Here is a 72,089-nt window from a genome sequence, read left to right as displayed (position 1 = left end):
AGCCCAGACCCTCACACAGACCAGACCCTCACACAGACCAGCCCAGACCCTCACACAGACCAGACCCTCACACAGCCCAGCCCAGACCCTCACACAGCCCAGACCCTCACTCAGCCCAGACCCTCACACAGACCAGACCCTCACACAGACCAGACCCTCACACAGCCCAGACCCTCACTCAGCCCAGACCCTCACACAGCCCAGACCAGACCCTCACACAACCCAGACCCTCACACAGCCCAGACCAGACCCTCACTCAGCCCAGACCCTCACACAGCCCAGACCCTCACTCAGCCCAGACCCTCACTCAGCCCAGACCCTCACACAGCCCAGACCCTCACTCAGCCCAGACCCTCACACAGCCCAGACCCTCACACAACCCAGACCCTCACACAGCCCAGACCAGACCCTCACACAGACCAGCCCAGACCCTCACACAACCCAGACCCTCACACAGACCAGCCCAGACCCTCACACAGACCAGACCCTCACACAGACCAGACCCTCACACAGACCAGCCCAGACCATCACACAGCCCAGACCCTCACACAGCCCAGACCATCACACAGCCCAGCCCAGACCCTCACACAGACCAGCCACCCTTCCACTGTGGAGGAAGGAGCTGCACATTTTGGCTTAAGAAGGGTCTCGACCCGAAACGTCACCCATTCCTTCTCTCCAGAGATGCTGCCTGTCCCGCTGAGTTACTCCAGCATTTTGTGTCTACCTCCCTTCCATCGACTCCATCTACACCTCACGCTGCCTCGGCAAGGCCAGCAGCATCATCAAGGACCAGTCTCACCCCCGGTCTCTCCCTCTTCTCCCCTCTCCCATCGGGCAAGAGTTACAGAAGTGTGAAAACGCACGCCTCCAGATTCAGGGACAGTTTCTTCCCGGCTGTTATCAGGCAACTGAACCGTCCTCTCACCAACTAGAGAGCAGTCCTGACCTACCCGCGTATCCTCGGCATGGCTGTTCATACATGTGTGGCAGTCCTGCCACAGCAAAGACTATACGGGGGGGGGGGAGGGGGGGGAGGGAATCTGTGCCCAGAATACCCGGCTTAGGGACGGCATCACCTTGTGTCACCCGGTTACTTTGCTGCACACTTTTATTTTGTCACCGCCAGAGAATAATCCCTGCCCTGGGCCCGCTCATGTTGTACTTGGGAAGGTGGTGTGCGGACAGGAGGTGTGAACACAAAGTGTGACCAGCTGCTTTATTTAGGACCAAAAATAATGTATTCACCCACTTACAATAACATGTACAATACTGAGTTATTCCAAACAACCACAATACAAAGTTAAACAAATATACTAAATCAACTATTAAACAACTATATTACAATCCTTGTCAAGGATCCCCCCCCCCCCCCCCCCACACTCCCCCCCCACACCCCCAACCCCTCGTGGTGCCCAGCGGTCCCGGTAATCGCCCAGTGTGCCCGTGGACAGAGCGTAGTCCATCTCTAAACCCACCCGGGCACCGACGTGACCCCGGAAAAGGGACAGGCAGCCAGCTCATGCCTGGCACCGTGACTAAGTGTGACAGGCTGCTTGTGTAAGAGGGAGATGGAGAGTGTGGGTTAGAGGCTCTGCAGAGAGTAGTGCATTTGGCCGAACGCACTATGGGAACTACACTCGCCCCCCCCTGCAGGAACTATACATGAGAAGGTGCAATCCAGAGCCAACAAAATCATGGGAGACCCCTTCCACCCCAGCAACGGACTGCTCCAGCTGCTACGGTCAGGCAAACGCCTCCGTTGCCATGCTGTGAGAACGGAGAGTATAAGAAGGAGTTTCTTCCCAGAGGCCATTAGGACTGTAAACTCCTATCTCACCAGGGACTAACTTACTGTACCAATTTACTGTTGTGTCTGGTGTCTTTTTTAAATTGTTCTTTTTTTCTTTTTTTTTCCTCCCACAAATATATAATATGTCATTCTGTTCCATTCTGTTTTGTAGTTTTATTTGCACAATCCGCAAGTATTGCCACTTTTTCATTTTACTGCATATCTCGTGTGCGTATGTGACGAATAAACTTGACTTGACTTGAGGTCGGCTGTCGTTAAGTGCCGGTGCTGAGGAGGGCAGGGAGAGAGAGGGAGAGTGTAGAGAGTGTAGAGAGAGGTGCAGGGGGAGAGAGGGAGAGTGAAGAGAGAGGTGCAGGGGGAGAGAGGGAGAGTGTAGAGAGTGTAGAGCGAGGTGCAGGAGGAGAGAGGGTGCAGGAGAGAGGGAGGGAGAGTGCATGGGGAGGGGGTGCAGGGGGAGAGAGGGGTGTGTAGAGAGGTGCAGGGGGAGAGAGGGAAGGAGGGTGCAGGAGGGAGGGGGAGAGGGTGCTGGCGGTTTGATTCAGCGACTCTGCTAGAATGTGGCAGGAGTTTGGGAAAGAGAAGTTCCACACTTTGACACAGGGAGGAGCGTTGAGGAATAGTTTGTGCGTCATAGAGCAAGCTGCAAGAGGCAGTGATCTTGCTGCATCACACCGACAGACAGACCCAGATAGATGCAAAAGCAGTGTGTTGCCACAGGCGCCTGGAGAGAAGGCACGGTGTTAGACGGCGTGAGTGGGTGTGAGCGTGTGACGGGGGAGGGTTGTCGAGTGTGCAAGGATTATGTAAAGCTGTCAGACGGTGGAGCTTGTGATTTCTCACTCGGGTGAGAAGGTGCAGGGCACTGATAGGGTTAATGGGAATGTTTCTGGAATATTCCACGCGGGCCGAATTGGGCAGAGGTAGCATGGAGGCAGGAACGGTGGGGACTGCTGCAGCCTGACCCCCGACCTCCAGCAACGCAGAACAACGGCTGCAAACCACGCAGGTGTGGTCCCGGGACCCATGCAGCAAAGCAACATCGCAGCCCTGCGACTCTGCAACCTCACTCCTCCTACAGCCTCTCCCGGCCTCTCACTCACGTATGATTTCTCTTTAACTGGTCGTTAGTTTATTTTGTATAAAGAGGGCTCTGTGTCTGCAGCGCTGCGTGTGTGTGCGAGCGGGCGCAGTCCTGCTGCATGGGAGCGCTGCACTGGGGCATGACGGTTGCGGCCGTCCCCGTCCCCAGCGACCATGCAGCAGCAACACGGCTCCTGAAGAGTAAATGTCAGGGAGGAAAGTTGTTTACCTTGTTCATGCTCCATCTCTGCACTGGCAGTGAGCAGCGCATTTGTGCAAGCCTTAGTCATCCTCCCCCTCTCCATCTCTCTCTCCATCTCTCTCTCTCTCTCTCTGCCTCTCTCTCTCTCTCTCTCTCTCTCTCTCTCTCTCTCTCTTTCTCTCTCTCTCTCTCTCTCTCTGCCTCTCTCTCTCTCTCTCTCTCTCTCTCTCTCTCTCTCTCTCTCTCTCAGTAGGTAAGAGCCCAGTCCTCCCACCATTGGCTTGTTTTTGCTGCCCCTCGATCATCTTGGTTAACGTGGCTTCTCTCTCATTCAGCGAGTGGCCAAATTACCATCAAATTAACTGGGGCCGAAAACACCAATTATTCACGTGTTTACACGCGGTTACATGTGTTTACACGTGTTCACGTGTGTTTACATATTCACTTATTCTCATGTTTACACGTATTCACTTCATGTGTGTTTACACGTGTTCACTTATTCATGTGTTTACACGCGTTCATATGTGTTTGCACATGTTTACGTGTTTACATATTCACTTATTCTCATATGTTCACGTATTCACTTCACGTGTGTTTACACGTGTTCACATGTGTTTACACATGTTCACTTATCCACGCCTGTTTACATGTGTTCACTTATCCGCGCGTGTTTACACGTGTTCACTGATCCGCGCGTGTTTACACGTGTTCACTTATCCACGCGTGTTTACACGTGTTCACTTATCCGCGCGTGTTTACACGTGTTCACTTATCCACACGTGTTTACACGTGTTCACTTATCCGCGCGTGTTTACACGTGTTCACTTATCCACATGTGTTTACACGTGTTCACTTATCCACGCGTGTTTACACGTCATGCTTCACTCTGTGGACGGGCTGCTCAGCGTCTGTAGAACCAACATGTGGTATAATCGAGTTGCTGCTGTTTCCTGCTGTAGCTTCCTGAAGTGCTCATGTCTATTTCTACTTTGAAGACGTTCTCCTCTTCTCTCTGACACTCCTCTGACTCTCAGTGTGAAGAAGGGTCTTGACCCGAAACGTCACCCATTCCATCTCTCCAGAGATGCTGCTTGTCCCGCTGAGTTACTCCAGCTTTTTGTGTCTATCTTCTGCCTATCTTCAGCTCTGTCTTAAAAAACCCCACCTCAAAATAGTTCACACTTTTCTCCACCACATGGCCACAAGAAATAAATGAGAGGCTTGGAGATGTGTGATAGTCACTGCAGATGTTTCATTAGTTGCTGCAGATGTTGCAGAACCAGCATTACAGATGTGGCCCCAATGATGACTTGCACAGCTGCGTGGTGACATGTCCGCCAGTGTCCACATGTACAGCTGTTTCACAGCAGATGTTGACTATAGGCCGGACTGGAAGGGCCTGAGCTACAGGGAGAGGTTGGGACAAACTAGGACTTAATTGCTTGGAGCGCATGAGGCTGAGGGGTGATCTTATAGAGGTGTATAAGATCACGAGAGGAATAGATCGGGTAGACGCACAGAGTGAATGACCTCTGTAGATCTACACTAGTCCCACCTGCCCGCGTTTAGTCCATATCCCTCTAAACATGTCCTATCCATGTACCTGTCCAAATGTCTTTTAAATTATGTAACAATAGCTTATATTTATAACACCCTCCTAAACAACGAGGTACCACCGACGGAACCATATAGACACACATGGGAAAATGAACTAGGTCATCCTATAACGAAAGATTTGTGGGACGAAAGTTTACAACATATACATCAATGTTCGTTAAATGCCAGACATGCTTTAATACAATTTAAAGTCTTACATAGATTACACTACTCTAAAATAAAACTAAATAGAATCTTCCCACAAATCTCTCCTATTTGTGATAAATATCTAGATGCTAATTTAACACATACGTTTGCAAATTGTATAAAAATTAAACATTTCTGGACTGATATTTTTGAAATAATTTCAGAAGTTATTAATACAAAACTGGATCCAAACTCAAAATTAATAATACTTGGAATATCAGAGCAAAGTTTAACACTCACAACAAGCCAAAGAAATTTCCTCGACTACAGTATAATAACCGGGAAAAAATTAATATTAAAATTTTGGAAAGGCCCTACGACCCCCACAATTAAAATGTGGATTGTGGAAATGTCGGAGACCCTATATCTAGAAAGAATTAGACTTGTCTTAATGGACAAACAAGAACTTTTTGATAAAATATGGGCTCCATTCATTAATTATCTGACGGGATAGACTGGCCCGGCACGAAAACCCAACTGAAACTTGAACTCAGGATTAGATGGAAAGTCATACTTTATAATCTACGAACCTATCTCCAATGACGTATTATAAGTAATCCACCACCTTTTTAGTTTTTTTTGATATTTGTAACTTTTCTCTCTCTTTCTCTCTTTTTCTATGCAAAAAAAAAAGTAGAATCGACAATTGAAAATTTTAATAATGTATGACTGATGTATATGAAAAGTTTTTTTACTATAATATGCAACTATACTTTATAATATGTCTACTTCTAATAAAAATATTATTAAAATTTTTTTTTTATGTAACAATACCTGCCTCAACTACCTCCTCTGGCAGCTCGTTCCACACACCCACCACCCTCTGTGTAAAACGTTATTTCTCAGGTCCCTATTAAATCTTCACCCTCTCACCTTAAACCAATGTCTGGTTCTTCCTCTGGGTCAAAGGCTCTGTGCATTTGCCCTATAAATTCCCCTCGTGATTTTGTACACCTCTATAAGATCACCTATGCTGAAGAATAAAGTCCTAGCCTGCCCAACCTCTCCCTATAGCTCAGGCCCTTGATTCCTGGCAACATCCTCGTAAATCTTTCCTGCACTCTTTCCAGCTTAACGACATCCTTCCTATATTAGTGCGACCATAACTGATCTAACTACTCCAAATGTGGCCTCACCTACATCTTGTATAACTGGAACATAACATCCCAACCTCTACACTCAATATTCTAACTGATGAAGGCCAATGTACCAAAAGCCTTCTTGACCACCGCATCTACGTATGATGCCAGGTTCACAACCACGCACCTATATTCCCCGATCTTCCTGCTCGACCACACTTTCCAAGCCCCCGCCATTCACTGTGAAGGTCCTGCCCTGGTTAGACTTCCCAAAGTGCAACACCTCGCACTTATCTGCTATAATGGAGAACAGTCCCGACCACAAACGTCTATCCATGTTCTCCACAGATGCTGCCTGACCCGCTGAGTTACTCCAGCACTCTGTGAAACGTCACCTATCCATGTTCTCCACAGATGCTGCCTGACCCGCTGAGTTACTCCAGCACTCTGTGAAACGTCACCTATCCATGTTCTCCACAGATGCTGCCTGACCCGCTGAGTTACTCCAGCACTCTGTGAAACGTCACCTATCCCTGTTCTCCACAGATGCTGCCTGACCCGCTGAGTTACTCCAGCACTCTGTTTTTATTGTAAACCAGCATTTGCGGTTCCTTGTGTCTACACCCGGTGATTGAAGTCCCAATGGATCGAGAGCTTTGGCATGTTTACTGTCGGTTTATTTTAGGTCTTTGGAGTGGAACCAGAAGAAGTGTGAGTGGCTCTTCACTCTCCGTATTAAATCGCACACATTGGGCCAGCATGTTTTCATATGTGACCTTTGCCAAGGCAGAAAGTCTCTCGAACGTTTGCTCAGTTGTGAGTACCGTTTACTCTGTTCAACATTAAGTTTCTTCCTAATAAAAAGTGACAATAAGCAATAAGTTTAGTTGAGTTTATTGTCACATGTACCGAGGTACAGTGAATAGCTTTTGTTGCGTGCTAACCAGTCGGCGGAAAGACTGTGCGTGATTACAATCGAGCCGTACACAGTCATAAGGTCATGAGTTCTAGGAGTAGAATTAGGCCATTCAGCCCATCAAGTCTACCATTCAATCATGGCTGATCTATCTCTCCCTCCTAACCCCATTCTCCTGCCTTCTCCCCATAATTCCTGACACCCAAACTAATCAAGAATCTATCTATCTCTGCCTTGAATATATCTGCAGTGTACAGATATCGACCTCTATTGGAGAATGGGGTTAGGAGGGAGAGATAGATCAGCCATGAATGAATGGCATAAACTTGATGGGCTGAATGTCCTGATTCTATGTTTTATCGTAGTTTTAAGCAAAGGTCCTAATTCTGGCTTTCGCCCCCCTCTCTCCCCAGGTCGTGAGGACGGATGATGATACCTGTTGCAGCGACGTTTTCTTCAGGAAGTTGGTTTCACCTGGTGGCCTAGACCGTCTCTGCCGATTTAGCACCATTTGGAATCAGTGTTCTAGAAGAGAAACCTTCAGCAAGGCCAGAGACACGCGCGCACACACACACACACACTCACACACCCGTTCACACACACACACGCGTGCACACACACGCACACGCTCACACACGCCCGCTCACACACACACGCACGCACGCACACACACACACGCACGCACACACACACGCACACCGGCGCGTGCACAAGCACCCACACACACACCCGCTCACACACACCCACACACGCACACACACACCCGCTCACACATGGTACTGTCGTGTTGGGTGGGGGGTTAATGGTCGTCTGTGGGGAGAGAGAGAAGGGGGGGGGGTTGGCCTCTGAGGGCATGGGATCACGGGGTGGAGAGGTCACGGGGTAGAGAGGTCACGGGGTGGAGGGGTCACGGGGTCAGGGAGGGGTTGACGGGGTCAGGGAGGGGTTGATGGGGTCAGGGAGGGAGTAACGGACGGGGTCAGGGTGACGGGCCCTGGTGTGGTGCCCGGTTTCTCATGGTGTGCAGAGTATCGCCTGGTTTCTAGCACCATCTGAAATCGGTCGTCAGACCGGGGGAGACAGCGATGAGCGGGGAGGGGGAGGAGAAAATTCCCCCCCACCCCGCACCACCACCCTCGACTCCTCCTAACCCCCCTCCCGGGGAGAAGCACAGAGACCGGGCGACGGTGGAGGCTACGACTGAGGCCAGCGAAGCACCGAGGGACAGGGACCACTGGCACCCACGGGTGCTCTCCCACCCGCTCCAGCGAGCCCTGACCAGAACCAACTCCTAATGAAGAGACGGCCTGTCAACTGGTGCTGAACGACTGACGTGTGGGAAGGAACTGCAGACGCTGGTTTACACCGAAGATAGACACAAAGTGCTGGAGTAACTCAGCGGGACAGGCAGCGACTCTGGAGAGAAGGAAAGGGTGACGTTTCGTGTCGAGACCCTTCTACAGACTGGTGGTCACTGATCAACTGAGGGTGAGTGTGTTTACACTTTGTGTCCAGATTCTCACAGTTTCTCCCCAGCTCTAGTTATTGGCTGGAGAACAGGGAGAGACTGTCTCGCCCCTTCGCCACTTCACCCTCTCCCCCTCTTCCCCTCTCCCCTTCACCCTCCCCCCCCTCCCCTTCCCCCCTTCATCCTCTCCCCTTCACTCTCCCCCCCTCTCCACCCTCTCCCCATCTCCCCTTCACCCTCCCCCTCTCCCCTTCACCCTCCCCCTCTCCCCTTCACCCTCTCCCCCTCTTCCCCTCTCCCCTTCACCCACCCCCCCCTCCCCTTCTCCCCTTCATCCTCTCCCCTTCACTCTCCCCCCTCTCCACCCAACCCCTTCATCCTCTCCCCCTCCCCTTCACCCTCTCCCCCTCTCCCCCTCTCCCCTTCACCCTCCCCCTCTCCCCTTCATCCTCTCCCCTTCACCCTCTCCCCCTCTCCCCTTCACCCTCCCCCTCTCCCCCTCTCCCCTTCTCCCCCTCTCCCCTTCACCCTCTCCCCTTCTCCCCCTCTCCCCTTCACCCTCTCCCCTTCTCTCCCTCTCCCCTTCACCCTCTCCCCTTCTCCCCTCTCCCCTTCACCCTCTCCCCTTCTCCCCCTCTCCCCTTCAACCCTCTCCCCTTCTCCCCCTCTCTCCCCTTCACCCTCTCCCCTTCTCTCCCTCTCCCCTTCACCCTCTCCCCTTCTCCCCCTCTCCCCTTCACCCTCTCCCCTTCTCCCCCTCTCCCCTTCACCCTCTCCCCTTCTCCCCCACTCCCCTTCATCCTCTCCCCCTTCTCCCCCTCTTCCCTTCATCCTCTCCTCCCCTTCATCCTTTCCCCTTCACTCTCTCCCCTTCATCCTCGCCCCTTCTCCCTCGCCCCTTCACCCTCGCCCCTTCACCCTCTCCCAGCTGTGGCTCCGTGAACCCTCACTGGGGATCCTGACCCCATCTTCTGTGTTCTCACAAGGTTATAATTTCTAGGAGCAGAATTAGGCCATTCGGCCCATCAAGTCTACTCCGCCATTCAATCATGGCTATCTCTCTCCCTCTTAACCCCATTCTCCTGCCTTCTCCCCATAATCTCTGACACCCGTACTAATCAAGAATCCATCTATCTCTGCCTTAAAAAATATCCACTGACTTGTGGCCTCCACAGCCGTCTGTGGCAAAGAATTCTACAAATTCACCACCCTGACTAAAGAAATTACTCATCTCCTTCCTAAAAGAACGTCCTTTAATTCTGAGGCTGTGACCTCTGGTCCTAGACTCTCCCACTAGTGGAAACATCCTCTCCACATCCACTCTCTCCAGGCCTTTTGCTATTCAGCAAGTTTCAATGTGGTCCCCCCTGGTCTTTCTCCACTCTTTGTTTCAGACGGTGCCTTGGCTCAGTCCCAGACGACTGGCTGTGTCCGTCTCAGCAACTAGACGATTGGCTGTGTCCGTCTGCGTCTGCTCTGAGGGGCGCAGCCCTGTTAGCAGGAGGCAGGACAGAGTGTTGATGAACAAGGTCTACTGTCCAACACAACCACAAATAGACCACATTCCCCCCACTGCTGCTTCCACAGCCCGTATTTAGACCAGTGTCTACATTTAGCCATGGGACCCTGCCATAACTCAGCCTCGCCCACTCTGTCTCTTCATGGCCAGCTGAACCAAGGCAAATTATGTCAAGAACCATCCTGGTGTTTCCAAAACGTGCTCCGAACATTCCCGTATGTTGCCCGATCAGTCCCAGACTGCCCCACACCAATGGGCCAAACGCAGGCAGGTGGAACTAGTGTAGATGGGGACAGACAAAAAAAGCCGGAGTAACTCAGCGGGGACAGGCAGCATCTCTGGAGAGAAGGAATGGGTGATGTTTCAAATGAAGGGTCTCCACTTGAAACGTCACCCATTCCTTCTCTCCAGAGATGCTGCCTCACCCGCTGAGTTCCTCCAGCATTTTTGTCTACCTGTTGAGAAGATAAACTGATTTTACAAGTTCACGTGAAAGGAGGAGAATTAGGCCATTTGGCCCATCGAGTCTACTCCGCCATGGCTGATCTAACCCCATTTTCCTGCCTTCTCCCCATAACCCTCGATACCTGTTATAATATCCACTGACTTGGCCACAGCCCTCTGTGACAATGTGTTCCACAGATTAACTACCCTCTGACTAAAGAAATTCCTCCTCACCTCATATCTAAAAGAACATCCTTTAATTCTGAGGCTAAGACCTCTGGTCCTGGACTCCCCCACCAATGGAAACATCCTCTCCACATGCAGGCCTTTCATTATTCTGTAAGTTTCAATGAGGATCCCCTCACCCTTCTAAACTCCAGCGAGTACAGGCCCAGTGCCGACAAATTCTCATCATGTGCTAACCCACTCAATCCTGGGATCATTCTTGTAAACCTCCTCTGGATCCTCTCCAGAACGAGCACATCCTTCCTCAGATCTGGGGCCCAGATTTGCTCACAGTTTGAAAGTCTTTATCAGCATGCGGCATGCCTACCACATGGTGGCAGCAAACTCCACCGTATGGCTCCTTATCTGACATTCCTGTCAACAAACAGGGTGGCAGCACGGTGGTGCAGCAGGTAGAGTTGCTGCCTCACGGCGCCAGGGACCCGGGTTCGATCCTGACTACAGGTGCTGTCTGTACGGAGATTGTACGTTCTCCCCGTGACCACTCTGGCTGCTCCGGCTTCCTCCCACACTCCAAAGACGTGCGGGTTTGCAGGTTAATTGGCTTTGGTAAAAATAGTAAATTGTCCCCAGTGTGTGTAGGATAGTGTTAGTGTGCGGGGATCGCTGGTCGGCGCGGACTGGGTGGGCCGAAGGGCCTGTTTCCGTGCTGTATCTCTAAACTAAAGTAAACGGAACTAAACATATGCAGCTTCTGATATTTGTCCAGATTCCCAACAGAATTTAAGGAGTCAACAATGCGATGGTGGCCTTGCATGGAGTGCTTTTGGCAGGTTTACAATGGGGGGAGGATAATCACTGGTAAAGTGCAAGTCCAGTCGAGAGTTCAGTGTTGACAAAATACCTGCTCCTTCCACTCTGGCTCAGACACGACTCTGTTTCCATGCAGTTTCCATTTCTTGGACCAATGTCGATGTTATAAACAGGCTCAGAATTCTATAAACCATCAACAATATTTATTGCAGATACAGGAACAGATTTTAGTTTTGTTTATTGTTACGTGAACCGATGAGGTACAGTGAAAAGCTTTCGCAACAAGAACAGATTCAGGGACAGTTTCTTCCTAGCTGTTATCAGGTAACTCAACCATCCTCCCACAACTAGAGAATGGTCCTAACCTCCCATCTACCTCATTGGAGACCCTCGCACTATCTGTAATCGGATGAGTTACTCCAGCACTCTGTGAAACGTCACCTATCCATGTTCTCCACAGATGCTGCCTGACCCGCTGAGTTACTCCAGCACTCTGTGAAACGTCACCTATCCATGTTCTCCACAGATGCTGCCTGACCCGCTGAGTTACTCCAGCACTCTGTGAAATGTCACCTATCCATGTTCTCCACAGATGCTGCCTGACCCGCTGAGTTACTCCAGCACTCTGTGAAACGTCACCTATCCATGTTCTCCACAGATGCTGCCTGACCCGCTGAGTTACTCCAGCACTCTGTGAAACGTCACCTATCCATGTTCTCCACAGATGCTGCCTGACCCGCTGAGTTACTCCAGCACTCTGTGAAACGTCACCTATCCATGTTCTCCACAGATGCTGCCTGACCCGCTGAGTTACTCCAGCACTCTGTGAAACGTCACCTATCCATGTTCTCCACAGATGCTGCCTGACCCGCTGAGTTACTCCAGCACTCTGTGAAACGTCACCTATCCATGTTCTCCACAGATGCTGCCTGACCCGCTGAGTTACTCCAGCACTCTGTGAAACGTCACCTATCCATGTTCTCCACAGATGCTGCCTGACCCGCTAAGTTACTCCAGTATTTTGTATCTTTCTTCAACCTACAAACCTGCACGTCTTTGGAGTGTTGGAGGAAACCGGAGCACCCGGAGAAAGCCCACATGGTCACGGGGAGAACGTGCAAACTCCCCACAGACAGCACCCGTAGTCAGGATTGAACCCGGGTCTCTGGTGCTGTGAGGCAGCAGCTCTACCCGCTGCGCCACCGTGCCGCTCTAAGACATGAAATGAAACACAGTTTGTTACCAGTAATGGTGAGTGTTCAGCAAAAACACAGACCCTGGGTGGATGCCAGCGACTGATGGATGGGAGTTTCCAGACACCATGGTGATCTTAGAACGAGCATGAACTTTTGTCCTGGGCTTTCCAGGATTCAGGGCCATTCCTCAGGCGAGGAATCGCCAAGTTATTCTTGGCCGGCATTCAACATGACACGACTGGTAAACAGCTCAATGAACATGTCCCCACGATGCGCGCTCCCACACCCCCCCTCCCACACCCCTGTCCCTCCCACACCCCCGCACCCCCCCACCCCTGTCCCCCCCCGCCCCCCCTCACCCCCGTCCCCCTCACCCCCGCCCTCCCACAGCCCCGCCCCCCCTCACCCCCGCCCCTCCCACATCTCGCCCCCCCTCACCCCCGCCCTCCCCTCACCCCCGCCCTCCCACAGCCCCGCCCCCCCTCACCCCCATCCCGCCTCTCCCCCACCCCCCCTCCCACACCCCCGTCCCCCTCCCCCCTCACCGCCCCGTCGCCCCTCACCCCGCCCCCCCCACCCCTCCCACAGCCCCGCCCCCTCACCCCCGCCCCCCCTCACCCCTCCCACAGCCCGCCCCCTCACCCCCACCCCCCTCCCCCCCCCGTCCCCCCTCACCACCCCCCCGCCCCCCCCTCACCCCCCGCCCCCCCCCTCAACCCCTCCCCAGCCCTCCCCCCCCCTCACCCCCAACCCCCTCCCACCCCCCCCCCCCATCCCCCCTCGCCCCTCCCCCCCGGCCTTCCCGCCCCCTCGCCCCGTTCCCTCCCCCCCGCTCCCCCTCCCCTCTCATCCTCCCCCGCTCCCCCCCCTCACCCCCGTCCTCACCCCCCCCCCCTCCCCCCCTCCGACCGCCCCACCTCCCGCTCCTCCCCCATCCCCTGCCGGCCGCCCCCCTCCCCCCTGTCCCCCCTCCCTCCTCCCCCTCCCTCCCCCACAGCCCCCTCACCCCCTCCCCGCCTCCCCCCTCCCCTCCGCCACCTCCCGCCCCACACCCCCCCTACCCCTCTCCCCCCCTCCGCCCCCCCGCCGCCCGTCCCCCTCCCCACTCCCCCCCCCCGCTCCACCCTATGCCCCTCCCCCCTCCCCCCGCCCCCTGCGCCCTCCCCCCCCCCCCCCTCCAATCCACCCCCTCCCCCACTCCCTCCCCCCCTCCCGCCCCCCTCCCCCTCCCCTCCCCACCCCCCCCCCCCCTCCCACCGGTCCCGCTCCCCCCCCATGCCCCCCCCTCACCCCCCCACCCCCCTCACCCCTCCCCATCCCCTCGCCCCCCTCCCCCACACCCCCTCCCACTCCCCGCCCCCCCTCACGCCCCCGCTCCCCTCACCCCCCTCCCCTCCACCCCCCCCGCCTCCCCTCACCCCCCCCCCCGCCCCTCCCACAGCCCACCCCCCGCCCCCCCCCTCCACCAGCCCCTCACCCCCGCCCCCCTCCCCCGCCCCCCCTCAACCCTTCCACCCCTCACCCCCCCCCACCCCTCACCCACTTCCCCCTCACCCCCTCCCCCCCTCACCCCCCCCACCCTTCGCACACACCCCCCCCCCCCCAACACCCCCGCCCTCACTCACTCCCGCCCCTCCTACACCCACCCCACCACCCCCTCCCCCCTCCCCTCCCACACCCCCCACCCCCTCACCCCCACCCCTCCCACCCCACCTCCCCCACACCCACCCCCCTCCCACACACACCCCCCCAACACCCCCGCCCCCCTCACCCCCACCCTCAACCCCACCCCCACCTTCACCCCCACCCCCACAACCTCCCTAAAAGGTTCTGATTTACTGGTTCTGAGGCCGGTCTGATTTCTAACTCTTGGACGCATTCTTTTGCAACCACAACCTGTAAAGTGACCATTGAGTGATACAGTGCGGAAACAGGCCCTTCAGCCCAACTTTCCCACACCGGCCGACATGTCCCAACTACACTAGTCCCACCTCCCTGCGTTTAGCCCATATCCATCCAAACCTGTCCTATCCATGTACCTGTCTAACTTTCGTAAACGTTGGGATATTCCCAGCCTCAACTACCTCTGGCATCTTGTTCCATACACCCACCACCCTCGGTGCGAAAAGGTTACCCCTCAGATTCCTATTAAATCGTTTCCCCTTCACCTTGAACCTATGTCCTTTGGTCCACGATTCCCCAACTCCAGGCAAGAAACTCTGTGCATCTACCCGATCTATTCCTCTCATGATTTTATACACCTCTATAAGATCACCCTCATCCTCCTGTTCTCCAAAGAATAGAGACCCAGCCTACTCAACCTCTCCCTGTAGCTCACACCCTCTAGTCCTGGCAACATCCTTGTAAATCTTCTCTGTATCCTTTCCAGCTTGACAACATCTTTCCTATAACACGGTGCCCAGAACTGAACACAATATTCTAAATGCGTCTCACGAAAGTCTTATACAACTGCAACATGACCTCTCAAATTCTATACTCAATACTCTGACTGATGAGGGCCAAAGAGCCAAAAACCTTTTTGACCACCTTATCTACCTGCGACTCCACCTTCAAGGAACCATGCACCTGCACTCCTAGATCCCTCTGCTCTACAACACTCCCCAATCATTTACTGTGTAGGTCCTGCCCTTGTTCGACGTCCCAAAATGCAACACCTCACACTTCTCTGTATTAAATTCCATCAACCATTCCTCAGCCCACCTGGCCAATCGATCCAGATCCTGCTGCAATTATTCACAACCATCTTCACTATCTGCAAAACCACCCACTTTTGTATCATCAGCAAACTTGCTAATCTTGCCAGAAAATGTACGATTGGTGGGCGGCGCGACTCACGTCGCAGCGGCCTATGCAGTCCGTCTGTCTTTTTGTTATTTTTTGTCCCGTTTTAATGTAGTTTTTATTTTTTTGATGGGGTATGTGTGTGTGTGTGTGTGTGTGTGTGTGTGTGTGTGTGTGTGTGTGTGTGTGTGTATGTGTGTGTGTGGGGGGGGGAAACTTTTAAAATCTTTCCCCTGCACGGAGAACCCGACCTTTTCCCTGTCGGGTTTCCGTTGTCGTTGGGGCTGCAACGTGGAGCGGCCTCCAACAGGAAGACCTGGGGCTCCATTCGCGGAGCTGCGGACTTACGTACCATCACGGAGCTGGCCGAGTTCGGAGCGGGAGGAGCTGTGGTGGCGCGCTGCTGCGACCCGACCCCCGGAGATACGGAGGCTCCAGCCGCAGGTCTGGTGGATAGAAACACCGGGAGCCCGCGGGTCCCTGCTGGGAGACCGCTTTTTCGGGGCTTCCGCAACGGCGACTTCTCCCGCCCGAGTTGCGGGGTCGAGGAGTACCTGGAGCGGGGCCTGACATCACCCGGCGTGGCTTCAACGGCTGCGGGACTTTGCTAGCGCCCGCCAGGGGCTCCGACACCAAGACCCGGAGTGCGGCCTTGCATCACCCGGCGCGGCGTTAATGGCCGCGGGACAATTACCATCGCCCGCCGGGGGCTTTGACTCTGACATCGGGAGGGGAATGGGGAGTGCAAGGAAGAGATAAGTTTTTTTGCGAGGAGGAGATGCGCTGTGATGGATGTCTGTGTAAATTGTGTTGTGTCTTGGGTCTTTTTTTCTTGTGTGTATGACTGCAGAAACAACATTTCACTTGAGCCTCTATGAGGTTCAAGTGACAAATAAATTGTATTGTATTGTATTGTATAAAAAGCAGCCTACCAGAGGACTGGGAGAAATTCAGACTAGCAGAGGAGGACAAAGGGCTTAATTAGGAATGGGAAAATAGATTATGATAGAAAACTGGCAGGGAACATAAAAACTGACTGCAAACGGTTTTATAGATATGTGAAGAGAAAAAGATTAGTTAAAACAAATGTGGGTCCCTTGCAGTCAGAAACAGGTGAATTGATCATGGTGAACAAAGACATGGCAGACCAATTGAATAACTACTTTGGTTCTGTCTTCACTAAGGAAGACATAAATAATCTGCCGGAAATAGCAGGGGACCGGGGGTCAAATGAGATGGAGGAACTGAGTGAAATCCAGGTTAGCCGGGAAGTGGTGTTAGGTAAATTGAATGGATTAAAGGCCGATAAATCCCCAGGGCCAGATAGGCTGCATCCCAGAGTACTTAAGGAAGTAGCCGCAGAAATAGTGGATGCATTAGTGATAATTTTTCAAAACTCTTAGATTCTGGAGTAGTTCCTGAGGATTGGAGGGTAGCTAATGTAACCCCACTTTTTAAAAAGGGAGGGAGAGAGAAAACGGGGAATTACAGACCAGTTACTCTAACATCGGTAGTGGGGAAACTGCTAGAGTCAGTTATTAAAGATGGGATAGCAGCACATTTGGAAAGTGGTGAAATCATTGGACAAAGTAAGCATGGATTTATGAAAGGTAAATCATGTCTGACAAATCTTATAGAATTTTTCGAGGATGTAACTAGTAGAGTGGATAAGGGAGAACCAGTGGATGTGTTATATCTGGACTTTCAGAAGGCTTTCGACAAGGTCCCACATAAGAGATTAGTATACAAACTTAGTACATTAGTACACGGTATTGGGGGTTCAGTATTGATGTGGATAGAGAACTGGCTGGCAGACAGGAAGCAAAGAGTAGGAGTAAACGGGTCCTTTTCACAATGGCAGGCAGTGACTAGTGGGGTACCGCAAGGCTCAGTGCTGGGACCCCAGCTATTTACGATATATATTAATGATTTGGATGAGGGAATTGAATGCAACATCTCCAATTTTGCGGATGACACGAAGCTGGGGGGCAGTGTTAGCTGTGAGGAGGATGCTAGCAGGTTGCAAGGTGGATAGGCTGGGTGAGTGGGCAAATGCATGGCAGATACAGTATAATCTGGATAAATGTGAGGTTATCCACTTTGGTGACAAAAACAGGAAAGTAGACTTTTATCTGAATGGTAGCCGATTAGGAAAAGGGGAGATGCAACGAGACCTGGGTGTCATGGTACACCAGTCATTGAAAGTAGGCATGCAGGTGCAGCAGGCAGTGAAGAAAGCGAATGGTATGTTAGCTTTCATAGCAAAAGGATTTGAGTATAGGAGCAGGGAGGTTCTACTGCATTTGTACAGGGTCTTGGTGAGACCACACCTGGAGTATTGCGTACAGTTTTGGTCTAATCTGAGGAAAGACATTCTTGCCGTAGAGTACAGAGAAGGTCACCAGACTGATTCCTGGGATGTCAGGAGTTTCATATGAAGAAAGACTGGATAGACTCGGCTTGTACTCGCTAGAATTTAGAAGATTGAGGGGGGATCTTATAGAAACTTACAAAATTCTTGGACAGGCTAGATGCAGGAAGATTGTTCCCGATATTGGGGAAGTCCAGAACAAGGGGTTATAGTTTAAGGATAAGGGGGAAATCTTTTAGGACCGAGATGAGGAAAACATTTTTCACACAGAGAGTGGTGAATCTCTGGAATTCTCTGCCACAGAAGGTAGTTGAGGCCAGTTCATTGGCTATATTTTAAAGGGAGTTAGATGTGGCCCTTGTGGCTAAAGGGATCAGGGGGTATGGAGAGAAGGCAGGTACAGGATACTGAGTTGGATGATCAGCCATGATCATATTGAATGGCGGTGCAGGCTCGAAGGGCCGAATGGCTTACTCCTGCACCTATTTTCTATGTTTCTATGTATGTTTTCATCCAAATCATTGATGTAGATGACAAACAGTGCCGGGCCCAGCACCGAACCCTGAGGCACACCACTGGTCACAGGCCTCCAGTCTGAGAAGCAACCTTCCACCATCACCCTCTGCTTCCTTCCATGGAACTAATTTGCTATCCATTCAGCTATCTCTCCTTGGATCCCATGAGATCTAACCTTCTAGAGCAGCCTACCATGCAGCACCTTTTCGAATGCTTTACTGAAGTCCATGTACACAACATCTACAGCTCTGCCCTCATCTACCTTTTTGGTCACGTCTTCAAAAATCTCAATCAGATTTGTGAGACACGACCTCCCACGTACAAAACCATGCTGACTGTCCCTAATCAGCCCTTGCCCATCCAAATGCCTGTATAACCTACCCCTCAGAATACACTCTAATAACAACAGCAGATGTTAAAATCATTTAACTCCTGCAAACATGCCCATAACAGCTCGAGAACCTAATACTGGGTGGCACGGTGGTGCAGCGGGTAGAGCTGCTGCCTCACAACACTGGAGACCCGGGTTCGATCCTGACTACGGGTGCTGTCCGTACAGAGTTTGTACGTTCTCCCCGTGACCAGCGCAGGTTTTCTTCTGTAAATTGTCACTACTGTGTGTAGGATAATGCTAGTGTACGGGGTGATCGCTGATCAGCATGGATCAGCCATGGAGGGCCGAATGGCCTACTCCTGCACCTATTTTCTATGAATGGCAGAGATGGGCCGAATGGTCTAATTCTGCTCCTATCACATGTGACCCCCGCCCGCACCTACTCTTTGACTACATTTCACTCCTCATATGGACACACTGATCTGTTCTGTATTTATGCCTACAATATTCTGTTGTGTTGCAGCAAGCAAGAATGGAATTGTCCTATCTGGGACACAGTCCTGATTCCTGGGATGTCAGGACTGTCTTATGAAGAAAGACTGGATAGACTTGGTTTATACTCTCTAGAATTTAGGAGATTGAGAGGGGATCTTATAGAAACTTACAAAATTCTTAAGGGGTTGGACAGGCTAGATGCAGGAAGATTGCTCCCGATGTTGGGGAAGTCCAGGACAAGGGGTCACAGCTTAAGGATAAGGGGGAAATCCTTTAAAACCGAGATGAGAAGAACTTTTTTCACACAGAGAGTGGTGAATCTCTGGAACTCCCTGCCACAGAGGGTAGTCGAGGCCAGTTCATTGGCTATATTTAAGAGGGAGTTAGATGTGGCTAAGGGGATCAGAGGGTATGGAGAGAAGGCAGGTACGGGATACTGAGTTGGATGATCAGCCATGATCATATTGAATGGCGGTGCAGGCTCGAAGGGCCGAATGGCCTACTCCTGCACCTAATTTCTATGTTTCTACATGACAAAAAACTCTATTGACTCTTGCCTCATCTGCTTATCTGACACCATTTCTCCTTTTCACTTCTGCATTTTGTCAACGACTCCACCCATCCGATAGTCATCCCCCCTCCCCTCCCCCTTCACATGTATCCGCCTGTGACTTAAGATAGACACAAAGTGCTGGAGCAACTCAGTGGGGTAGGGAGAGGGTCAGGATATGGATGCTGGCCCTTCGGCCCAACAGGTCCATGCCGACCAGCGATCACCCTGTACACTAGTTCTATCCTACACATGCCACCGAAGCCAATTAACCTTCATATCTGGTAGACACAATAAGCTGGAGTAACTCAGCGGGACAGGCAGCACCTCTGGAGAGAAGGAATGGGTGACGTTTCGGGTTGAGACCCTTCTATCTTCTATGTGCCTATCTTCGGTTTAAACCAGCATCTGCAGTTCATTCCTGTACAAACCTGCACGTCTTTGGAATGTGGGAGGAAACCGGAGCACTCAACGTACAAACTTCCTACAGACAGCCCCCCTCTCTCAGGCCGCTCCGTGATGGTGAGTCCACAGGCTTTGTGGCCGGAGCCTCAATGTCCATTCCAGTTGGAGGCCGCCAGCTCCTAGAATCTCGCAGCCCCGGGACTGGTTGTATTTCCCAGGTCGCGAAAACTAATTGAAAAAAACACTCCTGATGGCCGGATGAATTCGGGTTAGGGGCCGGATCCGGCCCGTGGGCCGTAGGTTGCCGACCCCCTGTTCTAGACGTTAGGCCCCATTGTGCCCCCCCCCCCCCCAACCAACCCAACCCCCCACCACGCGGCTGTAGAGTAGAGCGAGGCAACGGCTCCACTGGACAGCGGACATCATGGAGCGGGTGTTGAGATCACTGCTGCTGCTGCTGTGCGGGGCCGTTGTCCGGAGCGACGGTGAGACCCCGGACCCCTCCCTGCCTCCCTCCCTCGGGGCAGCGGGTGGACAGAGCTGCGGGGAAGCGCCTGTGATTTATTTCACGACGGGACTGGGATTAGAGGGAACCGGTGGGTGGTGGCGCGGCTCCGTCACTGTTGGGGTGGTGGGGGGCAGAAGGTTCCCTCGCCGGCGGGGCAGCGACGGGACGGGGCGCCGATCATACGCCTGCACTGCCCCGACCATCTGCCGTTCATTCTGCACGTTGTTTGTGCGTTGGGCAGGCCAACACGTGAGTATAGATAAAATGGGAAAGGAGTAGCAACTAATCACATGAGTGTGGGTGAAGTGAATGGGGTGTGTGTGTTTGTGTTTTCAGCGGCTGCACCTTGTGGTGAACCACCAAGACTAGAGAACGGGATCTACACTGGGAACGACTTCAGCTTTCGCCAATGGCTCTTTTACCGCTGCAACAAAGGGTAAGCAGTAATTCACCAGCACACCATGTTACAGTACAGACTCTTCACATGGGATTGGCCCTTCATACAACATGGCAGTAGAGGCAGGGACTATCACAATATGTGAAGGACATTTGGACGGGTACATAGATAGGAGAGAGATAGGTTTGGGCTAAATGGGGGCAAATGGGACTAGTGTAGATGAGACATGTTGGTCAGCATGGAAGGGTTGGGCTGAAGGGCCTGTTTCCGTGCTGTGTGACTCAGTGAATATATATTTATATAAACGGGACATTTCTGTGTCCACCTGTTTGTTCTTCCAGCTACGAGCTGTTTGGCAGTCAACGGATACTCTGCACGCACGAGGGATGGACCAAGCTCAACACTTGGTGTCAAAGTGAGTGACCACTGGACATTCCTGTCACCGGGACCGGGGGAGGGGAGGTGGTGACAGATCAAAGGGGGCGAAGCTGAAGGGAAATGTAGAATGGTTCATTGTTAGCTGAGGGGAAGGTGGCAAGGAGGAATACTGCCCCTTTACCACGGGTGTGACAGGTTTGTGTCTCTGTCTTACAGTAAGACGGTGTGACCCTCCACAACCAGTGGCCAATGGCACTGTGAGGCCGCGAGGAGAGGGGACGTACGGACAACAGGCCGATTATTCCTGTAATCGGGGCTACACCTTGACTGGAGAAAGAACCATTACCTGCACCGACACTGAGGACTGGAGCCACCCCGCCCCCAACTGTACAGGTGATAGAAGCATAGTGTGTAATGGCACAGAAACCGGCCCTTCGGCCCATCAGCTGCTCCCAATCCCCCGAACCTGCTGCCTCCCTCTCTCTCTCCCCTCTCCCAGTCCCGGGCTACACCTGCTTTACCAGCGACGCAGGCGGTGATCGAGCGGCTGTTGCTGCTGTTGTGCTGGACGACGGTGAGACCCCCCCATCTACCCCCCCCCCCCCCCCTCTCTGCCCGTTCCCCGCTGTCCAAGCCTGGTCAATGTTGTTTGTGTTCCCACATCATCTCCTCTCGCCGGTGGCGCCGTCATGTTCCCCCCCCCCCCCCCCCCCGCACAAAATGGTCTGGAGATGGGACTGGTCCTCTGGGGGGGGGGGGGGGGGGGAGAAGACGGGGTGGTGAGGATCTCTGGCCCAGATACACCGAAGATAAGACACAAAATGCTGGAGTAACTCAGCGGGGGACAGGCAGCATCTCTGGAGAGAAGGAATGGGTGACATTTCGGGGCGAGACCCTTCTTCAGACTGAGAGTCAGGGGAGAGGGAGTAAGGTGTGAAAACACAGATCAAAGGGGGCGTAGCTCGAGGAAATTGGAGAATGGTTCATTGTCAGCGGAGGGGAAGGTGACAACGAGAATTACAACAGTAAAACTAATCAGGAGGACAGTGGAACTAGTCGGAGAACAAGGATGGGGGAGGGATGGAGAGAGAGGGAAAGCAAGGGCTACTTGAAGTTAGAGAAGTCAATGTTCATACCGCTGGAGTGTAAGCTGCCCTAGCGAAATATGAGTTGCTGTTCCTCCGATTTGCGCTGGGCCTCACTCTGACAATGGAGGAGGCCCAGGACAGAAAGGTCAGTGTGGGAATGAGAGGGGGAGTTAAAGTGTTTAGCAACCGGGAGATCAGATAGGTTTAGAAAGACTGAGGAAATCTCTGAGCCTGCGCTTGGTCTCGTCAAAAAGCTGGAGTAACTCAGCGCCATCACTGGAGAAAAGGAATAGGTGACGTTTCAAGGAATGCCAAGACCCTTCTTCAGATATTGACTAATCTTCTGGAATTACTTGAGGATGTGACAAGTAAAATGGATGAAGGGAGCCAGTGGATGTAGTGACTTTCAGAAAGCCTTTGATAAGGTCCCGCACGGGAGACTGGTGACTAAAATTAGAGCACATGGTATTGGGGGTAGGGTGTTGACATGGATAGAAAATTGGTTGGCAGACAGGAAGCCGGCTCTGTGGCGCTGTGAGGCAGCAGCTCTACCCGCTGCGCCACTGAAACTAAAGATATTTAGTTGCTTAGTATTTTTGTTCAACATATACATTTGAAGGTTGACTCAAAACAAATTTGAGGGAGGAACAGCTGCTGCCAGAGAATAAATGTGATTTAAAATAAAAACATTCCTGATGGTGGAGAGGGTTCTTAAACACTTGACGAAGATTCTCTAAGTTTCTAAATTACAACCAAAAATGTCACTCTGCATTAGTCTGCATTACTATACGCTACTGTGCATTTTACTCTGCATGGCATGTGAATATAAGATGTGGGGATCTGAATATTAGCATTGTGTCTGCTAGTCAAACTTGTCATTGCATCTCTGTATCTAGAAATAAAGTCCTCGTTGCCAGTGAGGAAGCCTGACTCTGGAGAGTCTATCAAGGGATCTCTCCAGTCTAACGGTACTGTACAACAGCTACCTCCTTCCTTTTGATAACGTTACACTAAGCTTAGTTCACATTTATGATCAGCGCAAATAGATTTGTAAAAATGTGATTGAAACTGTTAGTTTAGTTGTGTTTAGAAATAAAACATGGAAACAAGCCCTTCGGCCCCACCGAGTCCACACCGACCATCGAACACCCTGTTCGCACACTAGTTAGGTTTAGAGATACAGCATGGACACAGGCCCTTCGGCCCCACCGAGTCCACACCGACCATCGATCGCCTGTTCGCACAAGTTCTGTCATCCCACTTTCTCACAGTTCTGCCCAGCTGATTTTAATGATAACGGCAGAAATCTCTTGATGGTCAACAAGGCGAGATTTGTCCTATTCACCTGTTCACAATGTTGTTTCTCTCTCGAGCAATACTTCTTTGTTCCTCATAGAGTGATACGGCATGGAAACAGGCCCTTTGGCCCAACTTGCCCACACTGACCAACATGTTCCATCTACATTAGTCCCAGTGTTACAGCGCAGAAACAGGCCCTTTGGCCCAACTTGCCCATTCCGGCCAACATGTTCCATCTACATTAGTCCCACCTGCCTGCTTTTAATCCATATTCGTCTAAACCTGTCCTATCCATATACTGTTCCATAAACGTTGCAACACCACGTGCCTCAACTACCTCCTCTGGCAGCTCGTTCCATACACCCACCACCTTTTATGTAAAAATGATTCCCCTCAAGTTCCTATTAAATTTTTCCACTCCCACCTTAAACCCATATCTTCTGATTATCGATTCCAGGTAAAAGACTCTGTGCGTTTACCAAATCTATTCCGCTCATGTGGAATTTATACACATCTATAGGAAGCAAAGAGTAGGAGTGAACGGGTCCTTTTCAGAATGGCAGGCAGTGGCGAGTGGAGTGCCGCAAGGCTCGGTGTTGGGGCCGCAACTGTTTACCATATATATTAATGATTTGGAAGAGGGAATTGGAAGCAACACTAGCAAGTTTGCTGATGACACAAAGCTGGGTGGCAGTGTGAACTGTGAAGAGGATGTTAGGAGGTTGCAGGGCGACCTGGACAGGTTGAGTGGGCAGATGCGTGGCAGATACAGTATAATATAGATAAATGTGAGGTTATCCATTTTGGTGGCAAAAACAAGGAGACAGATTATTATCTCAATGAGGTTAGGTTAGGTAAGGAGGAGGTGCAGCAAGACCTGGGTGTCCTTGTACACCGGTCACTGAAAGTTAGTGTGCAGGTACGGCAGACAGTGAAGAATGCTGCGGTGGATGTCTGTGTTGGATTCTATTGTGTATTGTGTGTTCTTTTTAAGTGTATCGCTGCTGGCAAATTCATTTCACTGCTCCTTTAGATGCATGTGACGAATAAAATTGACTTTGACTTTGACTTTGAGTTTAGAAGCATAGTGTGTAATGGAACAGAAACAGGCCCTTCGGCCCACCGAGTCCCCCCGGCCACAAACAGGGATGTAACGCTGAGGCGCTGGTCAGGCCGCATTTGGAGCAATGTGAGCAAATGTGGGCCCCATATCTGAGGAAGGATGTGCTGGTTCTGGAGAGGGTCCAGAGGAGGTTTACAAGAATGATTCCAGGATTGAGTGGGTTAGCACATGATGAGCATTTGTCGACACTGGGCCTGTAATCGCTGAAGTTTAGAAGGTTGAGGGGGGACCTCATTGAAACTAAAGGGCCTGTCCCACTTAGGCGATTTTTATAGGCGACTACAGGCGACTAGACTGTGGCCACATGGTCAACGGGGTGTCGCCTGTACGGTCGTGAATCGTCTCCTCAGTCGCCCAAAGAGTCGTAGCGTCTTTCTGGTCGCCGCTGGATTTTGAAATGTTCAAACATTTTTGGCGACAGTTGGCTTGACCCCAATGAGCGTAGCTTGACTTCTCCTGACGTAGGTGTTGTCGTAGGTTGTCACCAGGTGACGTAGGTTGTTGCCGGTGCTGACTTTGGTGAAGTCCATTGGTGACTACCTACATCAATTGTCTTCAGTTGTCGCCGACAGGGTCGTAGCTTGTCGTGGGTGGACGTAGGTTGTCGTAGGTGTGGTCGTAGGTGGACGTCCTAATGGGTCGCCGGTTGTCGGTAGCTTGCCGTAGCTTGATGTCCACTAGGTGGTAGGTTGTTGTAGACAGGGTCGAGTCACCGAAAAAATGGCCTAAGTGGGACAGGCCCCTTTTAGAATAATGAGAACCATAGATAGAGTGGATGTGGAGAAGATGTTTCCACTGGTGGGAGAGTCTAGGACCAGAGGTCACAGCCTCAAAATTAATGGACGTTCTTGTAGGAAGTGGTTGTGGAGGAAATTCTTTAGTCAGAGGGTGGTGAATCTGTGGAACTCATTGCCACAGACGGATGTGGAGGCCAAGGCAGTGGATATTTCTAAGGCGGAGATAGACAAATTGTTGATTAGAACGGGTGTTGAGGGTTATGGGAAGAAGGCAGGAAAATGGGATTAGGAGGCAGATTGAATGGCGGAGTGGACTCGATGGGCCGAATGGCCTAATTCTACTCCTATAACTTGTGAGCTTGTAATTACTTTCAGGCAGTCTCGAAATGTCATGGATCATTCTGTTTGTTAAAACATTGGAAAACATCACAAGGTAATTTAAAGATGATAAAGGGGTTGGACAGGCTAGATGCAGGAAGTTTGTTCCCGATGTTGGGGAAGTCCAGAACAAGGGGTCACAGTTTAAGGATAAGGGGGAAATCTTTTAGGACCGAGATGAGGAAAACATTTTTCACACAGAGAGTGGTGAATCTCTGGAATTCTCTGCCACAGAAGGTAGTTGAGGCCAGTTCATTGGCTATATTTAAGATGGAGTTAGATGTGGCCCTTGTGGCTAAAGGGATCAGGGAGTATGGAGAGAAGGCAGGTACAGGATACTGAGTTGGATGATCAGCCATGATCATATTGAATGGCGGTGCAGGCTCGAAGGGCCGAATAGCCTACTTCTGCACCTATTTTCTATGTTTCTAAGATGACAAAGATCTCAAAGGATAATAATTTCTTGCATAGAATCTCTTGCCCAGAGTAGGGGAATCGAGGACCAGAGGACATAGGTTCAAGGTGAAGGGGAAAAGATTTAATATGGATCTGATGGGTATCCTTTTCACACAGAGGGTGGTGGGTGTATGGAACGAGCTGCCAGAGGAGGTTGTAGAGGCTGGGACTATCCCATCGTTTAAGAAACAGTTAGACAGGTACATGGATAGGACAGGTTTGGAGGGATATGGGCTAAACGCAGGGAGGTGGGACTGGTGTAGTTGGGACATGTTGGCCGGTGTGGGCAAGTTGGGCTGAAGGGCCTGTTTTCGCGCTGTAACACTCAATGGTCACTTTACAGGTTGTGGTTGCAAAATAATCAGTCCAAAGAGTTAGAAATCAGAACCAGCACACAGGGACCTACCCTGCTTTAAATGGGGTGTGTACTCCAGCATGTACAGGTACCACTTTCAATGCCACCAGGTGTGCACAGACAAGTCTGTATCAGGTGTGAGCCCGGTCTGGCCACAGGTGCACCTGTCCATTGCGGCCAGGCTTGATGCAACAACAGGTGAAAAACCAAGGTCCTGGGGGAATGATTGAGCAAGGGTGCACGGTGACGCAGCGGGTAGAGCTGCTGCCTCACAGCTCTAGAGACCCACCCGGGTTCCATCCTGACCATGGGTGCTGTCTGTACGGAGTTTGCACGTTCTCCCCGTGACCTGCGTGGGTTTTCACCGGGTGCTCCGGTTCCCTCCCGCACTCAAAAGACGTGCAGGTTTGTAGCTCCATTGGCTTCTGTAAAGTGTAAATTGTCCCTAGTGCTTGTAGAAACATAGAAAATAGGTGCAGGAGGCCATTCGACCTTTTGAGCCAGCACAGCCATTCATTGTGATCATGGCTGATCGTCCTCAATCAATAACTCGTGCCTGTCTTCTCCCCATATCCCTTGATCCACCACCCCCAGAGCTCTATCTAACTCTCTCTTAAATCCATCCAGTGATTTGGGCTCCACTGCCCTCTTTGGGTGAAAAAGTTTTTTCTCACCTCAGTCTTAAATGGCCACCCCTATATTCTAAGACTGTGGCCCCTGGTTCTGGAATTTTCCTGCATCTAGCTTGTCCAGTCCTTTTATATGTTTCTATAAGATCTCACCTCATCTGTTGAAACTCCAGTGAATACATGCCTAGTCTTTTCAATCTTTCCTCAAATGACAGTCCCGGGGGCGGGGGGAGGAGAGAGCAGAAGCTTCAGAGTAGTGTGGAGAGTGTTGGACGGGTCAACAGTTGATTGATGGGCCGAATGGTCGCCTGCTCTGTGGTCAGATTCCCAGGGCATGATTGGCTCGGTCTTAGTGTGGCTACAAGGGTGGAGAGAATGGCCACCACAGTGAGGGTGGCCACAGTAGACCTTGTCCCAGCTGTGATGTCCAGGTAGCTGGGACACCTCAAGGTTGGAGCCTGTCCAAGTGTAGGATCGGGACAGTCTCTGTTTTGCCCCAAAGTGGACTTGACTTTGTGTGGGATTTGGGGCTGTGTCTAATCGTGTCAGAGAGAGTAATCGAACCACTAACTCTTGCCATTCACCATCTAGAGAGCATCGTTGATCAAAGTGGCTGCCAGACCAATATCTAGGTATGTTACAAAACTTACCTTCAGCGGCGCTGCAATTCTGCCACTGGCCGTGTGCGCGATTTTGGCGCGTATTAGGGGGGGGCGGGGTTAAAACGGGTTTTTTTCCGACCTGGTCCTGAATTATATTTTGTCGGAGTGCAAGATTTTACTAAAGAATCGTTCCTACGGCAGTTCTGTGTGTTTTTTGTTTTAAATTCACCCGACAAGTTAATCGCTGGAATGATTTTAAAAGCAGCTTCTGAAGCGTCAATGCCGACAACGGGGATGGATTTTATGGAGGACCAGGTAAAAGAAAGTAGTTTATTTTTTTGTATAAAAGTGTTTCTTAAGATGTATTTAATTCACATTTTAAGTTACGTAACGGTGATTTTCCCCCCCGAAGAACCGGTAGTGTATTTGCTGCAGATATGGGGACTTAAAACACGGCAACCTCAATGTTCTAAATGGTCCCGTTCCAGAAAATCCCACTCGCAAGCTGTTTTAAATGGCCATTAATTTACAGGTATTAAACATTAAATTCCTTCCATTTGGCCTATAAACCCATGACAATGAGATTTTAAAATTATGTTATATTCTGAATTCTTGTGTGAATGTTATTTGGACACTTAGGCTATTTAAAAATGTTAATCTAGTCTTAAGAAATGGATAGATGTTTAGATCTAGTAATTGAATTTTGTAATTAGCTACAATTAGGTAACTAACTAATTACATGCTTTAATTTCAAGTCATCTAAGTAAGATTGTTTCATATTTGTTTCAGAATGCTTCAATCTACAATAACTGAAAATTTCTTTCAGTTCTCTTAAATTTTAAGAAAGTTATCGGCTTTTAAATGTTCTCGATCACAGCTTTTGTGTTAAGTCAATGAAAAAGCAACAGGGAACAAGATGCCAATTTCCGAGTATGAAAATGGCCATAACATTTTTAATACTGAAGATGTGAAAGTGAATTAGGTGTCAAATTAAACTTCTTTTTATGCTTTATCTGATGGGATAAATTAAAGACTTGATTTTTAAAATCTCAAAATTTTGTAACATTGCTACAATATCCCAGCTGGATATTACGGTAAGAGCCCATCATAAGCGAGTTGTACACAGATCCTCACTCCCTCCCTCCATCCACCCCGTCCCTCCCTACCCACCCCCCACCCTGTCCCCCCCACTCCCCCACACGGACACACTTCAGCCATGCGCAAGGGGCAGTTCAGAGCTGTGATGGAACACTAGACGGGAAGAATGCAACACTGGTGCAGCGGGTAGAGCTGCTGCCTCACGGCACCAGAGACCCGGGTTCCATCTCGACTACGGAAGCTATCTGTATGGAGTTTGCACGTTCTCCCCGTGACCTGCGTGGGCTTACTCCGGGTGCTCCGGTTTCCTCTAACACTCTAAAGACGTGCAGGTTTGTTGGTTAATTGGCTTGTTGGGCTGAAGGGCCTGTTTCCATGCTGTATCTTTAATTCATTTACTCGACTCACCTTGCTTTTGGCTCAGTGGCCTGAAGGAAGGTTCCTCCCTCACTAACCCTCATCATTTTGTTTCTGTAGCAGTGATCATTGGTGGTGTCATCGGTGCTGTTGCGGCCGCCGTTGTCACCGCAGGCCTCGTTGCCCTCGGTGCCTACTTCTACAATCGGAACACACGGTAAGAAAAGTATTTCTGTCCTTGCGTTTCTCGTCAGTATGTTTGTAAACTCGGTAAAGAGGCACGGTGGTGGTGCAGCGGGTAGAGCTGCTGCCTCACAGCGCCAGATACCCGGGTTCCATCCCGACTACGGGTGCTGTCTGTACGGAGTTTGTACGTTCTCCCCGTGACCTGCGTGGGTTTTCTCCAAGATCTTCGGTTTTCTCCCACACTCCAAAGACGGACAGGTTTGTAGATTAATTGGCTTGGTATAAAATGTAAATTGTTCCCAGTGTGTGTGTAGGACAGTGTTAATGTGCGGGGATCGCTGGTCGGTGCGGACTCAGTGGGCTGATGGGCCTGTTTCCGCGCTGTATCTCTAAACTAAACTAAACTAAAAGCCAGCACGATCCCACCGGTCACTGGCGGAGGATGGGGGGGGGGGGGGGGGGGGGGTAGTTTAGCAGGAAGTGGGGAATTACAACCAATACACCTCAAGATTAAATATTCTTCAGGAAAATATTGGTCAAACATTCTGATTCCCCGTCCCCAGTGTGGAGTCACTGGATCCTTGATGTGACGCTGTGTTTCCAATGTTTATGTTCCACAGCTGGACCAGCCGCACATCTGGACTAATGAGTCTGTAGCTGAACGCAGGTGTGCCCCACAGCTGGACACTCCCACATCTGGATATGCCCCCCCTCCACAGCTGGACCCGCCCCTCCCCACAGCTGGACATCACACCCTCCCACATCTGGATACGGCCCCTCCCCACAGCTGGACATCGCCCCACTCTTACATCTGGATACCCCCCTCCCCACAGATGGATATGGGCCACAAATGGCTACGGTCCTTCCCCACAGCTGGATACCCCTCCCACATCTGGATACGGCCCCTCCACAGCTGGACCGGCCCCTCCCACATCTGGACTTGCATCTGTAGCTGAACGCAGGATACGGCCCCTCCACATCAGGGCATCATCCCCGCTCACATCTGGATACGACCCCTCCCCACAGCTGGATACCCTCTGTACCCACAGCTGGATATGGGCCACAAATGGCTACGGCCCCAGCACATTTGGACACCAGCCCCCACAGCTGGATACCTGCCCCACCACATCTGGACACCGGTCCCCACAGCTGTATACCGGCCCGCTCCACAGCTGGGGTCATCATAATGCAGCTTTATAGAACATTGGGGTGCAGTTCTGGTCACCCCATTAGGTTGAAAGGTGTGGAGTTATGGACTTAGTTTGATCATTTTTCTCTCTATTTAGATCCGACACGATTGGAACAGGAAGCAAAGATGGCGAAGAGCCTTCTATCTCCAACGACAGCAGTGTAACGACTCCACCTCAGACGTATATCTCTCCTCCGTTAAAGAAAAAATAAAACTTAATTTATCCCAGGAGGGAAATTAATGGATGAAAAGTGTGGTCGAGGGGAATTGGGAATCACTTATTTTGGGAAGGAGATGAGGAGGAATTTCTTTAGTCAGAGTTAAGTCAAGTCAAGAGAGTTTATTGTCATGTGTCCCAGATAGGACAATGAAATTCTTGTTTTCTGCAGCACAACAGAATATTGTAAGCATAAATACAGAACAGTTCAGTTCAATATACACATAAATAAACAGATAAAGTGCAATAGGCTGTTACAGTTCAGAGTTTGTTGGAGGTTGTGTTTAATAGCCTGATGGCTGTGGGGAAGCAGTTGTTCCTGAACCTGGATGTTGCAGATTTCAGGCTCCTGTACCTTCTACCCGATGGTAGCGGGGAGATGAGTGCGTGGCCAGGATGAGGTGGGTCTTTGATGATGCCGGCAACCTTTTTGAGGCAGCGACTGCGATAGATCCCTTCGATGGTGGGGAGGTCAGAGCCGATGGTGGACTGGGCAGTGGTCACAACTTTCTCCTGCTCCTGGACACTCAAGTTGCCGAACCAAGCCACGATGCAACCAGTCATCGTGCTCTCTACTGTGCACCTGTAGAAGTTCGAGAGAACTTTCCACCATCGTCCCGTTGATATAAACGGGATTGTGGGTCCCTAACCTACCCCTTCCAAAGTCCACAATGAGGTTCTTGGTTTTGCTAGTGTTGAGAGCCAGGTTATTGTGCTGGCACCATTTGGTCAATCGGTCGATCTCACTTTTATACTCTGACTCATCCCCATCAGTGATACGTCCCACAACAGTGGTGTCGTCAGCGAACTTGATGATGGAGTTCGCACTATGTCCGGCTACGCAGGCATGAGAGGGCGGTGAACCTGTGGAATTCTTTGCCACACATATCCCTAATGAGCACATACCTAGCGGGTCAGGCAGCATCTCTGGAGGTGAACACCTGGTCCTCCCCCAGCCTGAAATCTGCAACATCCAGGTTCAGAAGCAGCCTCTTCCCCACAGCCATCAGACTATTAAACATGACTTCAAACAAACTCTGAACTATAACAGCCTATTGCACTTTATCTGTTTATTTATTTACGTGTATATATGTGGTCTATGGTATATAGACACACTGATCTGTTCTGTATTTATGCCTGCAATATTCTGTTGTGCTGCAGCCAGCAAGAATTTCATTGTCCTATCTGGGACACATGACAATAAACTCTCTTGACTTGACCTGACCTGACCTGACCAGCGCCTTGTAGAGCCTCTGCGTTACATCTCTGTGTTTGTATTCCAGTCCTCTTGATATAAATGCTAGCATTGAAGTTTCCTTCCTTACGGCCGATAATGCCGCCAGTGCCTTCATGGTCGGCTGCAGGAGATGTCCCCGCCCCCCCGGGACACAGAGATGGCGTGGATCTGACCAGTACATCCAGCGCGCGGGCTGACCGGACTTTGGAATAATGTCGGCGCCCGCATGTGTATTATATGCAGAAAGATTTTCACCGAGCAGTTGGACATGTGACAAATAAAGTCCGCGTGACGGTGACTATTATGAAATGAAGATGCCCAATTCCCTTCACTCATTCCTGGGATCATTCTTGTAAAGATTGATGAGACACCTTTTGTCTCCTCTTCACCTGCAGCCTTTGTCCACCCTTCTGCCAGTCTAAACCCCCCTCACCTGTATCCACCTTCAACCCCCCCTCACCTGTATCCACCTTCAACCCCCCTTCACCTGTATCCACCTATCACTTGCCAGGCTTTGTCCCACCCCCACCTCTCTTTGCCATTATTCTCCCCCCCCCAAACTATAATCAGTCTTCTTGTGTATGGCGCTCAGCCTAAAGTTGTCGGACAACTTGTTCTATTTGATCTTATTTGATTGTGCACGCCAGGTTGATTGCATTCGCCGAAACAGGGCAGACCACGTGAAGGTTGCAATCTCCCACCCCTAATCAGTCTGAAGAAGGGTCTCGGCCCGAAACATTGCCTGTCCATTCCCTCCGCAGATGCTGCCTAACCCGCTGAATTCCTCCTGCACTTTGATATTTGACTCTAGATTCCAGCATTGCTGGCATTCTGCCTCTCAAAGAGTTTTAGTGTTTTTAAACAAAATAAATGATGTAATCTATTCTACCGATGCTGCATCTTGAACAGTGACGTCAGGGACGCTGTCAAAAATGCACTGGCAACAGTTCGGAGTGTGTGTGTGGTGGAGTTCTCTGTTCTAGATATGTCTAGAATGGAGATGAGCAGGGATTTATTTAGTTAGGGGGTGGGTGAACCTTTTTCACACAGAGGGTGGTAAGTGTATGGAATGAGCTGCCGGAGGAGGTAGTTGAGGCTGGGACTATCCCAACGTTTAAGAAACAGACAGGTACATGGATAGGACAGGTTTGGGGGGATATGGACCAAGCGCAGGCAGGTGGGACTATGTTGGCTGGTATGGGCAAGTTGGGCTGAAGGGCCTGTTTCCATGCTGTATCACTCAATGACTCAGTGGAATTCTTTGCCACAGACGACTGTGGAGGCCAAGTCATTGTTTTTTGTGATGACACGAAGCTGGGGGGCAGTGTTAGCTGTGAGGAGGATGCTAGGAGGCTGCAAGATGACCTGGATAGGCTGGGTGAGTGGGCAAATGCATGGCAGATGCAGTATAATGTGGATAAATGTGAGGTTATCCACTTTGGTGGCAAAAACAGGAAAGTAGATTATTACCTGAATGGTGTCCGATTAGGAAAAAGGGAGATGCAATGAGACCTGGGTGTCATGGTACATCAGTCATTGAAAGAAGGCATGCAGTTGCAGCAGGCAGTGAAGAAAGCTAATGGTATGTTAGCATTCATAGCAAAAGGATTTGAGTATAGGAGCAGGGAGGTTCTACTGCAGTTGTACAGGGTCTTGGTGAGATCACACCTGGAGTATTTTGTACAGTTTTGGTCTAATCTGAGTAAAGACATTCGTGCCATAGAGGGAGTACAGGGAAGGTTCACCAGACTGATTCCTGGGATGTCAGGACTTTCATATGAAGAAAGACTGGATAGACTCGGCTTGTACTTGCTAGAATTTAGAAGATTGAGGGGGGATCTTATAGAAACTTACAAAATTCTTAAGGGGTTGGACAGGCTAGATGCAGGAAGATTGTTCCCGATGTTGGGGAAGTCCAGAACAAGGGGTCACAGTTTAAGGATAAAGGGGAAATCTTTTAGGACTGAGATGAGAAAAACGTTTTTTACACAGAGGGGTGAATCTGTGGAATTCTCTGCCACAGAATGTAGTTGAGGCCAGTTCATTGGCTATATTTAAGAGGGAGCCCTTGCTTTCTCCCTCCTTCCCCTCCCATTCCCAGCTCTCCCGCAGCCTACTGTCTCCGCCTCTTCCTTTCTTTTTCATGTCCCCCCCCCCCCCCGACATCAATCTGAAGAAGGGTCTCGACTCGAAACGTCTATTCCTTCGCTCCACAGATGATGCCTTACCCGCTGATTTTCTCCAGAATTTTTGTCTACCAATGGGATACCACCACTGGCCACATCTTCCCCTCTCCTCCCCTGTTGGGTTTCTGCAGAGACCGCTCCCTCCGTTACTCCCTGGTCAATTCGTCCCTTCCCACCCAAACCACCCCCTCTCCTGGCACTTTCCCTTGCAACCGCAGGAAATGCCACACTTGTCGCTTTAATTCATTTCAAGACTATGAGGCTGTACATTGGCCATAAAGTTGCTGCCCAAAAGTGCCAGAGACCTGGTATTGATCCTGAATATGGGTGCTGTCTGTATGGAGTTTGCTCCTTTTCCCTTTGATCACATGGGTTTTCTCCGGATGCTCTTGTTTCCTTCCACATTCCAAAGGTGTGCAGGAACCTATTTCAGACCCAACCCAAAACGTAATATTTTCCTTTTGTCCAGAGATTCTGTCTGACCTGTTGAGTTACTCCAGCTTTTTGTGTCTATCTTCAGTTTAAACCAGCATCTGCACTTCCTTTCTACACACACTATCGTCTATATTACTAAAACTCTGTTCTTGACCGGTTTTGACTTTCTGTGCTGCGGTTTCCGAGAGTACGCCGCCACCTACGGCCGTCATTTTCGGCCACCTCGCTCAGAGCCCCCCTCCGCCGCATGTGTGCCGAGGATTTATCCTGTCGATGAAAATTGACAGAGATATTAATGTTTTTACAACATTCCCCATTCTCTCTGCTGCCCCCGCTGGAGGGAGAGGGAGGGAAGTGGTGTGCCTCAATCAGTCTCTGCAAGTGGTGTGCCTCAATCAGAGCTTTGAATGACACTGACAAATGTCTACAGCACTGTGAGTACCCTTAATTTGGTTTGAAAATGAAAATATGGTTAGAGGTAAATTAGCACTGCCTGCAAATGGCTGTTTGGGTTTGAGTTGAAGTAAAAAGGCACTCCCTCTCCCCCCCCCCTCCCTCTCCTCTCCCCCCCCCCCTCCCTCTCCTCTCCCCCCTCTCCTCCACTTCCCCCTCTCCTCCCCTTCCCCCTCTCCTCCCCTTCCCCCCCTCTCCTCCCCTTCCCCCCCTCTCCTCCCGCCCTCTCCTCTCCCCCCCTCTCCTCTCCCCCCTCTCCTCTCCCCCCTCCTCTCTCTCCCCCCCTCCTCTCTCTCCCCCCTCCTCTCTCTCTCCCCCCCTCCTCTCTCTCCCCCCTCCTCTCTCTCCCCCCTCCCCTCTCTCCCCCCCTCCTCTCTCTCCCCCCCTCCTCTCTCTCCCCCCCTCTTTTTTTTTTTTTTTTATTTCAACACATCAAATAATACAACAGATCACGTCATACACAAAACGAAATTACATTATACCAAGTGTCATTATAGTACAACATTACAATCATTATTCACAATACTCTCAACCCCTCGCGGTGACCAGCGCCCACGGAATACCTCCAAAGTCCCCGTGAACACCGCATGTTCCCTCTCCAGGGACACACGTGCACGTACGTAGGCCCGAAAGAGGGGCAAGCAGCCGACCCTTGCCTGACCATCCATCGCCTGCTGCCTGGACCCGCGTATGGCCATCTTGGCCAGGCCCTCTCTCCCCCCTCCTCTCTCTCCCCCCTCCTCTCTCTCCCCCCCTCCTCTCTCTCCCCCCCTCCTCTCTCCCCCCCCTCCTCTCTCCCCCCCCCCGTTCTCTTCCCCCCCCCCGTTCTCTCCCCCCTCCGTTCTCTCCCCCCTCCTCCCCTCCATTAGCGTGAGTGCGGGAGGGGGTAGTTAGTGTGTGATGCTGCATGCCGCCTCCCCCCCCCCCCCCCCACAACCGCACGTTGGGGGAACAGACCCAACGGGTCTGCACTTGGCCTAGTATACGATAGAACTTTATTAATCCCAGGAGGGAAATTGTGTGTGTGTGTGGGTATATATATTATACACACACACACATATTTATATAGTTATATATTCATATATAAATATACACCGTTTTGTTTTCTCGTTTATAACATTGTTTACATATTCTGTTGTGCTGCTGCAAGTAAGGATTTCATTGTTCTAACTGGGACGTGAGAGTATAAAACACTCTTGACTCTTGACTTACTCCGCTAATGTTTGGGAAAGAACTAGTGTACGGGTGATCAGTGGTCGGCGTGGACTCGGTGGGCAGAAGGGCCTGTTTCCACGCTGTATCTTTAAATTAAACTAAAGACATTAAATTCAGAGGGAGTCTAAAGAAGGGTCTCTACCCGAAACGTCACCCAATTTCTTCTATCCTGAGTTGCTGGTTGCTCCATGGAGTTCCCCCACACAATTAAAGCATGGAATAGTCTTCACCCTACCATAGTTACCCAACCAGACGCAACTAAATTTAAGGTACCTCTTTTTTCCCCAAGAACCCTGTTTTGCTTAAGTCCAAGTCAAGAGTCAAGAGAGTTTTATTGTCATGTGTCCCAGATAGGACAATGAAATTGTTGCTTGCTGCAGCACAGTAGAATATGTAAACATAATACAGAACAGGAGATAAAAGTTCAGTGTGTTTATATACCATAGACCATATATATACACAATAAATAAACAGATCAAATACAATAGGCTGTTATTGTTCAGCCCTCTACCACCTCCAGTTTAAATTCCATTTAGAATATTTATGGAGGACCAGGAAACCAGAAGCAAGAGTTACTCCTGATCCAGGGTCAGGGAGTGATTCTGCGTTGGTTTTAAGCGCTGGCGGCGAGGCAGCGACCGGACAGCAATGGCGGCTAAATCACCCACAATGCAAAGCGAGAGAGAAAGTGCCCAGCGTCGACGAGTTGCCGTGGCAGTGCGCATGCGCAGGGCGGCTGATGATGTGCGGGCCGTGGTTGTGCGCATGTGCAAGGGGGAGGACGTGCAGGTCGCAGCAGTGCGCATGTGCAAGGCGGCCAGCCGTGCCGGCGGATGAGGAGCGAGTGGAGACACGGACACGGTCACGGACACGGTCACGGACACGGTCACGGTCACGGTCACGGTCACGGTCACGGACACGGACACGGTCACGGTCACGGTCACGGACACGGTCACGGTCACGGACACGGACACGGACACGGACACGGTCACGGACACGGACACGGATGGCGGGCAGAGAGAGAGATAGAGAGGGGGGGGGGGGGCCAAGAGTTGACCGGCACGTGTCCAGCCTTGGCCGGAGGCCGCCTAGATCTCGAGGCCCCAGGCTTCGGCCTATGAAGTCTAGTGGTAAATCCGGGCCCTGCTGGTGGCATTGAAGGTGGTACCTGTACATGGTGGAGTACACACCCCGTTTAAAGCAGGGTAGGTCCCTGCGTGCTGGTTCTGAGACCGGGCTGATTTCTAACTCTTTGGACTCATTATTTTGCAACCACAACCTGTAAAGTGACCATTGAGTGATACAGTGCGGAAACAGGCCCTTCAGCCCAACTTGCCCACACCGGCCAACATGTCCCAACTACACTAGTCCCACCTGCCTGCGTTTAGTCCATATCCCTCCAAATCTGTCCTATCCATGTACCTGTCTAACTGTTTCTTAAACGTTAGGATAGTCCCAGCATCAACTACCTCCTCCGGCAGCTCGTTCCATACACCCACCACCCTCTGTGGGAAACGTTACCCCTCAGGTACCTCTTCACTCTTTGCCCCCTCTCACCTTAACAGAGATGTTTCTGATTGTGAACCCGTGTCGTTGAACTCGTTTCACCGCTGCTTTCCAAACATCACTTGTTTTCTCTTTATCTTTGCAATTTCCCGAAAATGTCACGAGCTTTCTGTGGACATAACCATTGCTAAACAAAGCAGCCCACTCCAGAATCAATACCACCCCCAGAACCTCCGCAGAGTTTAATTTGTGTCCAGGATCGAAGCAAGTACGTGCTGGAAAGATCAACGGAGAAGGGACCTGCCGTCATGTTCCAAGCTGTCACCTTCCCAGTGGCTCTGGTCTTCATCCTGCAGATCAGCTCGTCGCTTGGTAAGGTCTTTAATATTCACATCTCTTGTGATACAGGAAGGGGCAGGTTGGTCTGGAACGTCCAGGCTAAGTGATCTTTAGTAAATGCCATCGAGGATGTGAATGAAGATGGACACAGAGTGCTGGAGTAACTCAGCGGGTCAGGCAGCATCTGTGGACAACATGGATAGGTGACGTTTCACAGAGTGCTGGAGTAACTCAGCGGGTCAGGCAGCATCTGTGGAGAACATGGATAGGTGACGTTTCACAGAGTGCTGGAGTAGCTCAGCGGGTCAGGCAGCATCAGTGGAGAACCATATAACCATATAACAATTACAGCACGAAAACAGGCCATCTCGGTCCTACAAGTCCGTGCCGAACAAATTTTTTCCCTTAGTCCCACCTACCTGCAATCATACCATAACCCTCCATTCCCTTCTCATCCATATGCCTATCCAATTTATTTTTAAATTATACCAACGAACCTGCCTCCACCACTTCCACTATAAGCTCATTCCACACCGCTACCACTCTCTGAGTAAAGAAGTTCCCCCTCATGTTACCCCTAAACTTCTGTCCCTTAATTCTGAAGTCATGTCCTCTTGTTTGAATCTTCCCTATTCTCAAAGGGAAAAGCTGATCCACATCAACTCTGTCTATCCCTTTCATCATTTTAAAGACCTCTATCAAGTCCCCCCTTAACCTTCTGCGCTCCAGAGAATAAAGACCTAACTTATTCAACCTTTCTCTGTAACTTAGTTGTTGAAGCCCAGGCAACATTCTAGTAAATCTCCTCTGTACTCTCTCTATTTTGTTGACATCCTTCCTATAATTGGGCAACCAAAATTGTACACCATACTCCAGATTTGGTCTCACCAATGCCTTGTACAATTTTAACATTACATCCCAGCTTCTATACTCAATGCTCTGATTTATAAAGGCTAGCATACCAAAAGCTTTCTTTACCACCCTATCTATATGAGATTCCACCTTCAAGGAACTATGCACAGTTATTCCCAGATCCCTCTGTTCAACTGTATTCTTCAATTCCCTACCATTTACCATGTACGTCCTATTTTGATTTGTCCTGCCAAGGTGTAGCACCTCACATTTATCAGCATTAAACTCCATCTGCCATCTTTCAGCCCATTCTTCAAAATGGCCCAAATCACTCTGTAGACTTTGGAAATCCTCTTCATTATCCACAACACCCCCTATCTTGGTATCATCTGCATACTTACTAATACAATTTACCACACCTTCAACCAGATCATTGATGTACATGACAAACAACAAAGGACCCAACACCGATCCCTGAGGCACCCCACTAGTCACCTGCCTCCAACCCGACAAACAACCTTCCACCATTACCCTCTGGCTTCTCCCATTCAGCCACTGTTGAATCCATCTTGCTACTCCTGCATTTATACCCAACAGTTGAACCTTCTTAACCAATCCTCCGTGAGGAACCTTGTCAAAGGCCTTACTAATGTCCATATAGACAACATCCACTGCTTTACCCTCGTCAATTTCCCTAGTAACCTCTTCAAAAAATTCAAGAAGATTAGTCAAACATGACCTTCCAGGCACAAATCCATGCTGACTGTTCATAATCAGACCCTGTTTATCCAGATGCTTATATATATTATCTCTAAGTATCTTTTCCATTAATTTGCCCACCACTGAAGTCAAACTAACAGGCCTATAATTGCTAGGTTTACTCTTAGAACCCTTTTTAAACAATGGAACAACATACGCAGTACGCCAATCCTCGGGGACTATTCCCATTTCTAATGACATTTGAAATATTTCTGTCATAGCCCCGGCTATTTCTACACTAACTTCCCTCAATGTCCTAGGGAATATCCTGTCAGGACCTGGAGACTTATCCACTTTTATATTTTTCAAAAGTGTCAGTACTTCTTTTACTTTGAAACTCATAGTATCCATAGCTACTCTACTAGTTTCCATTACCTCACATAATTCAATATCCTTCTCCTTGGTGAATACCGACGAAAAGAAATTGTTCAATATCTTCCCCATCTCTTTTGGCTCTGCAGATAGCTGTCCACTCTGTCTCTCCAATGGACCAATTTTATCCCTCGTTATCCTTTTGCTATAAATATAGCTGTAGAAACCCTTTGGATTTACTTTAACCTTACTTGCCAAAGCAACCTCATGTCTTCTTTTAGCTTTTCTAATTTCTTTCTTAAGATTCTTTTTACATTCCTTATACTCCCCAAGCACCTCATTACTTCATGCTGCCTATAATTATTGTAGATCTCCCTCTTGGAACATGGATAGGTGACGTTTCACAGAGTGCTGGAGTAACTCAGCGGGTCAGGCAGCATTTGTGGAGAACATGGATAGGTGACGTATCAAGATGGGATCCTTCTTTCTTTTCATTCCAAAAAGGAAGAAAGATTCTAAGGGGAGTAGGAGGCAACCGTGGCTGACAAGAGAAGTTAGGGATAGAATAAAATGATAAGAAAAGATGTATAACACAGCAAAGAGTAGCCGGAAGCCAGAGGATTGGGAAACTTTCATAGGACAACAGAAGGAAACAAAACGGGCAATACGGGCTGAAAAGATGAAGTACGAAGGGAAGCTGGCCAGGAATATAAAGAAGGACAGTAAAAGCTTACTGTCTGTCTTCACTAAGGAAGATATAAACAATCTCCCAGATATACTGGAGGACAGAGGATCTAAGGGGGTAGAGGAATTGAAAGAAATTTTCATTAGGCGAGAAATAGTATTGGGTAGGCTAATGGGACTGAAGGATGATAAATCCCCTGGGCCTGATGGTCTGCATCCCAGGGTCCTCAGGGAGGTGGCTCTAGAAATAGTGGATGCATTGGTGATCATTTTCCAATGTTCAATAGATTCAGGATCAGTTCCTGAGGATTGGAGGACAGCTAATGTTATCCCACTTTTCAAGAAAGGAGCGAGAGAGAAAACAGGGAATTACGGACCAGTTAGCCTGACTTCGGTGGTGGGAAAGATGCTGGAGTCAATTATTAAAGAGGTAATAATGGGGCATTTGGATAGCAGTAAAAGGATTAGTCCAAGTCAGCGTGGATTTATGAAAGGGAAATCATGCTTGACTAATCTTCTGGAATTTTTTGAGGATATGATAAGTAAAATGGATGAAGGGGTGCCAGTGGATGTAGTGTATCTAGACTTTCAGAAAGTCTTTGATAAGGTCCCGCACTGGAGACTGGTCCCGCACGAGAGCTCATGGTATGGGTGTAGGGTGTTGACATGGACAGAAAATTGGTTGGCAGACCGGAAGCAAAGAGTAGGAGTGAACGGGTCCTTTTCAGAATGGCAGGCAGTGCCGAGTGGAGTGCCGCAAGGCTCGGTGTTGGGGCCGCAACTGTTTACCATATATATTAATGATTTGGAAGAGGAAATTAGGAGCAACACTAGCAAGTTTGCGGATGACACAGCTGGGTGGCAGTGTGAACTGTGAAGAGGATGTTAGGAGGTTGCAGGGGGACCGGGACAGGTTGAGTGAGTGGGCATATGGGTGGCAGGTGCAGTATAATATAGATAAATGTGAGGTTATCTACCTTGGCGGCAAAAACAAGGGGGCAGATTATTATCTCAATGGGGTTAGGTTAGGTAAGGGGGAGGTGCAGCGAGACCTGGGTGTCCTTGTACACCGGTCACTGAAAGTTGGCGTGCAGGTACAGCAGGCAGTGAAGAAAGCTAATGGAATCTTGGCCTTCATAACAAGAGGATTTAAGTATAGGAGTAGAGAGGACCACAGGACCGGCTCGAAACTGCCCACGAGGACAATCCAATTAGCACATATGAGGAGTCCACTGTGCATACACTCCTACACACAGCTGGTAAGCTTTGGATCCGTCTGTGTCCATGTTAATTACCAACAAGTAACGGCCAAATTGGATACTGAGGCTCGCGTGAATGTCATGTCTCTGCATGTCTACAACAAGATATAAAATAATGAGACCTTGACTAGACAGTTCTACCTTACATGCTTATGGGGGGGGGGGGGGGGGGGGGGGGGGAGGTCTTGCATCCTCTAGGAAGAACTAGCTTTAAATGTGTGCTGGGGCTAGTCTCCTTCGACCGCTCCTTTCACAAGTTACTTATATCTGAGGACCCGATAAAAAGCTACCCTAATCTATTCGATGGCAAGCTGGGCAAGCTGCCCGCGACATATAAGATCACCATTGACCCCAACATCGACCCAGCAGTCCGTGTCCCCTCACCATGTGCCACATGTGAACCCACAGACTGGGTCTCCACCATGGTTGGCACATATAAGAAAGACAAAAACGAGCTCCGCGTGTGCATCAATCCAAAAGACTTGACCACTGCCATCAAGCGCCCGCACTATCCGATGAGAACTGTTGAGGACATCGCTGCACAAATGGGGCACACAACTGTGTTTTCTGTACTAGACGCAAAAAGGTCGTTCTGGCACCAAAAGAAAAACACCAGCCGATCCTTTTGCTCCACGCCTGCTGTTTAAACTCTCTGCTGCTACTATCACTAGTCCCAGTGTGTCCCGTTCTCTGCCACTGCCGGCAACCCCGTTTAACAACAACACTACCTCTTCCGCATGTTCACCCAACCGGTCGCCTAAAGTGTCCCCAGCTACTTTTTTCCCTTCCGGGTTCATTGCCTCCCTCCCCACTAACTGTTCTGGCACGGAAGGAGAAGGGTTGGTCCGTATGTGTTCGGGTCATATTAGTAAACCGCCTGACAGATACGGCGAGTACGTTTAAATTCACGCGTCTTACCTTCGCTTAACTATATTTGTTCTTTACGGGGAAGGATGTAGATTGGTTATTGCCTGTGAACCAATCATAGTAGAATAGCATCATTAATCCCACCTTACTGTACACTATATATTAACACCCACTTCCTACATTAGGTAGTCTTGGAGGCGGTAGTGATGGGTTAACAACTAACAACCTGCTGTACAGCTATACTATATGTTACAATTAAAGATGACTTGTGTAACATCAATCATTTACAGGTTCTTCTGCAGTTGTATAGGGCTCTGGTAAGACCACATCTAGAGTATTGCGTACAGTTTTGGTCTCCTACCATATAACCATATAACCATATAACAATTACAGCACGGAAACAGGCCATCTCGACCCCTCTAGTCCGTGCCGAACACATAATCTCCCCTAGTCCCATATACCTGCGCTCAGACCATAACCCTCCATTCCTTTCCCATCCATATAACTATCCAATTTATTTTTAAATGATAAAAACGAACCTGCCTCCACCACCTTCACTGGAAGCTCATTCCACACAGCTACCACTCTCTGAGTAAAGAAGTTCCCCCTCATGTTACCCCTAAACTTCAGTCCCTTAATTCTCAAGTCATGTCCCCTTGTTTGAATCTTCCCTACTCTCAGTGGGAAAAGCTTTTCCACGTCAACTCTGTCTATCCCTCTCATCATTTTAAAAACCTCTATCAAGTCCCCCCTTAACCTTCTGCGCTCCAAAGAATAAAGCCCTAACTTGTTCAACCTTTCTCTGTAACTTAGTTGCTGAAACCCAGGCAACATTCTAGTAAATCTCCTCTGTACTCTCTCTATTTTGTTGACATCCTTCCTATAATTAGGCGACCAAAATTGTACACCATACTCCAGAATTGGCCTCACCAATGCCTTGTACAATTTTAACATTACATCCCAACTTCTATACTCAATGCTCTGATTTATAAAGGCCAGCACACCAAAAGCTTTCTTTACCACCCTATCTACATGAGATTCCACTTTCATGGAACTGTGCACAGTTATTCCCAGATCCCTCTGTTCACCTACATTCTTCAATTCCCTACCATTTACCATGTACGTCCTATTTTGATTTGTCCTGCCAAGATGTAGCACCTCACACTTATCAGCATTAAACTCCATCTGCCATCTTTCAGCCCACTCTTCCAACTGGCATAAATCTCTCTGTAGACTTTGAAACTCTTCTTCATTACCCGCAACCCCACCTATCTTAGTATCATCTGCATACTTACTAATCCAATTTACCACACCATCGTCCAGATCATTGATGTACATGACAAACAACAGTGGACCCAACACAGATCCCTGTGGCACCCCACTCGTCACTGGCCTCCAACCTGACAAACAACCATCCACCATTACTCTCTGGCATCTCCCATTCAGCCACTGTTGAATCCATCTTGCTACTCCACCATTAATACCCACCATTGAACCTTCTTAACCAACCTTCCATGAGGAACCTTGTCAAAGGCCTTAATGAAGTCCATATACACAACATCCACTGCTTTACCCTCATCAATTTCCCGAGTAACATCTTCAAAAAATTCAAGAAGATTAGTTAAACATGACCTTCCAGGCACAAATCCATGTTGACTGTTCCTAATCAGACCCTGTTTATCCAGATGCTTATATATATTATCTCTAAGTATTCTTTCCATTAATTTGCCCACCACTGACGTCAAACTAATAGGTCTATAATTGCTAGGTTTACTCTTAGACCCCTTTTTAAACAATGGAACAACATGCGCAGTACGCCAATCCTCCGGCACTATTCCCGTTTCTAATGACATTTGAAATATTTCTGCCATAGCCCCTGCTATTTCTACACTAACTTCCCTCAATGTCCTAGGGAATATCCTGTCCGGACCTGGAGACTTATCCACTTTTATATTTCTCAAAAGTGTCAGTACTTCCTCTTCATTGATCCTCATAGTTTCCATAGCTACTCTACTTGTTTCCCTTACCTCACACAATTCAATATCCTTCTCCTTGGTGAATACCGAAGAAAAGAAACTGTTCAATATCTCCCCCATCTCTTTTGGCTCTGCAGATAGTTGGCCACTCTGACTCTCTAATGGACCCAATTTATCCCTCGTTATCCTTTTGCTATTAATATAGCGGTAGAAACCCTTCGGATTTACTTTTACCTTACTTGCCAAAGCAACCTCATATCTTCTTTTAGCTTTTCTAATTTCTTTCTTAAGATTCTTTTTACATTCTTTATACTCCTCAAGCACCTCATTTACTCCATGCTGCCTATAACTATTGTAGATATCCCTCTTTTTTCCGAACCAAGTGTCCAATTTCCCTTGAAAACCATGGCTCTTTACAATTTTTACGATTTCCTTTCAACCGAACAGGGACATAAAGATTCTGTACTCTTAAAATTTCACCTTTAAATGTACTCCATTTCTCTTCCACATCTTTCCCATAAAACAAACTGTCCCAATTTACTCCTTTTAAATCCTTTCGCATCTCCTCAAAGTTAGCCTTTCTCCAATCAAAAATCTCAACCCTAGGTCCAGTTTTGTCCCTCTCCATAATTATATTGAAACTAATGGTATTGTGATCACTGGACCCAAACTGTTCCCCAACGCATACCTCTGCCACCTGACCCATCTCATTTCCTAACAGGAGGTCCAGTACCGCCCCTTCTCTAGTAGGTACTTCTATGTATTGTTGCAAAAAACTATCCTGCACACATTTTACAAACTCCAACCCATCCAGCCCATTTACAGAATGCGTTTCCCAGTCTATGTGTGGAAAATTGAAATCTCCCACAATCACTACCTTGTGCTTACTAATTTGAGGAAGGACATCCTTGTGATTGAGGCAGTGCAGCGTAGGTTCACGAGATTGATCCCTGGGATGGCGGGACTGTCATATGAGGAAAGATTGAAAAGACTAGGCTTGTATTCACTGGAGTTTAGAAGGATGAGGGGGTATCTTATAGAAACATATAAAATTACTAAAGGACTGGACAAGCTAGATGCAGGAAAAATGTTCCCAATGTTGGGCGAGTCCAGAACCAGGGACCACAGTCTTAGAATAAAGGGGAGGACATTTAAGACTGAGGTGAGAAAAAACGTTTTCACCCAGAGAGTTGTGAATTTATGGAATTCCCTGCCACAGAGGGCAGTGGAGGCCAATTCACTGGATGGATTTAAGAGAGAGTTAGATAGAGCTCTGGGGGCTAGTGGAGTCAAGGGATATGGGGAGAAGGCAGGCATGGGTTATTGATAGGGGACGACCAGCCATGATCACAATAAATGGCGGTGCTGGCTCAAAAGGACGAAGGGCCTCCACCTGCACCTATTTTCTATGTTTCTTACCAGTCTCACACCTGGGGGGAGATGGGTGGAATATCCCATCCTCACCGCACCGACTACTGTCCACGCCGGCCACCCTATATCCAGTTTCACAGCTGAACGTGACTTCATATTTGTAGTCGTACCAATGTTTACCTGGTAGAGGCACACTGGGGCAGGGACAACCCCTGGACAAGATGTCACTGATGATCAGCCTAGCTTCTGCCCCAAACCTCTTGCAGCTCTGTGGCCAGCTAGTGAGGGTGCGATCAGGATTTATTGGATTCACTCCCAGCTACTCCTCCTCATTACATGTCTTTAGACTTTAGAGATACAGTGCGGAAACTGCCCACCGGGTCCGTGCCGACCAGCGATCCCTACACATGAACACTATCCTACACACACTAGGGACAATTTACACTTTACAGAAGGCAATGAAGCAACAAACCTGCACGTCATTGGAGGGTGGGAGGAAACCGGAGCACCCGGAGAAAACCCACGCAGGTCACGGGGAGAACGTGCAAACTCTGTACAGACAGCACCCATGGTCAGGATGGAACCCGGGTGGGCCTCTAGCGCTGTGAGGCAGCAGCTCTACCCGCTGCATCACCGTTCACACTTGCTCAATCATTCCCCCAGGACCTTTCCCCCAGGAGACTTTAAACTAGAATGGGAGGGAGGGACTCAAATAGAGAAAGCTAGTAGTCAGTGTGTGAGGCAGGAGGCAGAGAAGAGAAGCACTTGGGCCCAAACTGTAGGGGAGAGAGAAGAAAAAAACAATAAACAGAGAATAAGAGAGGGTGGGTTTCTTCAATGTGTATATTTTAATGCTAGGAGCATTGTAAGAAAGGTGGATGAGCTTAGAGCCTGGATTGACACCTGGAAGTATGATGTTGTGGCGATTAGTGAAACATGGTTGCAGGAGGGCTGTGATTGGAAACTAAATATTCCAGGATTTCGTTGCTTATCAGGGAAGATATTACAGCAGTGCTTTGGCAGGATAGATTGGAGAGCTCGTCTTGGGAGGCTATTTGGGTGGAACTGAGAAATGGGAAAGGGGTAGCAACACTTATAGGGGTGTATTATAGACCGCCAAATGAGGAGCGAGAATTGGAAGAGCAAATCTGTAAGGAGATTGCAGATATTAGTAGTAAGCACAAGGTAGTGATTGTGGGAGGTTTCAATATCCAGGAACTTTACAATGATTTGCCTTGGTTTAGCATTATCATGTTTTTGGAAGCGACCCACTCGATGAGCCAGATCTATCTTTGGTTTTTCTGGAAGTTTGAAAACATCTTTAAGTAGATTAGTAATGAAATCACGCATTTGAAGGCCGTATTCAGCACCCTCTTTAACTCCTACTATTCTCAGATTTTACCTCCTTGCCTGGCCTCTAAATCTTGACATTTCTCATTCAGTTTATTCGTTAGCTCCCAATTAGTATCGTGTTGTTTTTTCAGACCTTGTATTTCTTGGCTCATCTGTTCCATTTCACCATCCATCTCTTCCATCAATTTTTCCGAGTCTGTTAATTGCTTCAGCAGGGTGTCATGTTTATTGTTATAATCTTTCTGCATACTTTCCAATTCCTTCGCCGTCCTGGGCTCCAAATCTTTAAACTGCTGGTTCAGGGCTACATAAAGCTCTTTTACTTCGCCACAGCTATTATCAATTTTCTTAGAAAGATTGCCCTCCATAGTGGAGAAGTTGTTCTGAATTGTAGAATTCATTTTGGCAAATTGCTTCTGAAGATCTTTAGTAATATCTTTAAGAATATTAGTTCTTACCGTTTCTTCCCAGCTTTTCATTTCTTTCTCCTTTGTATCACTCCTTTGGCCCAACTTGCCCACACCGGCCAACATGTCCCAGCTCCACTAGTCCCACCTGCCTGCGTTTGGCCCATATCCATCCAAACCTGTCCTATCCATGTACCTATCTAACTGTTTCGTAAATGTTGGGATAGTCCCAGCTTCAACTACCTCCTCTGGCAGCTCGTTCCATACACCCACCACCCTTTGTGTGAAAAAGTTACCCCTCAGATTCCTGTTAAATCTTTTCCCCTTCACCTTGAACCTATGTCCTCTGGTCCTTGATTCCCCTACTATGGGCAAGAGATTCTGTGCATCTACCCGATCTATTCCTCTCATGATTTTATACACCTCTATAAGATCATCCTCATCCTCCTGCGCTCCAAGGAATAGAGGCCCAGCCTACTCAACCTCTCCCTGTAGCTCACACCCTTTAGTCCTGGCAACATCTATGTAAATCTTCTCTGTATCCTTTCCAGCTTGACAACATGTTTCCTATAACACGGTGCCCAGAACTGAACACAATATTCTAAATTCTAAAGTCTCACCAACGTCTTATACAACTGCAACATGACATCTCAAATTCTATACTCAATGCTCTGACTGATGAAGGCCAATGTACCAAAAGCCTTTTTGGCCACCTTATCTACCTGCGACTCGACCTCCAAGGAACCATGCACCTGTACTCCTAGATCCCTCTGCTCTACAACACTCCCCAATCATTTACTGTGTAGGTCCTGCCCTTGTTTGACGTCCCAAAATGCAACACCTCACACTTCTCTGTATTAAATTCCATCAACCATTCCTCCGCCCACCTGGCCAATCGATCCAGATCCTGCTGCAATCGTTCACAACCATCTTCACTATCTGCAAAACCACCCACTTTTGTATCATCAACAAACCTGCTTATCTTGCCCTGTATGTTCTCATCCAAATCATTGATGTAGATGACAAACAGTAACGGGCCCAGCACCGAACCCTGAGGCACATCACTAGTCACAGGCCCCCAGTCTGAGTAGCAACCTTCCCTCATCACCCTCTGCTTCCTTCCATGGAACCAATTTGCTATCCATTCAGCTATCTCTCCTTGGATCCCATGAGATCTAACCTTCTAGAGCAGCCTACTATGCGGCACCTTTTCGAATGCTTTACTGAAGTCCATGTACACAACATATACAGTTCTGCCCTCATCGACCTTTTTGGTCACGTCTTCAAAAATCTCAATCAGATTTGTGAGACACGACCTCCCACGTACAAAACCATGCTGACTGTCCCTAATCAGCCCTTGCCCATCCAAATGCCTGTATACCTATCACTCAGAATACACTCTAATAACTTTCCAACTACCGATGTTAAAATCATTTAACTCCTGCACACTGTGGAGGAGAGAGGGGAGTGGGGAAGAGGGGGGGAAGGGGGGGGGGGGGGGGGGGGGGGGGTGGTGGGGAGAGAGAGAGACTGGAGGAGGAGAGAGCATGGGGAGAGGGAGGGGGGAGAGAGAGGGGGGCGAGAGAGGGGGGAGCGAGAGGGGGGAGCGAGGGGGTCGAGCTCGATGAGCGAGGAGGGGGGGGGGGGGGAGAGGAGGGGGGGTGGGATAGAAGGAACCAGTGCGTTGGACAGTCACAACACGTGAGACTGGATGGAATAAGAGTTTAAAATGGGAAAGGAAGAGTAAGCAACTAATCACATGAGTGTGGGTGAAAGTCGAATGGGGTGTGTGTGTTTTGTGTTTTCTGCAGCTGCACCTTGTGGTGACCACCAAGACTAGAGAACGGGATCCCCACTGGGAAGGACTACAGCTTTGGCAACTGGCTCTATTACCGCTGCAATAACGGTTAAGCAGTAATCACCAGCACACCATGTTACAGTACAGACTCTTCACATGGGATTGGCCCCTTCATACAACATGGCAGTAGAGGCAGGGACTATCACAACATGTGAAGGACATTGGACGGGTAAACATAGAAACGTAGAAATAGGTGCAGGAGAAGGCCATTCGGCCCTTCGAGCCTGCACCGCCATTCAATATGATCATGGCTGATCATCCAACTCAGTATCCCGTACCTGCCTTCTGTCCATACCCCCTGATCCCTTTAGTCACAAGGGCCACATCTAACTCCCTCTTAAATATAGCCAATGAACAGGCCTCAACTATCCTCTGTGGCAGAGAGTTCCAGAGTTCACACACTCTCCTGTGTGAAAAAAGTTTTTCTCATCTCGGTTTTAAAGGATTTCCCCCTTATCCTTAAGCTGTGACCCCTTGTCCTGGACTTCCCCAACATCGGGAACAATCTTCCTGCATCTAGCCTGTCCAATCCCTTAAGAATTTTGTAAGTTTCTATAAGATCCCCTCAATCTCCTAAATTCGAGAGAGTATAAACCAAGTCTATCCAGTCTTTCTTCATATGAAAGCCCTGACATCCCAGGAATCAGTCTGGTGAACCTTCTCTGCACTCCCTCTATGGCAATAATGTCCTTCCTCAGATTTGGAGACCAAAACTGTACGCAATACTCCAGGTGTGGTCTCACCAAGACCCTGTACAAATGCAGTAGAACCTCCCTGCTCCTAAACTCAAATCCTTTTGGTATGAAAGCTAACATACCATTCGCTTTCTTCACTGCCTGCTGCACCCGCATGCCTACTTTCAATGACTGGTGTACCATGACACCCAGGTCTCGCTGCATCTCCCCTTTTCCTAATCGACCACCATTTAGATAATAGTCTGCTTTCCTGTTTTCGCCACCAAGATGGATAACCTCACATTTATCCACATTATACTGCATCTGCCAAACATTTGCCCACTCACCCAGCCTATCCAAGTCACCTTGCAGTCTCCTAGCATCCTCCTCACAGCTAACACTGCCCCCCAGCTTAGTGTCATCCGCAAACTTGGAGATATTGCCTTCAATTCCCTCATCCAGATCATTAATATATATTGTAAATAGCTGGGGTCCCAGCACTGAGCCTTGCGGTACCCCACTAGTCACTGCCTGCCATTATGAAAAGGACCCGTTTATACCTACTCTTTGCTTCCTGTTTGCCAGCCGGTTCTCTATCCACATCAATACTGAACCCCCAATGCCGTATGCTTTAAGTTTGTATACTAATCTCTTAAATGGGACCTTGTCGAAAGCCTTCTGGAAGTCCAGATACACCACATCCACTGGTTCTCCCCTATCCACGCTACTAGTTACATCCTCGAAAATTCTATAAGATTCGTCAGACATGATTTACCTTTCATAAATCCATGCTGACTTTGTCCAATGATTTCACCACTTTCCAAATGTGTTGCTATCCCATCTTTAATAACTGACTCTAGCAGTTTCCCCACTACCGATGTTAGACGAACTGGTCTGTAATTCCCCGTTTTCTCTCTCCCTCTCTTCTTAAAAAGTGGGGTTACGTTTGCTACCCGCCAATCCTCAGGAACTACTCCAGAATCTAAAGAGTTTTGAAAGATTGTTACTAATGCATCCACTATTTCTGGAGCTACTTCCTTAAGTACTCTGGGATGCAGCCTATCTGGCCCTGGGGATTTATCGGCCTTTAATCCATTCAATTTACCCAACACCACTTCCCGACTAACCTGGATTTCACTCAATTCCTCCAACTCCTTTGACCCGCGGTCCCCTGCTATTTCCGGCAGATTATTTATGTCTTGCTTAGTGAAGACAGAACCAAAGTAGTTATTCAATTGGTCTGCCATATCCTTGTTCCCCATGATCAACTCACCTGTTTCTGACTGCAAGGGACCTACATTTGTTTTAACTAATCTCTTTCTTTTCACATATCTATAAAAACTTTTGCAGTCAGTTTTTCTGTTCCCTGCCAGTTTTCTTTCATAACCTATTTTTCCTTTCCTAATTAAGCCCTTTGTCCTTCTCTGCTGGTCTCTGAATTTCTCCCAGTCCTCTGGTATGCTGCTTTTTCTGGCTGATTTGTACGCATCATCCTTCGCTTTGATACTATCCCTGATTTCCCTTGTTATCCATGGATGCACTACCTTCCCTGATTTATTCTTTTGCCAAACTGGGATGAACAATTTTTGTAGTTCATCCATGCAGTCTTTAAATGTCATATTGTAGTTCATCCATGCAGTCTTAAAAGTTCATCCATGCAGTCATTGCATATCCACCGTCAACCCTTTTAGAATTAATTGCCAGTCAATCTTGGCCAATTCACGTCTCATACACTCAAAGTTACCTTTCTTTAAGTTCACAACCATTGTTTCTGAATTAACAATGTCACTCTCCATCCTAATGAAGAACTCAACCATATTATGGTCACTCTTGCCCAAGGGGGCACTTACAACAAGACTGCTAACTAACCCTTCCTCATTACTCAATACCCAGTCTAAAATAGCCTGCTCTCTCGTTGGTTCCTCTACATGTTGATTTAGATAACTATCCCGCATACATTCCAAGAAATCCTCTTCCTCAGCACCCCTGCCTATTTGATTCAACCAATCTATATGTAGATTGAAGTCACCCATTATAACTGTTTTACCTTTGTTCTTTCCTGTAAAGCACCTTGAATTGCAGTTTGCACGAATGGTGCTATACAAATAAATTTGCCTTGCCTTGCCTTGCTACTGTTATGTGGCCTGTACACAACTCCCACTAGCGTTTTCTGCCCCTTAGTGTTTCGCAGCTCTACCCATACCGATTCCACATCCTCCAAACTAATGTCCTTCCTTTCCATTGCGTTAATCTCCTCTCTAACCAGCAACGCTACCCCGACTCCTTTTCTTTTCTCTCTATCCCTCCTGAATATTGAATATCCCTGGATGTTCAGCTCCCAGCCTTGGTCACCCTGGAGCCATGTCTCCGTGATCCCAACTATATCATAATCATTAATGACTATCTGCACGTTCAACTCATCCACCTTATTACGAATACTCCTTGCATTGAGACACAAAGCCTTCAGGCTTGTTTTTACAACGCTCTTACCCCTTATACAATTATGTTGAAAAGTGGCCCTTTTTGATTTTTGCCCTGATTTTGTCTGCCTGCCACTTTTACTTTTCATCTTGCTACCTATTGCTCCTACCCTCATTTTACACCCCCCTGCCTCTCTGCTCTTGTACCCATCCACCTGCCACATTAGTTTAATGCCTCCCCGACAGCACTAGCAAACACTCCCCCAAGGACATTGGTTCCATTCCAGCCCAGGTGCAGACCGTCCTGTTTGTACTGGTCCCACCTCCCCCAGAACTGGTTCCAATGCCCTAGAAATTTGAATCCCTCCCCCTTGCACCATTTTTCAAACCACGTATTCATCTGCAATATTCTCCTATTTCTACTCTGACTGGACCGTGGTACTGGTAGTAATCCAGAGATTATTACCTTTGAGGTCCTACTTTTAAGTTTATCTCCTAGCTCCCTAAATTCATCTTGTAGGACCTCATCCCTTTTTTTACCTATATCGTTGGTGCCAATATGCACCACGACAACTGGCTGTTCACCCTCCCCCTCCAGAATGTTCTGCAGCCGTTCAGTGACATCCCTGACCCTTGCACCAGGGAGGCAACATACCATCCTGGAGTCTCGTTTGCGGCCGCAGAAACGCCTATCTATTCCCCTGACAATTGAATCCCCTATTACTATTGCCCTTCCATTCTTTCCCCCCCTCATGTGCCGCAGAGCCACCCATGGTGCCATGAACTTGGCTGCTGCTGCCTTCCCCTGATGAGCCATCTCCCTCAACAGTATCCAAAATGGTATGCCTGTTTAGGAGGGAGATGACCGCAGTGGACACCTGCACTACCTGCCTACTGCTTTGCTGGCTACTGGCCGCCCGTTCCCTTTCTGTCCTCTTACCTTTTACCTGCGGTGTGACCAACTCGCTGTACGTGCTATCCACGACTTTCTCAGCATCGTGGATGCTCCAGTATGAATCCAGCCGCAGCTCCAATCGTTCAATGCCGTCTGCCAGGAGCTGCAGCTGTACACACTTCCTGCACACGTAGTCACCAGGGACACCGACCATATCCCTGATCTCCCACATGTTGCAGGCTGAGCAAACCACGGGGCCAATCTCCACTGACATATCTTACTCCCAAATTAACTCTATATTAAAAAACACAAAACTTTATCCTTTAAACTTTACTAATAAATACTAATAAATACTGTACACTCAACTCCCAGAATCCTTAACCTGAAGGCAGAAATGTAAAAATGTAAACCCGGTCCTCTTCCACCAATCAGAGGCTTCCACCAGACTCCTTCTCTGGAACGTTGCCAATTTTGGTGTCAGGTCCCCTCCCCTCGCACCAACGGCTCCCTGGGTACATAGATAGGAGAGGGTTGGATGGATTTGGGCCAAATGTGGGCAAATGGGACTAGTGTAGATGGGACATGTTGGTCGGCATGGAAGGGTTGGGCTGAAGGGCCTGTTTCCGTGCTGTGTGACTCAGTGAATATCTATCTATCTATCTATCTATCTATCTATCTATCTATCTATCTATCTATCTATCTATCTATCTATCTATCTATCTATCTATCTATCTATCTATTATATAAAACTCTCGCCCCATCCGTCCGGCTGCCTGCCTGCCTTTCGATTCATTCCCGCCGTGCGATGTCACAATGCCCGATGCTCGCAGACGTCCAATCGCGATGCCCGACGCTCGCAGATGTCCAATCGGTATGGATCCATTTACATGGACGGCTTCCGGCTGCATTTCTTCCTTTGATTCCCTGCAACTCCGAAACCAGACGCAGAATCGCCGACATCTTTTCCATTTCGGTAGAGATTTCACTTTTCTTTCTAAGTATCTGCTCCTCATTACATTTCGTCGTGTTTAAGTACACGTTTTTACTCAAATTCTTCCCCCCCTCCCCCCCAAAATTTCAAAACTCAACTGGCTTCTCACCCACAGAATCAGCACCAGCCCCAGCCCCTGCTGAATGTTCCATCGTGTGATGTCACAATGCCCAATGGTCAAAGACATCGTTGCCATAGAGGGAGTACAGAGAAGGTTCACCAGACTGATTCCTGGGATGTCAGAACTTTCATATGAAGAAAGACTGGATAGACTCGCCTTGTACTCGCTAGATTTTAGAAGATTGAGGGGGTATCTTATAGAAACGTATAAAATTCTTAAGGGGTTGGACGGGCTAGATGCAAAAAAAATTGTTCAGGATGTTGGGGAAGACCAGAACAAGGGGTCAAAGTTTAAGGATAAGGGGGAAAGCAGAACCGCCAACATCTTTTCTATTTCGGTAGACATTTCACTTTTCTTTCTAAGTATCCGCTCCTCATTACATTTCATCGTGTTTAAGTACACGTTTTTAATCAAATCCTTCTCCCCCCCCCCCCACCCCCCCCAGTTTTTCAAAAATAGACTGGCTTCTCACCCATACAAGCAGCCATTTCGGTAGACATTTCACTTTCCCTTCCAGCTATCCACTCCTCATTACATTTCGTTATGTTTATGTCTATTTTTTTAATTAAAACCTTCTTCCCCCCCCCCCCCCCCCCCACTCACTAATTTTGTCGCCTCCTGCTGGCCAGCGACCATAACGGCTGCTGGCGCCCGCAGCACAACCTCAAGCGACGCCATTTTAAAACGGCCTTTCGGTAACGGCTCTACTTCGAGGACCACGTCTCCCGTGGGGGCTACGGGTAGGCAACGGCTGCGTTGGGGCATTACACTTTTAAGGCTCTGTGTGTCGGGATGCCGCCCCGCCACCCCCCCCCCCCATCCCCCCCCCCCCCCCCGCGTTGCCGAGACGGACCCGACTTCGACGACTTCAAGATACGCTATTTTAAGACGGCCGGCACCCGACTTCGACGACCACGTCTCCCCTGGGGGCTACAGGTAGGGAACGGTGTTTATACACTTTTCCAACTCTGTGTGTGGGGTGGTTAGTGTGTGTGATGCCGCCCCCCCCCCCACCCCAGTGGGGGCTACGGGTAGGGAACGGCTGCGTTGGCTAAAGGGATCAGGGGGTATGGAGAGAAGGCATGTACATCACTCCCCCTACCCCTCCCTCGCTCCCCACTCTTCCACTTCTCTCCCCCTTCCCCTCCACTCTCCCTCCCCACTCTTTCCCCTCTCTCCCCCACCCCTCTCCCTCTCCCTCCCTCCTCCCCATCTTCCCCCTCCTCCCTCCCCCACATCTCTCTCCCCATCTCTCACCCCCTACCCCGCGCTCCTTTCCCTCCCAAATCTATCCAGTTTCCTTCTCCTCCTCTCCCCTCCCTCCCCTCTTCTCACACCCCCTCCCCCGCAAACGCCGTTGGGGAAACAGACCCAACGGGTCTGCACCTGGTCTAGTCTATCTTTAAAACTGTGTGCCTGTCGCCTGCCGTCCGTCCGGCTGCCTCCCTGCCTTTCGATTCGTTCCCGCCGTGTGATGTCACAATGCCCGATGCTCGCAGACGTCCAATCGCGATGCCCGACGCTCGCAGATGTCCAATCGGAATGGATCCATTTACATGTACGGCTTCCGACTGCATTTCTTCCTTTAATTCCCTGCAACTCCGAAACCAGACGCAGAATCGCCGACATCTTTTCCATTTCGGTAGAGATTTCACTTTTCTTTCTAAGTATCCGCTCCTCATTACATTTCGTCGTGTTTAAGTACACATTTTTAATCAAATCCTCCCCCCCCCCCCCCCCCCCCCCAAAATTTCAAAACTAAACTGGCTTCTCACCCATAGAAGCAGCCCCAGCCCCTGCTGAACGTTCCATTATGTGATGTCACAATGCCCAATGCTCAAATACATCGTTGCCATAGAGGGAGTACAGAGAAGGTTCACCAGACTGATTCCTGATATGTCAAGATTTTCAAATGAAGAAAAAATGGATATACTCGCCTTGTACTCGCTAGATTTTAGAAGATTGAGGGGGTATCTTATAGAAACGTATAACATTCTTAAGGGGTTGGACAGGCTAGATGCAGGAAGATTGTTCCGGATGTTGGGGAAGACCAGAACAAGGGGTCACACTTTAGGGATAAGGGGGAAATCCTTTAGGACAGAGATGAGAAAAACATTTTTCACACAGAGAGTGGGGAATCTCTGGAATTCTCTGCCACAGAAGGTAGTTTAGGTCAGTTCATTGGATATATTTAAGAGGGAGTTAGATGTGGCCCTTGTGTATGGAGAGAAGGCAGGTACAGGATACTGAGTTGGATGATCAGCCATGATCATATTGAATGGTGGTGCAGGCTTGAAGGGCCGAATGGCCTACTCCTGCATTTAATTTCTATGTTTCCCTCTCAAACCTCTCCCTCTCCCACCCATCACTCTCTCCCCCACCCCCGTTCCCTCTCTAGCCCACCCATTCCCTCTCTCCCCCCGCCCCCTACCCCTCTGTCCCTCTTCCACCAGTCCCTCTACCCCTCCCTTCCCACTCTTCCACTTCTCTCCCCTTACCCCACCCCACCCCTCTCCCTCCCTCACCCCTCTCTCTTCCCCTCCCTGTCCCACCCCTTCCCCTACCCCTCTGTCCCTCTTCCACCACTCCCCGTCCTCTTCCACCACTCCCGCTACCCCCTCCCTCCCTCCCCACTCATCCACTTCTCTCCTCCTTCTCTCCTCCCCCTCTCCCTCTCCTCACCCCTCTTCCATCCCTCTCTCCCCCACCCCTTCCCCCTATACCCCACCCCCTTCCCTCTCTCCCCTGTCCCCTTCCCCTCTGTCCCTCTTCCACCACTCCCCCTACCCCTCCCTCTCCCATTTCTCTTCCCTTACCCCACCCCTCTCCCTCCCTCACCCCCCTTCCTTCCCCTCTCTCCCCCACCCCTTCCCCTACCCCTCTGTCCCTCATCCACCACTTCCCCAACCCCTCTGTCCCTCTTCCACCACTCCTGCTACCCCTCTCCCCCTTCCTCCCTCCCTCCCTCCCTCCCCTCTCTTCCACTTCTCTCTCCCCCCACCCCTCTCCCCCTCCAATTCCACCCTCCCCCTCCCTCCACACTCTTCCTCCTCTCCCCCCTCATTCCCTAACCGTGCACATTCTCTGTCTTTAAGAAGGAACTACAGATGCTGGAAAATTGAAGGTTGACATATTTCGGCCAAAAACGTTGCCCTTTTCCTTCGCTCCATAGATGCTGCTGCACCCGCTGAGTTTATCCAGCTTTTTTGTTGTTGTACCAGCCTCTCTCTCTCTCTCTCTGCCCTTTTCTCTTCTCTTGGCTCATGCACGCCCGCTCCAACTGCTCCCCTGCCCCTTCACCTCTCTCCCCCATCCTCTTCTACCCCCCCCCTCCCCCTCTCCCTCTCCACCCTCCTCCTCCCCTTTTTCCACACGCTCTCCATTCAAGAAGACGCTCATCTGTTTGTGGAGGCGCGTGCTTAGTATGTGACCAAAGATCTTATAGCGGAGCTCTCCGCTACAAGGTCTTTGTGTGTGACGACACACGCTCCCCCCCCCCCCCCTCTTCCATCCCTCTCTCCCTTTGATGCAGGGGCCTTTGGTGCATGAGGCGCGCGCATCATCTGAACGCTCAGCGATTATTCGAATTCTTCACTATCCGTCATTCTGACTTTGCTTGTGAAGAGAAAAGTCCTGAATTGCATTTGTCTGATGCAGGAAGGTTGTTCCCGATGTTGGGGAAGTCCAGGACAAGCGGGTCACAGTTTAAGGATAAAGGGGAAATCCTTTAGTACTGAGATGAGGAAAACATTTTTCACACAGAGTGTGGTGAGTCTCTGGAACTCTCTGCCACAGAAGGTAGTTGAGGTCAGTTCATTGGCTATATTTAAGAGGGAGTTAGATGTGGCCCTTGTGGCTAAAGGGATCAGGGGGTATGGAGAGAAGGCAGGTACAGGATACTGAGTTGGATGATCAGCCATGATCATATTGAATGGTGGTGCAGGCTCGAAGGGCCGAATGGCCTACTCCTGCACTTAATTTCCATGCTTCTATGTTTCCCTCTTGTCACCCCTCTCCCTCCCCCACCCATCCCTCTCTCCCCCACCCCTCTTCCCTCTCTACCACCACCCCCTTACCCCTACCCCTCTGTCCCTCTTCCAACCACTCCCCCGTCCCTCTTCTACCACTCCCGCTACCCCTCTACCCCTCCCTCCCCACTCTCCCACTTCTCTCCCACTCTCTCCTCCCCCTCTCCTCACCCCTCTCCCATCCCTCTCTCCCCCTTCCCCCTATCCCTCTGTCCCTCTTCCATCACTCCCCCTACCATCTCCTCCTCCCTCCCCACTCTTCCCCTCTCTCTCCCCACCCCTCTCCCCCTCCCTCCCTCCTCCCCATCTTCCCCATCCCCCCTCCCCCACATCTCTCTCCCCATCTCTCACCCCTACCCCACTCTCCTTTCCCTCCCAAATCTATCCCGTTTCCTCCTCCTCCTCCTCTCCCCTCTTCTCACCCCCCCCCCTCCCCCGCAAATGCCGTTGGGGAAACAAACCCAACGGGTCTGCACTTGGTCTAGTATATTTATATAAACGGGACATTTCTGTGTTTGTTCTTCCAGCTACGAGCTGTTTGGCAGTCAACGGATACTCTGCATGAACAAGGGGGAGGGGGGGAAGGGGGGAGGGGGGGGAGGGGAAGGGGTCGGGAAGGGGGAGGGGAAGGGGGGAGGGGGAGGGGGGAGGGGAAGGGGGGAGGGTAAGGGGGAGGGAAGTGGGGAGGGAAGGGGGAGGGAAGGGGGGGGAAGGGGGGAGGGGAAGGGGGGAGGTGAAGGGGAGGGAAGGGGGAGTGGAGGGGTGGGAGGGACTGGGGGATTTAAGGGAAGTCTGGAGGTTTCGGGGGAGGTGGGGGGGTAAGGGGGGGGGGGAGTTCCGTTTCTTGTCCTAGGGGTCTGTTCCTTTTTTTCTTTTCCTTTTGGCTGGGGGGGTTCTTTTTCTGGGTTTCTTTTCGGGGAGGGGGGGTTTTCCCGGGGGTTCGGGGGGCGGTTTTTCTTTTCCTTTTGCCTTTTCTTTTCTTGTCCGGTTTCTGTTCCTTGATATCTTGCAAGGGGGGAGGGACCTGTCCAAGTGGCACCGCTGCCCAGAGTCTGTCTTGGCACAAAGCAGCAATGTCCGGATTCAGATTCAGATTATTTAATGACCACACAGTCAAGCTGGTGGAATTCATGTTCAGTACAGGATGTTACACAATAGGCTGATTCCCGTCAAACATAACATAAAACACAACAACATACAGGAATGATGTTGGATTGTTTGAAGCACTGGGGCACTGAACATTGGCAGAGGGAGGTATTGAAGATGTTGGTGAACACAGGGGCCAGTTCTGCTGCACAATGATGGAGCACTGCTGGGCTAATGTTGTCTGGGCCTGCAGATTTGATTTTCTTCTGTCTCCTGAAGGTGGTCCTCACCTCGGCCTCCTGGATGTGGAATGGAGGGGGAGGAAGAGGAGAGGGGGACGATGGTGGAGGGACTGGAGACTGTTCAAACCTGCCATAGAAAGTGTTCAGTTTATCTGGGAGTTGGTGATCATTATCTGGGATGGGGGTGGATTTCTTTTTGTAGTTGGTGATTTCCTGAAGTTTTTTCCAGACAGTTCTAGTGTTGTTGGTTGAGATTTCTTGTTCTATTTTGGTGGCATAATTGTGTTTGGCTTTCCTTATTGTAGACCTTAATTTATATTTTGCAGCCATGTAGTCCTGTTTATTTCCAGATTTATATGCAGCATTTTTCTCAGTTCTTAATTGTTGAATTTCTTTTGTGAACCAGGGCTTATTGTTGTATTGTTTAACCGTTCTTGAAGGGATACAGAGTTGCTCGCAGAATTGGACATATGACGTTACTGTGTCCGTGTAGTCGTGGAGGTCTCCAGCTGTGTGGAAAACTTCCCAATCAGTGCATGCGAAGCAGCCTTGCAGCTTTTCGATGGCGTCTGTAGACCACGACCTGACAGATTTGGGCGAAGTTCTTGAGGATTTTATTTTTTGCTTGTACTTTGGGATAAGCAGCAGCATCGCGTGGTCTGACTTGCCCAACGGAGCTCCTACAAAGGCACGGTAGGCCTCCTTAAACGGAGTATAGCAGTGGTCGAGTGTGTTGTTCCCTCTGCTGGGGCAGGTCACGTGCTGGTGGTAGTTTGGAAGCTCAGTGGACAGGTTGGTGTGGTTGAAGTCACCTAACATAATTATTGCTGCATCTGGGTATGAATTTTCTGTGTCGGAGATATGACAGGCTAGTTCGCTCATGGCGGCGTTAGCATTAGCCTCAGGTGGAATGTAAACACCGATTACAATGACCGATGCAAATTCTCTGGGGAGGTAGGTGGGTCTGCATGTGGCAGTAAGGTGCTCCAAGAGTGGGGAACATACCTGGCTGAGTGAGGTGAAGTTTGTGCACCAGCGTTGGTTTATCATAATGCATATTCCACCACCTTTTGACTTGAAAGATAGTTCAGCTGACCTGTCGGCTCGGTGAAGTGTATATCCTGGCAGCGTTACTGCTTGGTCAGGCACTGACTGATCCAGCCAGGATTCAGTCAGGCAGATGGCAGAGCAGTTGCTGTAGTTCCTGTTGGTCTGGATCTTGTACCGGAGAGATCTAACATTTGCCAGCTGGAGGGCTGGGAAAGGAAGTCGGAATGGGCGCCTCTTGAACCTCGAGAGGATACCGGAGCGCCTGCTTCGTTTGCCGGTCTGCGGTCTGCGGTTTGCGGTCCGCGGTCGACTTCGTTTGCCGGTCTGCGGCCAGAATGTAGAGAGACCCGGAGAAACAAACTTTATTTCCTTCGGTAGAGATGGCCTCAGGACTCCGTGGATGTTAAGTTTGAAATTTAGGAGTTCCCATCGGGTGTATTGGATTATACATGACACATTACGAACGTATAACGCAGACACAAGTACAATAGACAGGAACACAGCTTGTACTGGGGCGTGACTCGCGGCCGCCATTTTTTCTCACAGCTGCACCACAGCTTGGTTTGGGAACAGCTCTGCTCATGACTGTAAGATATTGCATCAGAATATGTTGGAAGGAACTACAGATGCTGGTTTACACCGAAGATAAGGCACAGAATGCTGGAGTAACTCAGCGGGTCAGGCAGCGTCTCTGGAGAGAAGGAATGGGTGACGTTTCAGGTCGACACCTTTCTTCAGACTGAGAGTCAGGGGAGAGGGAAGTAAGGTGTGAAAACACAGATCAAAGGGGGCGTAGCTCGAGGAAATTGGAGAATGGTTCATTGTCAGCTGAGGGGATGGTGACAAGGAGGAATACTGCCCCTTTACCACGGGTGTGACAGGTTTGTGTCTGTCTTACAGTAATACAGTGTGACCGTCCACAACCTGTGGCCAATAGCACTGTGAGGCTGTGAGGAGAGGGGACGTACGGACAACAGGCCGATTATTCCTGTGATCGAGGCTACCCTTGTCACAGCGTGTAGGCTCCTGAGGTTGAATCGCCCACCGTCAGTCCTGTACTTGACGTGTAAATGATCCCGACCGGGCCCAGCCTGAGGAGGTGCGGGATCAGTATGGCGGAGAAGACCATATTACAGTGTAGGGGCAAGTACGCAGCCTTGCTTCATGCCGTTTATCACTAGTTTGTCACTTCTGCCTCATCTCCATCATCCAATACTTTCACCATCATGCCATCGTGGAACTGCCGGACAACCGTGATCAACCTGCTGGGACCGCCAAAACCTCTCCATTATCTTCCACAAACCATCTCTGCTCACCGTATCGAAGGCCGTGATAAGACCAACAAAGGTCACAAAGAGGTCACTGTGCTGCCCTTGCCATTTGTCCTGGATCTGATGTGCAGCAAATATCATGTCTACATCCACGCTCTGCACAGAACCAACATTGGCTTTCTGGGAGGAGAAGCTTATGGGCCTGTCCCACTTACGCAACTTTTTCAGCAACTGCCGGTACCCGTCATAGGTCGTTACAGGTCGCCGAAAATGTTCAACATGTTGACAATCCAGCGGTGACCAGAACAAGGTACGACTCTTTGGTCGACTACTCATGACCGTACAGGGCTTCATGTACCCCGCAACATGTCACCAGGGTGTCACCTGTATGGTCGTGAGTCGTCTCCTCAGTCGCCCAAAGAGTCGTAGCATCTTTCTGGTCGCCGCTGGATTTTCAACATGTTGAACATTTTTTGCCGACCTGCAATGACCAATGACGGGAGCCGGCAGTCGCCGAAAAAATCCGCATAAGTGGGACAGCCCATAATCTGCTCAAGGTGTTGCAGACGTCGGCTGAGCAGAACGTGAGCCAGGAACATCCCTGTTACAGGCAGGAGGGAGCCACCACGGTGATTGTCACAGGATTGGCGTTCCTCTTGTAGATGTGGATTATGCCGGCATCTCTCAGCTGATCATGGCTGATCATCCAACTCAGTATTCTGAACCTGCCTTCTCTCCATACCCCCTGATCCCTTTAGCCACAAGGGCCACATCTAACTCCCTCTTAAATATAGCCAATGAACTGGCTTCAACTACATTCTATGGCAGAGAATTCCAGACACTCACCATTCTCTGTGTAAAAAATGTTTTTCTCATCTCATTCCTAAAAGATTTCCCCTTTATCCTTAAACTGTGACCCCTTGTTCTGGACTTCCCCAACATCGGGAACAATCTTCCTGCATCCAACCCTTAAGAATCTTGTAAGTTTCTATAAGATCCGCCCTCAATCTTCTAAATTCTAGCGAGTACAAGCCGAGTCTATCCAGTCTTTCTTCATATGAAAGTCCTGACATCCCAGGAATGAGTCTGGTGAACCTTCTCTGTACTCCCTCTATGGCAAGAATGTCCTTCCTCAGATTAGGAGACCAGAACTGTACACAATACTCCAGGTGTGGTCTCACCAAGACCATGTACAACTGCAGTAGAACCTCTCTGCTCCAATACTCAAATCCATTTACTATGAATGCTAACATACCATTCGCTTTCTTCACTGCCTGCTGCACCTGCATGCCTACTTTCAATGACTGGTGTACCATGACACCCAGGTCTCGTTGCATCTCCCCTTTTCCTAATCGGCCACCATTCAGATAATAGTCTACTTTCCTGTTTTTTGCCACCAAATTCGAAAACCTCACATTTATCCACATTATACTGCATTTGCCATGCATTTGCGCACTCACCCAGCCTATCCAAGTCATCTTGCAGCCTCCTAGCATCCTCCTCACAGCTAACACTGCCCCCCAGCTTCATGTCATCCGCAAACTTGGAGATGTTGCATTCAATTCCCTCGTCCAAATCATTAATATATATCGTAAATAGCTGGGGTCCCAGCACTGAGCCTTGCGGTACCTCACTAGCCACTGCCTGCCATTGTGAAAAGGACCCGTTTACTCCTACTCTTTGCTTCCTGTTTGCCAGCCAGTTCTCTATCCACATCAATACTGAACTCCCAATACCATGTGCTTTAAATTTGTATACTAATCTCTTATGTGGGACCTTGTTGAAAGCCTTCTGAAAGTCCAGATATAACACCTCCACTGGTTCTCCCTTATCCACTCTACTAGTTACATCCTCGAAAAATTCTATAAGATTCGTCAGACATGATTTACCTTTTGTAAATCCATGCTGACTTTGTCCAATGATTTCACCACTTTCCAAATGTGCTGCTATCCCATCTTTAATAACTGACTCTAGCAGTTTCCCTACTACCGATGTTAGACTAACTGGTCTGTAATTCCCCGTTTTCTCACTCCCTCCCTTTTTAAAAAGTGGGGTTACATTATCTACCCTCCAATCCTCAGGAACTACTCCAGAATCTAAATAGTTTTGAAAAATTATCACTAATGCGTCCACTATTTCTGCGGCTACTTCCTTAAGTACTCTGGGATGCAGCCTATCTGGCCCTGGGATTTTTGGCCTTTAATCCATTCAATTTACCTAACACCACTTCCTGGCTAACCTGGATTTCACTCAGTTCCTCCATCTCATTTGACCCCCGGTCCCCTGCTATTTCCGGCAGATTATTTATGTCTTCCTTAGTGATAACAGAACCAAAGTAGTTATTCAATTGGTCTGCCATGTCCTTCTTCCCCATGATCAATTCACCTGATTCTGACTGCAAGGGACCTACAGAAGGGGGGGGTGAGGGAGGAAGGGGGGGGGACAGGAGGGGGGGGGGGGGGGGGGTGGAGAGAGAGCAGAAGCTTCAGAGTAGTGTGTTCAGTGTTGGTCGGGTCAGCATGTGATCAGTATGTATTCAGTATTTACTTTAATGTCATTTTAACTGAGTACTTACATCCATAGACGAAACGAAAAAAATGTTTCTCAATCAGTTCCCGTCAGTGCAATTAATAAAAACAGGATAAATACATATAGCTTTAAAAATTAAAATTACCATATCTAAAAGAGGCCTAAAAATTGAAATAAAAGAGACATTCAGACCGAACAGTGGCTTTGCTTTGACAGGTGCCTAGCTGTCATAGTATGGGCGAGGTTAGATATGTTGGTGTATGGGGAGGGGACACGATCCGTTAACCAGTCTTATTGCCTGTGGGAAGAAGCTGTGGAGCATCCTGCTGGTTTTGCAGCTGATGCTCTTGTACCTCTTCCCAGATGGCAGAATGGAGAAGATGTGGTGTGATGGTTGATAGGGGTCCTAGATAATGGAGATGGCTCTGCTGATGCCCCGCTTCTTATAGATCTCCACCAGGAAAGGGAGTGGGGCACCAATGATCCTGCTGGCTGTCTTCACTATCCTGTTGAGTAGGTTTTGCTCATAAGCCTTGCAGCTCCCTAACCAGGAAGTGATGCCGTAGGTCAGTATGCTCTCGATGGTGCCCCTGTAGAAGGTCCTTAGATAAACAGTTGGGAGACCTCAAAGTTCAAAGTAAACTTTATTGTCAATTCAAATAATGCAACAAGTAGTTACACAGAGGATTGAAATTGCGTTTCCCCATACTCCAAATGTGCAAGTAATATTTATAACACAGACAGACAATATACCAATAAAGATAGACAATGGACATATACATTATATAACATATACACAGTGTGCCAGAGTGTAGTAAAATGTTGAGGTATGTTATTAAGGTGCAATAATAAAAGGTGCAATATAGAAAAGTGCAAATAGCATACTGCAGACATTGAGTTAAAGTTATTTTGACAGTCAGTTGGTCTTTGTTTGTGTAATGTTCATGGAATTTTCTTGAGTGTGTTGAGTAGTCTGATGGCCTGAGGGAAAAAAGCTGTTTTGAATCTGGTGGTTTTGCTCCGCATGCTGCGGTAGCGCTTGCCGGATGGTAGGTGGGTGAACAGTTTGTGTGCTGGGTGGGTGGTGTCTTTGATTATATTGGTTGCTCTCTTGCGACAGCGAGATGGGTATAGTCCTGGATTGCTGGTTGGGGTGATCTGGTGATCTTCTCCGCTGTCCTCGCCACTCTCTGTAGGGCCTTCTGGTCAGCAGCAGAGCAACTGCCATACCAGACTGAGAGACTGCTGGTAAGAATACTCTCAATGGCACCCCTGTAAAAAGTGGTGAGGGCAGAAGGGGGGAGGTCGGCTCTCCTCATCCGTCGAAGGAAGTGGAGGCGTTGCTGTGCTTTCTTGACTAGGGAGATGGTGTTGGTGGACCATGTCTGATCATCTGTGATGTGCACTCCCAGGAACTTGGTGCTTTTCACAGACTCCACTGCACTGCCATTTATGGTGAGTGGGGTGTGTGCTGTCTGTTTCTTCCTGAAGTCCACAGTTATTTATTTTGTCTTATTGACATTGAGTTGAAGGTTATTGATGTCACACCAGTTGATGAGTTGTTGTACCTCCTCTCTGTAGGCTGAGTCGTCATCGTGGCTGATGAGACCCACCACTGTTGTGTCATCTGCGAACTTGATGATGTGGTTCGAATTATGTTTGGCACAACAGTCATGTGTCATCAGCGTGAACAACAGAGGGATCAGCACACATCCCTGTGGGACCCCGGTGTTCATGATGGTGGTCTCTGATGAGTTTTTGCCAACTCTTACTGTCTGTGGTCTGTCGGTGAGGAAGTCCAGTAACCAGTTGCATAGTGGGGTGCTGATGCCTATTTCGCCGAGTTTATTCACCAGGTGTTGAGGTATGACTGTGTTGAAGGCGGAGCTGAAGTCGATGAAACAGCATCCGCACGTAACTGTTATTGTTTTCCAGATGAGCCAGTGCTGTTGCTATGGCATCATCAGTGGAACGGCTGGGACGGTATGCAAACTGGAATGGGTCAAATGTAGAGGGGAGACTGGATGTTATGTGGGCCTTGACCAACCTTTCAAGCACTTCATCATGATGGACGTGAGTGCTATGGGCCGGTAGTCGTTCAGTGTTGAGGCTGGGGATTTCTTGGGTAGCGGTATGATGGTGGTGGCTTTGAAGCATGCTGGTATGATGGCTTGGCTCAGAGAGGTGTTGTAGATGTCAGTGAGAACATCTGTGAGTTGGTCAGCACAGTCTCTGAGCACACGCCCCGGTATGTTGTCAGGACCGCAGCTTTTCTGGGGTTCACCTTGAGTAGGGTCCTGCTTTCCTTAGTCTCCCGTAGAGGGTGGAGCCGCTGCTGAGCTCTTTTGATCACTGCTGTGGTGTTGGTCGTAGAGGTCAGGTCGTCCGCCATGTGAAGTCCCAAGAACTTCACACTGCTGACCCTCTCCACAGCAGCTGCCATCAATATGCAGCAGTGTGTGATGGTGTTTTCCAGCCCTCCTGAAATCGATCACCATTTCCTTGGTCTTTTCACGTTGAGGTGAGATTGTGAGATCTGCACCACTCTGTAAGCAGCTCCACCTCCATCCTGTACGGCCGACTCATTGTTGTCACTGATGAGACCCACCACTGTTGTGTCATCAGCGAACTTATTGATGTAATGGCAGTACAGTCATGTGTAAGCAGACTGAAACAGCAGGTGGCTTAGGACACATCCTTGGTGAGCCAGTGCTCACAGCGATGGTTCTTGATGTCCGGCTGCCCACCCTGACTTCTGCTGCCGTTGTGTCAAAATGTTAAGGACCCAGTTGCAAGTGCCAGTGTCCACCTTCAACAGCTTCAGCTTCTCCACCAGCTGCTGAGGAATGATAGTGTTAAAAAGCGGAGCTGAAGTCTATGAAGAGATCCTGGCATAGGTATTCTTCCGGTCGAGATGTGATAGTGCGAGGTTGTAGAGACTGCGTCCTCTGTGGACCGGTTGGCTCAGTAAGCGAAACTGCAGTGGGTCCAGGTTGGCATCGATGGGCCGAATGGTCGCCTGCTCTGTGGTCAGATTCCCAGGGCATGATTGGCTCGGTCTTAGTGTGGCTACAAGGGTGGAGAGAATGGCCACCACAGTGATGGTGGCCACAGTAGACCTTGTCCCAGCTGTGATCTCCAGGTAGCTGGGACACCTCAAGGTTGGAGCATGTCCAAGTGTAGGATCGGGACACTCTCTGTTTTGCCCCAAAGTGGACTTGACTTTGGTGGGATTTGGGGCTGTGTCTAATCATGTCAGAGAGAGTAATCGAACCACTAACTCTTGCCATTCCACCATCTAGAGAGCATCGTTGATCAAAGTGGCCACCAGACCAAAACTGCAACTGGACATAACGGTAAGAGGCCCGTCCTAAAGCGAGTCGTACACAGATCCTCACTCCCTCCCTCCACCCCACCCCGTCCCCCCCACCACTCACCCCCTCACCCCCACCCCCTCACCCCCCAACCCCCACCCCTCACCCCCTCACCCCCACACCCCCACACCCCACCCCTCACCCCTCACTCCCCCCCCCACACCCCACCCCCCACCCACACGGACACACTTCAGCCATGCGCAAGGGGCAGTTCAGAGCTGTGATGGACACTAGGTGGGAAGAATGCAACACTGGTGCAGCGGGTATAGCTGCTGCCGTCACGGCACCAGAGACCCGGGTTCCATCTCGACTACAGGCGCTGTCTGTACGGAGTTTGCATGTTCTCCCCGTGACCTGTGTGGGCTTATTCCGGGTGCTCCGGTTTCCTCCAACCTCTAAAGACGTGCGGGTTTGTTGGTTAATTGGCTTGTTGGGCTGAAAGGCCTGTTTCCGTGCTGTATCTTTAATTCATTCACTCAAGTCTGGAAGTTGAGGTATAATCACCTTGCCCTTGGCTCAGTGGCCTGAAGGAAGGTTCCTCCCTCACTAACCCTCATCATTTTGTTTCTGTAGCAGCGATCATTGGTGGTGTCATCGGTGGCGTTGCCCTTGCCACAGTCCTCGGTGCCCTCGGTGCCTTCATCTACAATCGGAACACACGGTAAGAAATATAATTTCTGTCCTTGCGTTTCTCGTCAGTATGTTGTAACTCGGTAAAGAGGCACGGTGGTGGTGCAGCGGGTAGAGCTGCTGCCTCACAGCGACAGAGACGCGGGTTCGATCCCGACTACGGTGCTGTCTGTATGGAGTTTGCACGTTCTCGCCCCGTGACCTGCGTGGGTTTTCTCCAAGATCTTCGGTTTCCTCCCACATTCCAAAGACGACAGGGTTTGTAGATTAATTGGCTTGGTATAAAAATGTAAATTGTCCTCAGTGTGTGTGTAGGATAGTGTTAATGTGCGGGGATCGCTGCATCTTTAGCGGGAAGTCGGGAATTACAAACCATACACCTCAAGATTAAATATTCTTCAGGAAAATATTGGTCAACATTATGATTCCCCGTCCCCAGTGTGGAGTCACTGGATCCTTGTTGTGACGCTGTGTTTCCAGTGTTTATCTCCCACAGCTGGACCAGCCGCACATCTGGACTAATGAGTCTGTAGCTGAACGCAGGTGTGCTCCACAGCTGGACATCGCACCCTCCCACATCTGGATACGCCCCCCCCCACAGCTGGATAACCCTCCCACATCTGGATACGGCCCCCCCCCACAGCTGGACTGTCCCCGCCCCCCAAGTGGATACGGCCCCAACACAGCTTGACCAGCCGCACATCTGGACAAATGAGTCTGTAGCTGAACGCAGGTGCCCCACAGCTGGACATCGCCCCACTCCTACATCTGTATACCCCCCTCCTCACAGCTGGATATGGTCCCTCCCCACAGTTGGATAGCCCTCCCACATCTGGATTCTGCCACTCCACAGCTGGACCGGCCCCTCCGCATGGCTGGTGCTGACTTCTCCCACATCTGGACTTACATCTGTCGCTGAACGCAGGACTGCCCCACAACAGGGCATCACCCCCTCTCACATCTGGATACGGCCCCTCCCCACAGCTGGATACCCTCTGTCCCCACAGCTGGATATGGGCCACAAATGGCTAGGACCCTTGCACATCTGGACACCGGTCCCCACAGCTGTATACCGGCCCGCTCCACAGCTGGGGTCGTCATGATGCAGCTTTATAGGACATTGGGGTGCAGTTCTGGTCACCCCATTAGGTTGAAAGGTGTGGAGTTATGGACTTGGACCTGAGAATCCCCCGTACATCCCTCCGATACAAAGCTGCCGAGAGACATCGCATCACTAATCTTTGTCACGGAGTTTGACAAGTTTAAGTGTTCACTACATTCTACATTGCCATTAGTTTGATCATTTTCTCTCTATTTAGATCCCTCGAGACGGTCAAGTCAACTTTACTTGAAACAGGAAGCAAAGATGGCTCACTATCTCCGAGGACAGCAATGTAACGCCTCCACCTCAGACGTTTATCTCTCCTCCGTTCACGACAAAATAGAACTTAATTTATCCCAGGAGGGAAATTAATGGATGAAAAGTGTGGTCGAGGGGAATTGGGAATCACTTATTTTGGGAAGGAGATGAGGAGGAATTTCTTTAGTCAGAGTTAAGTCAAGTCAGAGAGTTTATTGTCATGTGTCCCAGATAGGACAATGAATTCTTGCTTGCTGCAGCACAACAGAATATTGTAAGCATAAATACAGAACAGTTCAGTTCAATATACACATAAATAAACAGATAAAGTGCAATAGCTGTTACAGTTCAGAGTCTGTTTGTTGGTGGGTTAATAGCCTGATGGCTGTGGGGAAGCAGCTGTTCCTGAACCTGGATGTTGCAGATTTCAGGCTCCTGTACCTTCTACCCGATGGGAGCGGAGAGATGAGTGTGTGGCCAGATGGTGTGGGTCCTTGATGATGCTGGCAACCTTTTGAGGCAGCGACTGCAATAGATCCCTTCGATGGTGGGGAGTCAGAGGCGATGGTGGAATGGGCAGTGGTCACACTTTCTGCATTCTTTCCGTTCCTGGACGCTCAAGTTGCCGAACCAAGCCACGATGCAACCGGTCATCGTGCTCTCCACTGTGCACCTGTAGATGTTCGAGAGAGTCCTCTTGACAAACTGACTCTCCGTAATCTTCTCAGGAAGTAGAGGCGCTGATGTGCTTTCTTTATAATAGCATCATGTGCTGGGACCAAGAAAAATCTTCGGAAATGTGCACGCCCAGGAATTTGAATTTCTTGACCCTTTCCACCATCGTCCCGTTGATATAAACGGGATTGTGGGTCCCCTAACCTACCCCTTCCAGTCTACATTGAGTTTCTTGGTTTTTGCTGGTGTTGAGAGCCAGGTTATTGTGCTGGCACCATTTGGTCAATCGCGTCGATCTCACTTCTATACTCTGACTCGTCCCCATCAGTGATTCGTCCCACAACAGTGGTGTCGTCAGCGAACTTGATGATGGAGATCGCACTATGTCCGGCTATGCAGTCATGAGAGGGCGGTGAATCTGTGGAATTCTTTGCCACAGACGGCTCTGGAGGCCAAGTCAGTGGGTATTTTTAAGACAGTGATAGATAGATTCTGATTAGTACGGGTGTCAGAGGATATGGGGAGAAGGCAGGAGAATGGGGTTAGGAGGGAGAGATAGATCATCCCCCCCCTCCCTCTCCCCCTCCCTCCCTCCCGTTCTACATTTCATTCCCCTCCTCACCCGACACAAGTTCACAAGTGATGGGAGTAGAATGAGGCCATTCGTCCCATCGAGTCCACTGTG

The 72,089-nt window shown here is 49.6% G+C and overlaps 2 long non-coding RNA genes across 2 annotated transcripts; both read left to right on the top strand.

The window, feature by feature from the left end:
* The first annotated feature begins 29,523 nt into the window (after nucleotides 1-29,523).
* LOC116987088 lies at nucleotides 29,524-70,813 on the top strand. Its single transcript, XR_004415633.1, has 2 exons — nucleotides 29,524-29,614; nucleotides 70,689-70,813. It is a non-coding gene; the product is annotated as an uncharacterized LOC116987088 (long non-coding RNA).
* Nucleotides 38,259-43,189, top strand: LOC116987096. Its single transcript, XR_004415641.1, has 3 exons — nucleotides 38,259-38,393; nucleotides 41,421-41,422; nucleotides 43,179-43,189. It is a non-coding gene; the product is annotated as an uncharacterized LOC116987096 (long non-coding RNA).
* Nucleotides 70,814-72,089: the final 1,276 nt, after the last annotated feature.

The sequence above is a fragment of the Amblyraja radiata genome, chromosome 24, assembly GCF_010909765.2.
Source record: "Amblyraja radiata isolate CabotCenter1 chromosome 24, sAmbRad1.1.pri, whole genome shotgun sequence".
In the NCBI taxonomy this organism is placed as follows: Eukaryota; Metazoa; Chordata; class Chondrichthyes; order Rajiformes; family Rajidae; genus Amblyraja; species Amblyraja radiata.
The sequence above is the reverse complement of the archived record's forward strand: the minus strand, read 5'-3'. Positions and strand labels throughout refer to the sequence as shown.